Raw genomic sequence first — 72,089 nt, forward strand, 5'->3', positions numbered from 1 at the left:
TAGCTTGAGAATATTGTGTGTTCTGCTGTTGCTGGATGAAACAGTCTATAGATGTCAATTATATCCAGTTGACTCATAATGTTGGTTTCAACTAAGTCCTTACAATTTTATGCTTGCTGGATTTGTCCATTTCTGAAAGAGGAGTGTTGACATCTCCAATTTGAATCCATCTATTTCTGCTTGCAGTTTTTCCAGTTTATGCCTTGCATATTTTGATGCTGTGTTGTTAGGCATATACTCATTAAGAATAGTTATGTCTTTTTGGAGGATTGACCCTTTATCACTATGTAATGCCCTTCTTTATCCCTGATAACTTTCCTTGCTTTGAAGTCTGTTCTGTCTGAAATTAATATGATGATTCCTGCTTTTTTAAATTAGTGTTAGCAAGGTATCTCTTTCTCTATAGATACGCCAGAATCTCACAAATCACCACTGAAGAACTTATTCATATAACCAAATACCACCTGTTCCCCAAAAACCTATGGAATAAAAAAAAATTTTAATATTTACCTTTAATCTATATCTTTATACTTAAGGTGGGTTCTTTGAATGGATCATATAGTTGAGTCTTGTTTTTAAATCCACTCTGACAATCTCTGTCTTTTAATTGGCTCATTTTGACCATTGATGTTTAAAGTGATTATTGACATAGTTGAATTAATATCTACCATATTTGTTACTGTTTTCTGATTTTTGTCCTTTTCCTTTTTCTTATTTTTATCTTCCCTCTTTTTCTGCCTTTTGTGGTTTTCACTGAGCATTTTATATTTTACCTTCACTTATTCCTTCTTCAATGCTCTTTCTTTCTTTCTTTATGTAGATCTAAAGAACTTATCTTAACATTTTTTTGTAAGTCACGTCCACTGTCAACACATTTCCTCAATTTTTGTCTGAGAAAGCTTTTATGTCATCTTCATTTTTGAAGAATAATTTCACAGGACACAGCATTCTAGGTTGGTGGGGTTTTTTTTGTCTTAACATTTTAAATATTTCACTCTATTTTCTTTTTGCTTGCATGGTTTCTAAAGAGAAGTCAAATGAAATTTCTATCTTTGTATCTTTATAGGTAAAATGTTTCTTTCCCCCTCTGGCTTCTTTCAGGATTTTAATTTATCTCTGAGTTTCTGTAGTTTGAATATGATATACCTAAATGTCATTTTTTGACATTTATCTTATTTGTTATTCTTTGAACTTTCTGGATTTAAGGTTTGATATCTGATGTTAATTGGGGGAAATTATTAATGATTATTATGTTAAATAGTCCTTCTGTTCTTTTTTCTCTTTCTTCTACCTTTCCTATTCCTATTATGCATACACTACACCATTTGTAGTTGTTCCACAGTTCTTAGACATTCTGTTCTGTTTTACCAGTTGTTGTTTTTTTCTTTTTTCTTTTTTTTTTTTTTTTTTGCTTTTCAGTTTTGGAAGTTTCTGTTGATACATCCTTAAGCCATGTCCATCCTACTAATAAGCTCATTAAAGATATTCTTCATTTCCCTTACAGTGGTTTTGATCATTAGCACTTCTTTTTCTTGCTTTCTATTTAGGATTACCATCTCTCTGCTTAAATTACCCATCTGTTCTTGCACGATGTCTACTTTATCCATTAGGGCCTTTAGCATATTAATCTTAGTTAATTTAACATCTCTGTTAGAAATATCCCTTCCAGGTATGGTTCTTGTGCTTGCTCTGTCTCTTCAAATTGTAGGATTTTTTTTTTTTTTTTGCCTTTTAGTATTCTTTGTAATTTTTCTCTTGAGAGCTGACATGAGGTATTGGGTAAAAAGATCTGCTGGGAATAGTCCTTCAGTAATGTGGTGGTAAGTTGTGGGAGGAGAGGAAGCATCCTATAGTTCTAAGATTAGGTCTTTGTCTTTTAGTGAACCTGTTTCTGAACTTTGAATGTCACAGTGTTTCACAGTTGTTTTTTTCTACCCCTTAGCTGAGACAGAATGGCTAAAGTGGACTAGAGTTAGGTATTTTCCTTCTCTCTTTCCCCAAGTCAGGTAGGATGTGATAAAACCCCAGAAAGTTAGGCTGTGATTAACTAGTTTCTCCTGAGGGCAGAACTTATTAAGAACAGAGTGCTCTGATATATTTCAAAATGGTTCCTTTTCCTCTTTGACTGCTGAAAGAATGAGGGAATTTTTCTCCAGTATTTACTGTGAGAATCTGGTCAAGCTCCTAGAGGTAAAACACAAAAGCGTGGGGGAATCCATATGATTGGACCCACCTGGAGATTTTAATTCTCAGATTTGTCCACTCCCAGCCTCCAACAATTTATTACAGTTCATGTTTTCCCACCCTCGCACTGGTTCATGAAGAGGTTTCTGCTCTGGTATGTCATGATTTTCTGTATCCACCTGCCTGTCCCTCCAATTTGAGGGCAGCAATTTGCCTTGGGACCTCACTTCTTTTAAAGATCTAAGAGTTGGTTTTTCAGGTTGTTCAGCCTTTCACTTGTTAGGAGTGAGTAGTGACTTATAAGTTCCTGACATGTGGAATCGGAAACTTTACCGTCTGTTTTGTTCAGAATGTTGAAGATGTTCTGGTGCTAAGCATATTTTGTGATAACATTAAAGCTTTTAAAAGTAGATAATTAGCTGGCAAATACAAATGCAGGAAAAACTTCAAGGCTATAAATACAGCCATGGGGGAATTCACCTGTTTAGAAATCACATGTGTACTGAGAGAGGAAGATTTCTGAGAGTCTGTGAAAAGAATAGATACTTCAGATTACATCTTGGGAAATTCTTACATTTAGAAGTTGGGAAGAGGACAAAGTAGGAGAAAAAAATTGTTGAAGTAAAAGGGAGGCATAGACCATTGCAATATTATGGAAGCCGGAAAAATAAAAAGCCTTACTTGAAGAAAGTGATGCTATGTGGATTCAAGTGCTGCATCGAAGTCAAAGGGAATGAAAATGCAAAATGACCTGGAAGTTCTTCCTGTGCTAGAAAGTAAGAAAATTCTTAAAGAAAAATGCAGGTATGTCAAAGTAACACAGAATCCAGTTGAAAGTGACTGTCAGCAATCCAAACTGGGACAATTTCAGCATCAAAATAATGATAGTCATGGTTATAAACCACCAAATGAAACAAGCATCCTTGATTGCATACTGATATGAATTATTGACTGAATGAAAGAGAAGGAGTGTGATGATTAATTTTATGTTCCAACATGACTAAACCACGAAGTGCCCAGATATTTGTTTAAACATTATTCTGGGTGTGTCTGTGAGGGTATTTCTGGATAACACTACCATTTGAATCAGTAGAATGAGTCAAGAAGATTGCCTTCTCCAGTGTGGGTGGGCCTCATTCAATTTGTTGGAGGCCTGAATAAGATGGAAAAAGCAGAGTAATTCACTTTCTCTGCCTGATTGTCTTTGAGCTGGGACACAGATCTTCTGTCTTCAGACTTGAATTTAGACTGGAACTTACATTGTCAATTCTCTTGGTAGGCATTTTAACTGTGACTAAAACTTACCCCATCAGCTCTCCTGATTCTGGAAGTATACTATTCCAGTAGACTGGAAGTATACTATTAGCTCTCCTTGTTCTCCAGCTTGCTAACTGCAGACTATAGGACTTCTCAGCTTCCATAACTGAATGGGCAAATTCCTTGTAGTGAATCTCTTTCTGTGTATCTATATCTACATCATTATCTTTGTCTATCTATCTAGATCAATCTAGATAGATTCTATTGGTTCTGTTTCTCTGGAGAACTCAGACTAACTCATGGGGAAGCTTTTTCTTACTATAGAATGCAGCTAATAAATATAGATTTGGCAAGAGCCATATTGGTGGTTTACATGAATGAATGCTAAGGCTGCTCAGTGAATGCTAAGTGAATGCTCAGTGAATGCTAAGGCTGCTGGGTGGAACTTTGCTACAAAAAAGTATATTAACATGATCTTGGAATATCTTCCCCCCCCAAATACTTACCAATTACCAAGGGGAAAAATGGTGACTTTACAGTAGAGAAATCTGGTAGGCACTAATTTGCCTTGTGATCAGGGTTAGCCTCACTGGTAGTGGGACAAATAGACATTGTGCATACCCATAATCCTGAATTGAGAAGAACACCGCATCACTTCTGTAGTATGACTGCTAGGAAATCATAACTTGAGACTGGTTCCAAGTAAATATTAATATCAGATGAACCCAGTTTGTAGAACACCCTTCAAAATGAAAGGCCTTACTATTTAAATCTGTGCAGAGCATGAAAGCCAGGGAACAATTAAGGAGCTGCTCTGGGTGGAGGAACCTCAAGAGATATGAGGACTAAAAGTGACACATAATCTGTACTGGATGCTGGATCAGAGACACAAGTGGTACCGTTGGAAAAATCTGAATGAGTCTGTGAATTGGATAGTGTTATTGTATGACTATTGGTTTCATTGTTTGGATGCATTTGGTTATGCTGGAGTGTGTTCTTGTTTTTGGAAAACACACTGAAGGATTTAGGGAAGACTGAACAAATGTGGTCTAATGTTAACAGGTAGAGAACTTGAGCAAGGAAGACTTCTTTGTACTGTCATTACACTTTTTCTATCAGAAATTATTTTAAAATGAATTATATAAAGATGATTAGAAATGTCTATCTCCCACCAAAGTTTCCTGATCCATTACCAAATTAATCTATATTCCTATTATTTAAATTCCTTTCTCCTTATTCCACAACTAACCATTCATGCCTTTACCTATGATTTCCATATATCCCTTTCAAAAAATCCTGAGGTTCATTAAGTCAAAACCAAGAAAAAAAAAAAGAATCAAACCTGTTCCTTGATAAATTATCTTTATACATATCCTCCCTTTCCCCTTCTTAACTTTGAGTGGTGCCCAAATCTGAACAGAAACTGTAATATATCTGCATCAAATTTCTTATTTTTATTTAGTGCGTAGCCAGATTCATTATGCACATTTAATTCAGGGTGCTCCCAAATCTTGGAGGCTGATTACGATGACCATGCACATCTGTAATCACAATAAGCAAGAAAGCAAACAAACAAAATCAACTATTCCAGTATAAGAGCATGCCACTGAATCAAGGAACCTAGCTTTGAGCAAGAAACTAAAATATGAAAAAATATCACATTCTTCTCAGATGCCCCTAAGTCTAACACTGGTGATGTCCAGTGGCATTCACTGTGACCACAAAAAATGCTTCTTCCTTCCAGAAATGCATATTCATTTGATCCGTATTAAACTGCAGCTTTCTAATCCAAATCGCAACCCAGACCGTGGGCTTATGAGACTGTTTTGATAATAACAAAAAAATTCAGAAAGTTTTACAGACACCATATTGAGAAGGATCCAGTAAAGGAAATAACTTTACTCAACAAAAGATCCCCCAGGAGGACCCATATTATGATTTAGTTAATAGTAATTAAGAAGGTGGGCGGTAACAAGTGAGTTTATCCAGAAGTCAATTGCGCAGAGGTTTAAAAAAAGAAGTTAAAACAGATTAGAAGCTGGACAAATTCACAATTATATTTTGTCACTAGATCATATTCTACCTAAGGCTGCACCAAATATTTTTAATTCCTAATCCTTAAAAAAAGTAAGCAAGTAAAAGAAGAAAGAGACATTGGCACAGGATATAAAGCATTCTTTCTCTAAGCAAATGGTGCACATTTTCTTCATATTTCTCTAACATTTTTACAATTGGGAAAACACCCCAACAGGCTAACATTTATGTATAGTCTAACTTCTAATTTCTTTAAGTGTTTTCCTATGACCTACCTTGCCTGATGCTTCATAGCACATGATGAGTTGGTGGTAACTGTTTGATGAAAGTCACAAGCAGTGGCAAGAAAAAATGGATTTGTTCCTTCTTTTCGAAAACTAAGTACCAAACATTGTTGGTAGTTTTGAATTAAATGCTACATATATTTCTACCATTATTATAGCATGTTACCATAAGACAGAACAAAGTGGTACTAAAGAATAAAAGAGAAAAGCACTATGTCCACCTTTTAGCATATTAGTTGATAATGATGGGAGTACATGACATTTGGCGTTAGATCAACTTATAGGTCTTCCACATATATTATTTTTCATTCAGCAAGGAACTGGATTTGTGATCCAAATAGGTCACAAGGAACATATTGTTAAGAATTTCAGTCTCAGAAGCAGCATCTCCTATAAACAGTGACAATATCAGGCAGTAAGACACTTATAGTCCATCCTGGTTCATCCAAAGCATTTATAAAAACGGCAGCAAACTACTTTTTGTGCATAGAGCAATTCTGAGTCATTAAGCAAAGTGTTAGGTGCACTATAAATGGGGCGTCGAGGGGAAAAGATAAGAAATAAAAGTGAATGTTGGGTATGCTTTTAAGTTATCCTCAATGACTGCTGGAGGTTTCTAGTTTTTATTGGCCTTAGGTCAGCACATGTTGCCCTTGCCTATCACTCTTGGTGATGGTTGGAGCAACTGCTGCTCCTGCTGAAAGAAATCAGCATCACCAGGAAGAGGACTATAAAAGCAATCACAGTGTTGTCACAATTGTTGAGCTAGATATCAAATTATAATATCAGGCAGACAAACAGGAACACATTACTAGCTACCCCAAGATTTCCAGGGGTAAAGTGGTAACTTTCCACATTTGTGGAAAAGTGATCTTTACTCAGAGAACATAATTTTTCTATGTCCAGGGGAAAGATCATTAATGTTAAGTCTGAGAATCCCACTCAGCAGGCCTTACTGAGCTTCACTCCTCCCCACAAAACCAGCCACCCTTGATGAAGCACACTAGTGATAGCAAAGTTCACACATCTATACAAATTCTTCAGGGGAATCTGGGTCAACATAAATTTTTCTTAAAAATCATAGAGTAAATTTCTAGGAATAAGTAATTAACAACTCTCCCTATTGCATTCCTCTATTTATCTTCATAATATCAGTGACATTAAAAGCATTAACTTTTGAGTTCTTAATTACACAGGGCTCTTGGTTGTATGCAGAGTTATAGAGTCAGTTCTTGCCCTTTAGGAGTTTAAAATCTAAAACCATTTTTTTTTAAAATGCAAAACATAATCTAAATTGAAAACACCAACTGCATGAATAAACAGTAGGTCATCTATAATTTCTCTGCAGCTGTCCTCACGGAGGACCAGAATTTATACCGCCTCGTAAAAGGCATATAGGATTTAAATAGAGGATACTGAGTTTTTGGTATGGTCAAGAAGAAGGGATTAGGGAGGAGAAGTGGGGGAGGAGAAGATGGGGGTGAACAAAAACACACTGGTGAGAAAGTGGAAAGTTGGGCAATGGTGAGTAGGGCTGTTTGATCAGAGCAGGAGGTTTGTGTAGGTAAGTAGTAAACAGAGACTAAAAGAAGAGTCACAGACAACACTGAATACCAGTTTAAAAGTTTGAACTTTATCCTTTGCTGGCGGGTGTCCCCAAAGGAGACATTTTGTCAACAATTGAGGAAAACCACATGTCACACTGAATTTACTAAAGCTGGTGTAAGAGGGATGACCTTGAGCAATCTTTTATATGGTATAAATAGCACTAGCTTTCCCAATAGTCACAAAATCTTGCCGTTTTACACAACTGGATATTGATAGAACTGCCACTTGTGGCAAGGTCTCTCGGGCATGCCTTTTGAGCCCTCAAGTTGGTAATCTCTAAGTAGACATTCCAGACACTTAGAGAAAAACCAAAGCAGTCATAAATAGCATCAATTCAATTTGCATAGCACCTTTCCTCCAAAATACTTTAAGTGCTAAAGGAGCCTGGCTCTGTACAGCAGGACCATGCCAAAACTCACTAAACAAACTGCTTGCTTAAGAGGGATAAATTCCTTGAACAAATGCATCTGTAAACTCTCTACCTCCCTCATTATGATTTGCACAGGGCAGTGCCACAGATCCAAACACTGGCCAGAGGAAGAATATTTCCAACTGATGAATGGAAGCAGAAAGGCTGTCTGTGCAAGTGCAGCTATCTCTCTTTTTTTTTTTTTTTTTTTTTTTTAGATGGAGTCTTGCTCTGTCATCCAGGTTGTAGTGCAGTGGCACTATCTTGGCTCTCTGCAACCTCTGCCTCCCAGGTTCTAGTGATTCTCCTGGCTCAGCCTCCCGAGTCTTAGCTGGGATTACAGGCATGCACCACCATGCCCGGTTAATTTTGTATTTTTAGTAGAGACAGGGTTTCTCCATCTTGGTCAGGCTGGTCTCGAACTCCCGACCTCAGGTGATCTGCCCGCCTCGGCCACCTAAAGTGCTGGGATTACAGGCGTGAGCCACCAAGCCCGGCCGCAAGTGCAGCTCTCAAGGTCAGCATAGCACTGCTCTAACCTGGGAATGCATCCCATTAACTGTTGGCTGGCATCTCTGGCCCAAATAAAACTCCTATTTTTAGAAAAATTTTACTGTAAGTTACAATTCATAATTGTATATAGTTATAGGGTACAAAGTGATGTTAAGATTTATGAATTCGGAGGAGCCAAGATGGCCGAATAGGAACAGCTCCGCTCTACAGCTCCCAGCGCGAGCGACGCAGAAGACGGGTGATTTCTGCATTTCCATCTGAGGTACCGTGTTCATCTCACTAGGGAGTGCCAGACAGTGGGCGCAGGTCAGTGGGTGAGTGCACCGTGCGCCAGCCGAAGCAGGGGCGAGGCATTGCCTCACTCGGGAAGCGCAAGGGGTCAGGGAGTTCCCTAGGGAGTTCCCTTTCCAGGGGTGACATACGGCACCTGGAAAATCGGGCCACTCCCACCCGAATACTGTGCTTTTCTGACGGGCTTAGGAAAGGGTGCCCCAGGAGAGTATAGCCCGCACCTGCTCAGAGGGTCCTATGCCCACGGAGTCTCGCTGATTGCTAGCACAGCAGTCTGAGATCAAACAGCAAGTCGGCAGCGAGGCTGGGGGAGTGGCGCCCGCCATTGCCCAGGCTCGCTTAGGTAAACAAAGCAGCCAGGAAGCTTGAACTGGGTGGAGCCCACCACAGCTCAAGGAGGCCTGCCTGCCTCTGTAGGCTCCACCTCTGGGGGCAGGGCACAGACAAACAAAAAGACAGCAGTAACCTCTGCAGACTTAAATGTCCCTGTCTGACAGCTTTGAGGAGAGCAGTGGTTCTCCCAGCACACAACTGGAGATCTGAGAACGGGCTGACTGCCTCCTCAAGTGGGTCCCTGACCCCTGACCCCCAAGCAGCCTAACTGGGAGGCACCCCCCAGCAGGGGCAGACTGATAACTCACATGGCCGGCCAGGTACTCCAACAGACCTGCAGCTGAGGGTCCTGTCTGTTAGAAGGAAAACTAACAGAAAGGACATCCACACCAAAAACCCATCTGTACATCACCATCATCAAAGACCAAAAGTAGATAAAACCACAAAGATGGGGAAAAAACAGAGCAGAAAAACTGGAAACTCTAAAAAGCAGAGTACCTCTCCTCCTCCAAAGGAACGCAGTTCCTCACCAGCAACGGAACAAAGCTGGACGGAGAATGACTTTGACGAGCTGAGAGAAGAAGGCTTCAGACGATCAAATTACTCTGAGCTACGGGAGGATATTCAAACCAAAGGCAAAGAAGTTGAAAACTTTGAAAAAAATTTAGAAGAATGTATAACTAGAATAACCAATACAGAGAAGTGCTTAAAGGAGCTGATGGAGCAGAAAACCAAGGCTCGAGAACTACGTGAAGAATGCAGAAGCCTCAGGAGCCGATGCGATCAAATGGAAGAAAGGGTATCAGCCCTGGAAGATGAAATGAATGAAATGAAGCGAGAAGGGAAGTTTAGAGAAAAAAGAATAAAAAGAAACGAGCAAAGCCTCCAAGAAATGTGGGACTATGTGAAAAGATCAAATCTACGTCTGATTGGTGTACCTGAAAGTGACGGGGAGAATGGAAACAAGTTGGAAAACACTCTGCAGGATATTATCCAGGAGAACTTCCCCAATCTAGCAAGGCAGGCCAACATTCAGTTTCAGGAAATACAGAGAACGCCACAAAGATACTCCTCGAGAAGAGCAACTCCAAGACACATAATTGTCAGATTCACCAAAGTTGAAATGAAGGAAAAAATGTTAAGGGCAGCCAGAGAGAAAGGTCGGGTTACCATCAAAGGGAAGTCCATCAGACTAACAGCGGATCTCTCGGCAGAAACCCTACAAGCCAGAAGAGAGTGGGGGCCAATATTCAACATTCTTAAAGAAAAGAATTTTCAACCCAGAATTTCATATCCTGCCAAACTAAGCTTCATAAGTGAAGGAGAAATAAAATACTTTACAGACAAGCAAATGCTGAGAGATTTTGTCACCACCAGGCCTGCCCTAAAAGAGCTCCTGAAGGAAGCGCTAAACATGGAAAGGCACAACCGGTACCAGCCACTGCAAAATCATACCGAAATGTAAAGACCATCGAGACTAGGAAGAGACTGCATCAACTAACGAGCAAAATAACCAGCTAACATCATAATGACAGGATCAAATTCACACATAACAATATTAACTTTAAATGTAAATGGACTAAATGCTCCAATTAAAAGACACAGACTGGCAAACTGGATAAAGACTCAAGACCCATCAGTGTGCTGTATTCAGGAAACCCATCTCGTGTGCAGAGACACACATAGGCTCAAAATAAAAGGATGGAGGAAGATCTACCAAGCAAATGGAAAACAAAAAAAGGCAGGGGTTGCAATCCTAGTCTCTGATAAAACAGACTTTAAACCAACAAAGATCAAAAGAGACAAAGAAGGCCATTACATAATGGTAAAGGGATTAATTCAACAAGAAGAGCTAACTATCCTAAATATATATGCACCCAATACAGGAGCACCTAGATTCATAAAGCAAGTCCTGAGTGACCTACAAAGAGACTTAGACTCCCACACATTAATAATGGGAGACTTTAACACCCCACTGTCAACATTAGAGAGATCAACGAAACAGAAAATCAACAAGGATACCCAGGAATTGAACTCAGCTCTGCACCAAGCAGACCTAATAGACATCTACAGAACTCTCCACCCCAAATCAACAGAATATACATTTTTTCAGCACCACACCACACCTATTCCAAAACTGACCATATATTTGGAAGTAAAGCTCTCCTTAATAAATGTAAAAGAACAGAAATTATAACAAAGTATCTCTCAGATCACAGTGCAATCAAGCTAGAACTCAGGATTAAGAATCTCACTCAAAACTGCTCAACTACATGGGAACTGAACAACCTGCTCCTGAATGACTACTGGGTACATAACGAAATGAAGGCAGAAATAAAGATGTTCTTTGAAACCAACGCGAACCAAGACACAACATACCAGAATCTCTGGGATGCATTCAAAGCAGTGTGTAGAGGGAAATTTATAGCACTAAATGCCCACAAGAGAAAGCAGGAAAGATCCAAAATTGACACCCTAACATCACAATTAAAAGAACTAGAAAAGCAAGAGCAAACACATTCAAAAGCTAGCAGAAGGCAAGAAATGACTAAAATCAGAGCAGAACTGAAGGAAATAGAGACACAAAAAACCCTTCAAAAAATAAATGAATCCAGGAGCTGGTTTCTTGAAAGGATCAACAAAATTGATAGACCGCTAGCAAGATTAATAAAGAAAAAAAGAGAGAAGAATCAAATAGACACAATAAAAAATGATAAAGGGGATATCACCACCGATCCCACAGAAATACAAACTACCATCAGAGAATACTACAAACACCTCTACGCAAATAAACTAGAAAATCTAGAAGAAATGGATAAATTCCTGAACACATACACCCTCCCAAGACTAAACCAGGAAGAAGTTGAATCTCTGAATAGACCAATAACAGGAGCTGAAATTGTGGCAATAATCATTAGCTTACCAACCAAAAAAAGTCCAGGACCAGATGGGTTCACAGCCGAATTCTACCAGAGGTACAAGGAGGAGCTGGTACCATTCCTTCTGAAACTATTCCAATCAATAGAAAAAGAGGGAATCCTCCCTAACTCGTTTTATGAGGCCAGCATCATCCTGATACCAAAGCCTGGCAGAGACACAACAAAAAAAGAGAATTTTAGACCAATATCCTTGATGAACATTGATGCAAAAATCCTCAATAAAATACTGGCAAACAGAATCCAGCAGCACATCAAAAAGCTTATCCACCATGATCAAGTGGGCTTCATCCCTGGGATGCAAGGCTGGTTCAATATACGCAAATCAATAAATGTAATCCAGCATATAAACAGAACCAAAGTCAAAAACCACATGATTATCTCAACAGATGCAGAAAAGGCCTTTGACAAAATTCAACAACCCTTCATGCTAAAAACTCTCAATAAATTAGGTATTGATGGGTCGTATCTCAAAATAATAAGAGCTATTTATGACAAACCCACAGCCAATATCATACTGAATGGGCAAAAACTGGAAGCATTCCCTTTGAAAACTGGCACAAGACAGGGATGCCCTCTCTCACCACTTCTATTCAACATAGTGTTGGAAGTTCTGGCCAGGGCAATTAGGCAAGAGAAGGAAATCAAGGGTATTCAATTAGGAAAAGAGGAAGTCAAATTGTCCCTGTTTGCAGATGACATGATAGTATATCTAGAAAACCCCATTGTCTCAGCCCAAAATCTCCTTAAGCTGATAAGCAACTTCAGCAAAGTCTCAGGATACAAAATCAATGTACAAAAATCACAAGCATTCTTATACGTCAATAACAGACGAACAGAGAGCAAAATCATGAGTGAACTCCCATTCACAATTGCTTCAAAGAGAATAAAATACCTAGGAATCCAACTTACAAGGGATGTGAAGGACCTCTTCAAGGAGAACTACAAACCACAGCTCAAGGAAATAAAAGAGGATACAAACAAATGGAAGAACATTCCATGCTCATGGGTAGGAAGAATCAATATCATGAAAATGGCCATCCTTCCCAAGGTAATTTACAGATTCAATGCCATCCCCATCAAGTTACCAATGACTTTCTTCACAGAATTGGAAAAAACTACTTTAAAGTTCATATGGAACCAAAAAAGAGCCCGCATCGCCAAGTCAATCCTAAGCCAAAAGAACAAAGCTGGAGGTATCATGCTACCTGACTTCAAACTATACTGCAAGGCTACAGTAAACAAAACAGCATGGTACTGGTACCAAAACAGAGATATAGATCAATGGAACAGAACAGAGCCGTCAGAAATAATGCCACATATCTACAACTATCTGATCTTTGACAAACCTGACAAAAACAAGCAATGGGGAAAGGATTCCCTATTTAATAAATGGTGCTGGGAAAACTGGCTAGCCATATGTAGAAAGCTGAAACTGGATCCCTTCCTTACACCTTATACAAAAATCAATTCAAGATGGATTAAAGACTTAAATGTTAGACCTAAAACCATAAAAACCCTAGAAGAAAACCTAGGCAATACCATTCAGGACATAGGCATGGGCAAGAACTTCATGTCTAAAACACCAAAAGCAATGGCAACAAAAGCCAAAATTGACAAATGGGATCTCATTAAAGTAAAGAGCTTCTGCACAGCAAAGGAAACTACCATCAGAGTGAACAGGCAGCCTACAAAATGGGAGAAAATTTTCGCAACCTACTCATCTGACAAAGGGCTAATATCCAGAATCTACAATGAACTCCAACAAATTTACAAGAAAAAAACAAACAGCCCCATCAAAAAGTGGGCGAAGGACATGAACAGACACTTCTCAAAAGAAGACATTGATGCAGCCAAAAAACACATGAAAAAATGCTCACCATCACTGGCCATCAGAGAAATGCAAATCAAAACCACAATGAGATACCATCTCACACCAGTTAGAATGGCAATCATTAAAAAGTCAGGAAACAACAGGTGCTGGAGAGGATGTGGAGAAATAGGAACACTTTTACACTGTTGGTGGGACTGTAAACTAGTTCAACCCTTGTGGAAGTCAGTGTGGCAATTCCTCAGGGATCTAGAACTAGAAATTCCTTTTGACCCAGCCATCCCATTACTGGGTATATACCCAAAGGACTATAAATCATGCTGTTATAAAGACACATGCACACGTATGTTTATTGTGGCTTTATTCACAATAGCAAAGACTTGGAACCAACCCAAATGTCCAACAATGATAGACTGGATTAAGAAAATGTGGCACATATACACCATGGAATACTATGCAGCCATAAAAAAGGATGAGTTCACGTCCTTTGTAGGGACATGGATGAAATTGGAAATCATCATTCTCAGTAAACTATCGCAAGAACAAAAAACCAAACACTGCATATTCTCACTCATAGGTGGGAATTGAACAATGAGAACACATGGACACAGGAAGGGGAACATCACACTTCGGGGACTGTTGTGGGGTGGGGGGAGGGGGGAGGGATAGCATTGGGAGATATACCTAATGCTAGATGACAAGTTGGTGGGTGCAGCGCACCAGCATGGCACTTGTATACATATGTAACTTACTTGCACTTTGCGCACCTGTACCATAGAGCCTAAAGTATAATAATAATAATAATAATGATAATAATAATGATAATAATAAAAAGAAAAAAAATTAGCAAAAAAAAAAAATTTATGAATACAACGTGGAAGAATTAAATAAAGCTCATTAACACATCCATCACCTCAAATATTTATTTTCTGTTATGAGAACATTTGAAATTTACTCAGCAATTTAAAAACTTACAATACACTATTATTAACTATATTTATTGTGCTATGCAATAGATCTCAAAAAAAGCCAACAGCACTTATTCCTCCTGTCTGAGACTGAATCCTCTGATGATCGTCTCCATATTCTTTTCAACCCCAAGCTCTGTAATTGCCATTCTACTCTCTGCTTCTATGAGTTCAGTTGTTTTAGATTCCACATATAAGTGAGACTATGCAGTATTTGTCTTTTTAGCCTAGCTTATTTTGCTTAATATATAACATTTAGCATAATGTTTTCCAGTTCCACTCATGTTGTTGCAAATGGCAGAATTTCCTCCTTTTCTAAGGCTAAATATACAATATCACATATATATATATATACACAATGGAATACTATACTATTTATATGATTATATTTATACATATGTGTATGTATATATATGTATATCTGTATCTGTATCTATATCTGTATCTAATCTTTGCAGATATCTCTTTGACAAACTGATTTCAAATCTTTTGATAAATACCCTGAAGTGAGATTTCTGGGTCATATAATAATTCCATTTTCAGCTTTTTAGAGAATCTCCATACAATTTTCTATAATGGCTGTGCTATTGTACAGTCCCACCAATAGTATACAAGTGTTCTCTTTCTCAACTTTCTTACCAACACTTATCTTTCATCTTTTTAATAACAGCCATTCTGGAATGTGTGAGGTGATATCTTGCTATTTTAATTAGCATTTTCCTAATGATAAGTAATGTTGACCATTTTTTCATATATTTTTTGGCCATTTGTATGTATTTTTTAAAAGAAATATCTATTCAGTTCTCCTGCTGATTTGTTTTAATTGTGTTTTTTGTTTTCTTGCTATTGAATTGAGATCAGTATATATTTTGAGAATTAACTCATTATTGGATGCATGACTTGCAAATATTTTGTCCCAATCTGTAGGTTGTCTCTTCAGTGTGCTAATTATTTACATTGCAGACACTCTTTAGTTTGATGTAATCACATTTGTCTTTTTTGCTTTTGTTGCCTGTACTTTTATGGTCAAATTAAGAAAAAAATAACTGCCAAGACCAATGTCATGTAGTTTCCACCCCACCCCACCCCCAACCTGTTTTCAACTGACCATACATGCATGGATTCATTTATTAACTCTATTCTATTCCATTGGTCAATGTATCTATTTTTATGCCAGTACCATGCTGTTTTAATTACTATAGCTTTGTAGTATAGTTTGATATCAGGTGGTGTGATACCTCCAGTTTTGTTCGTTTTGCTCATGATTACCTTGGCTATTTGTTTTTTTTATATTTTCATATGCATTTTAGAATTTGATATGGTTTGGCTGTGTCCTCACCCAAATCTCATCTTGAATTCCCATGTTGCGGGAGGTAACTGAATCATGGGGGCAGGTCTTTCCCATGCTGTTCTTGTGATAGTGAATACATGTCATGAGATCTGATGGTTGTAAAAACAGGAGTTTCCCTCCACAAGCTCTCTCTTCTTGTATGCCACCATGTGAGACATGCCTTTCACCTTCCGCCATGATTGTGAGGCCTCCCCAGCCATATAGAATTTGTAAGTCCAATAAACCTCTTTCTTTTGTAAATTGCCCAATCTTGGGTATGTCTTTATCAGCAGCATGAAAACAGACTAATACAGTAAATTGGTACCAGTAGAATGGGATGCTGCTGAAAAGATACCTGAAAATGTGGAAGTGACTTTGGAACTAGGTAACAGGAAGAGGATGGAACAGTTTGGAGGGCTCAGATGAAGAAGGGAAAGTTTGGAACTTCCTAGAGACTTGTTGAATGGCTTTGCCAAAAATGCTAATAGCTATATGGACAATAAAGTCCAGGCTGAGGTGGTCTCAGATGGAGATGAGGAACTTGTTTGGAATTGGAGCAAACATTATTCTTGTTATGTTTTAGCAAAGAGACTGGCAGCATTTTGCCCCTGCTGTAGAGATCTGTCGAACTTTGAACTTAAGAGGGATGATTTAGGTTATCTGGTGGAAGGAATTTCTAAGCAGCAAAGCATTCAAGAGGTGTCTTGGGTGCTGTTAAAAGCATTCAGTTTTAAAAGTGAAACAGAGCATAAGAGTTAGGAAAATTTGCAGCCTGACAATGAGATAGAAAAGAAAATCCCATTTTCTGAGAAGAAATTGAAGCTAGCTACAGAAATTTGCATAAATAACAAAGAGCTGAATGTTAATCACCAAGATAATGGGGAAAATGTCTCTAGGGCATGTCAGAGACCTTTGCAGCAGCCACTCCCATCACAGGCTCAGAGACTTAGGAAGAAAAAATGGTTTTGTGGGCTGGGCCCAAGGTCCCCTTGCTGTGTGCAGACTAGGGACTTGGTGCCCCACGTCCCAGCTGCTACAGCCGTGTCTGAAGGGATCCAATGTAGAGCTTGGGCCATGGCTTCAGAGGGTGCAAGCTTCAAGCCTTGGCAGCTTCCATGTGGTATTGAGCCTGCAAGTGCACAGAAGTAAAGAACTGGGGTTTGGGAATTTCCGCCTAGATTTCAGAAGGTATATGGAAACACCTGGATGCTCAGGCAAAAGTTTGCTGAGGGGGTGGGGCCCTCATGGAGAACCTCTGGTAGGGCAGTGTGGAAGGGAAATGTGGGGTTGCACCCCTCACACAGAGTCCCTACTGGGGCACCATCTAATGGAGCTGTGAGAAGAGGGCCACCATCCTCCACACCCCAGAATGGTGGATCCACCAACAGCTTGCACTGTGTGCCTAGAAAAGCCTCAGACACTCAGTGCCAGCCTGTGAAAGCAGATGGGAGGGAGGCTGTACCCTGAAAAGCCACAAGGACAGAGCTGCCCAAGACCATGGGAACCCACCTCTTATATCAGCATGACCTGCATGTAATACATGGAGTCAAAGGAGATCATTTGGAGCTTAATTTGACTGCCCTGATGAATTCTAGACTTGCATGGGGCCTGTAGCGCCTTTGTTTTGGCCCATTTATCCCATTTGGAATGGCTGTATTTACTCAATGCCTGTACTCACATTGCATCTAGAAAGTAACTAACTTGCTTTTGATTTTACAGGCTCATAGGCAGAAGGAACTTGCTTTGTCTTGGATGAGACTTTGAACTGTGGACTCCTGCGTTAATGATGAAATGAGTTAAGACTTTGGGGGCCTGTTGGGAAGGCATGATTCGTTTTGAAATGTGAGGACATAAGATTTGGGAGGGGCCGGGGCAGAATGATATGGTTCGGCTGTGTCCCCACTGAAATCTCATCTTGAATTCCCACATATTGTGGGAGGGACCTCTTGGGAGGTAATTGAATCATGCAGGCAGGTCTTTCCTGTGCTGTTCTCATGACAGTGAATACGTCTCAGGAGATCTGATGGTCTTAAAAACAGGAGTCTCCCTGCACAAGCTCTTTTCTCTTGTATGCTGCCATGTGTGAGGTGCCTTTCACCTTCTGCCATGAATTTGAGGCTTCCCCAGCCACGTGGAACTGTAAGTCAAATAAACCTCTTTCTTTTGTAAATTGCCCAGTCTCAGATATGTCTTTATCAGCAGCGTGAAAACAGACCAGTACATAATTGTTTTCTATTTGTAGGAAAAATAACATTGGAATTTTGATAAAGATTGCATTAAATCTATAGATTGCTTTGGCTGGACATTTTAACAATAATAATTCTTCTAATCCATGAGTACAGGGATATCTTTCCATTTGTGTTTTCTCAAATTAATTAATTAATTAATTAATTAATTAATTAATTTTTTTGAGATAGAGTCTCACACTGTCACTCAGGCTGGAGTGCAATGGTGTGATCTTGGCTCACTGCAGCCTCTACCCTCTAGGTTTGAGCAATTATCCTGCCTCAGCCTCCCAAGTAGCTAGTGTTACAGGCACCTGCCACCATACCCAGCTAATTTTTGTATTTTTAGTAGAGATGGGGTTTCGCCATGTTGACCAGACTGGTCTCTAACTCCTGGCCTCAAGTGATCCACCCACCTTGGCCTCCCAAACTACTGGGATTACAGGTGTGAGCCACCATGCCTGGGCTCTTCAATTTCTTTAATCAATGTTTTAAAGGGTTCGGCATACAGGTCTTTCACTTCCTTGGTTAAACTTATTTCTAAGTAACATTTTTTATGGCTATTGTAAATGAGATTGTTCTCTTGATTTCTTTTTTAAGTAGTTCATTGTTAATGTATAGAAATATTACTAATTTTTGTGTGTTGATTTTGTATCCTGAAACTTTACTGTATTTGTGTATTAGTCCTAATAGTTTTGTGGTGGAATCTTCAGGTTTTCTATAGATAAGATCATGTTGTCAGCAAAAAGTAACAATTTCACTTCCTTTCCTTTTGAATACATTTTATTTCTTTCTTTTGCCTAATTGCTTAGGCAAAGACTTCCAACACTATGTTAAATACAAGTGCCACACGTGGGCATCCCTATCTTTTTCCAGATCTTAGAAAAAAGGCTTTTTATTTTTCACTGTTGAGTATGTTAGCTGTGGGCTTATTATATACGGCCTTTATTGTGTTGAGGTACATTCCTTCTATACTTAATTTGATGAGATTTTTTATCATCAAAGGATGTTAAATTTTGTCAGTTTCTTTTTCTGTATCAAATGAGATGATTTTTGGTGGTTTTCTTTTTGTCCTTCATTCTGTTAATGTGGTGTGTCACATTTATTGATTTGTGTATGTTGAACCATTTTTGTATACTGGGGAAAATCACACTTGATCATGGCAAATGATTCTTTTAATGTATTGTTGAATTTGATTTGCTAGTATTTTGTTGAAGATTTTTGCATCAAAATTTATAGAGAATATTAAATTTATGTAATTTCTTTTCTTGTAATGTTCTTTTCTGCTTTAGTATCAGGGTAATTCTAGCTTCATTAAAAAGTCTGGAAGTATTCCATCCTCACCAATTTTTTCTAAGTGTTTGGGAAGGATTGGTGCTAATTCTTCTTTAATCATTTGGTAGAATTCAGCAGTGAAGCCATAGGTCCTGGTCTTTTCTTTGATGGAAGACTTTGTATTACTGATTAAATCTTCTTACTTATTATTGGTATGTTCAGATTTTCTATTTCTTTATCATTCATGGTAGAGCATACATGTCTATTAATTTAACCATTTTTTCTAGGTTAGATAATTTGTGTATAATTGTTCATAATCATCATTTGTGACCCTTTGTATTTCTCTGGTATAAGTTGCAATATCTCCTCTTTCATTTATGATTGTATTTATTTGAGTCTTTTTCTTTTTTCTTGGTCTAGATGTAGGTTTTTCAATTTCACTTATCTTTCCCAAAAATCAACTCTTAGCTTCATCAATCTTTTGTATTGTTTTTCTAGTCTCCCACCTAAGTACTAACCTTTCTTAGCTTCTGAGATCAGACAAGATTTTTTCCTAATCTCTATTTCATTTATTTCTGCTCTAATCTTTATTACTTCCTTCCTTTTTTAGTGTCAGGATTAGTTTGTTCTTTTTCTAATGTTACTTCTTTGAGAAGTAACATTAAGTTGTTTATTTGATATCTTTTTTGATGTAGGCATGTATTATAAATTTACCTCTTAGAACTGCTTTTTCTGTATCTTGTAAGTTTTGGTATGTTGTATTTCCATTTTGGTTTGTCTCAAGATATTTTTAAATTTCTCTTTTAATTCAATTTGTTGCCCATTCAGGAGCATGTTGTTTAATTTTTATAAATTTGTGAATTTTCTAAAATTCTTCCTGTTATTGATTTCTAGTTTCATATCATTGTGGTTGGAAAAGATACTTGATATGATTTTAGTCTTTTTAATTTGCTAAGACTTATTTTGTGACCTTTCATTATCTATCCTAGAGAATGTCAAATGTGTACTTCAGAAGAATGTGTATTCTGTTGCTGTTGGATGGAATGTTCTGTATAAGTCTGGTAGGTCCAATTAGTCTAGGGTGCTATTCAAGTCCAATGTTTTCTTATTAATTTTCTGTCTGGATGATCTGCCCATTGTTGAAAGTGGAATATTAATATCCCCTATTATTGTTGTACTGAATAATATCTATCTCTCCTTTCATATCCTTTAATATTTATTTTATATATTTAGGTGCTCCAATATTGGGTGCAAATATATTTACAATTGTTAAATCCTCTTGAGGAATTGATCCAGTTGTCATTATATACCGTCCTTGTCTCTTTTTACAGTTTTTGACTTAAAGTCTATTTTTTCTGATATAAGTATAGCTACTGCTGCTTTCTTTTGGTTTCCATTTAGGTGGAATAATATTTTTTCCATGCCTTCACTTTCAGTGTATATGTATCCTTAAAAATGTGGTGGGTCCCTTTTAGGCAGCAGATAGTTGGGTCATGTTGTTGTTGCTGTTTTCCGTTAAGTTGCTTCATGTATTTTTATGGGAGAATTTCATGCATTACATTCAAGGAAATTATTGATAGGTAAGGACATGTTACTATCATTTTGTGAATTGTTTTCTGGTTGTTTTATAGTTATTTTACTTCCTTCTTCCTCTCTTGCTGTCTTCCTTTATGGTTTGATGGTTTTATGTAGTGGTATGCTTTGAATTCTTTTTTTTCCTTGTGATTCTACTAAAGATTTTTCCTTTATGTTTACCATGATACTTACATAGAACATATTATACTTACAACAGACTATTTCAAGCTAATGTCAACTTTGATGTCATAATCTACATTTTTACTCCACTTCCCCACATTTTACATCTTTGATGTCACAATGGACATCATTTTGTAAAGTGTATCCCTTGACAATTTATTTTGGCTATAGTTTTTATTAATAGTTTTGTATTTTAACCTTTGTGCCAGAGATAAAATTGCTTTAAACACCATTTTTACATTCCCAAAGTATTCTCAACATGGCTCTGTATTACTGACATTCAGTTTTGTGCTTTCATTTGTTTTATGTTGTCAATTAACAGCCTTTTGTTTTGGATTAAATAACTCCCTTTAGCAATTCTTGTAAGGCACATCTACTGGTAAAGAACTCCTTTAGTTTTTATTCATCTGTGAAAGTTTTTATTTCTCCCTCATGTCTGAAAGAGACCTTTACTATGTAAAGTATTCTTGGTCGTCAGTGTTTCTCCTTTAGCACTTTGAATATAATATCACACTCTCTCCGGTCTTGTAGGGTTTTTGCTGAGAAATCTGCTGATAGTCATATTGAGACTCCTTTACATGTGATATTGAGACTCCTTTATATATCTTATCTCTTGCTGATCTCAGGATTCTTTGCCTTTGATTTTTGATATTTTGATTATTACATGTTTTTGTGAACTCTTCTTTTGGTAGAATTTGTAGACCTCTGCACTTCCTATACCTGAATGTTGGCATCTATCCCCAAATTGAGGAAGTTTTCAGGCATTATTTCCAGAAATATGCTTTCTGGCCCTTTCTCTATTTTTTCTTCTCTGATACTTCTATTATGCGAAGGTTTGGTGTCTTGATAGTGTTCAATAATTCCCACAGGCTTTCTTCATTCTTTTGTTTTTCTGCTCCTTTGACTGAATAATTTCGGATGCTTTTTCTTCAAGCTTATTGATTCTTTTTCTGCTTGGTGAAGTCTGCTGATGAAGTTTTCTAGTGCATTTTTTCAGTTTAGTCATTGTATTCTTCATCTCTAGGATTTCTAGTTTTGTAAAAAAAAAATTGTTTCTATTTGTTGAACTTCCAGCTTTGTTTGTGTATTGTTTTCCAAATTTCACTTAATTTTCTATCCACACATTCTTGTAGTTCACTGAATTTCTTTAAGAGGATTATTCTGAATTCATTTTCAGTCATTTTATAGACCTGTATTTCTTAGAAGTGTAATGATTTCTTGATTCCTCATAATCCTTGTGGTGTTGTCTGTGCATTTAAAGAGAGAGCCTCCTCTTCCAACTTTTACAGGTGTTCTTTGGCAGGGATAGGTCTTCAATATTTATGTAGCCTGAAATTCTAAAATGGCAAGCTGGTGACAACCTTAGGTAGGAAGAGTTTGTGTGGGTTCTCTAGGTGGCTGAGTTATTGTCTTTGCTCTGATGTCAGATGGGGCTACTGGCTGGACTCAGCTGTCCAGTGAGATCACTTGCTGGGCTCTGCTATCAGGCAGAGCTTCTGGCTTGGTACTGTGATGGCGTCTGGTCAGGCTGGTCACAGGATGTATTTCCTGGCTGGGCAGTTCCACTATTCGGAATCTGCAACTGGGCAGGTCTACAGTGGCCCTGACCTCTGAGGTTAGGCAGAGTTGCTACTCAAGAAGGGTGGAACCTGAGGCTATGCTCCTTAGAAATGCATAATTAGGGATTGCCTCCATGTCCAGGCAGAGCCATAGAGTGAACTTTTGACTGAGTCAAACTGTTGTTTAATTTCCAAGGTTGAGCAGGTCTAGTCCCTATGCTTCTCTGAAATGTGAAGAAGTGAATATCTCCTTGCCTGAATGGGGTCACCAGGGGCTTTTTGGCTAAACTGAGCCATTCTTCACTTGCAGGTCAAGCACTTCTAGCCCCTAAGCTTCTCTGAATGGGCTGAGGCAAGCATCTCCTTGCCCAGGTGAAGTGGTTGGGGTGTCTCAAGAGGCTGATTGTGGAGACTAGTTGTCTAGAGACTCAAGCCAAAGTTAAACTTTTCACTGTTCTTCTGAAAGCAACCAGTTCAGCTTTGCAGGTGTGCTATGCACTTGCTGGACTCTCCAATTGGGTGCCACAATTGGTAGGAACACAGAGGTGCCACCAAGATCCACACACTGGTCACTGTGAGCTCCACCTTCATTCTCTGTTTCTACTTGACTTTGAACAGTTTAGCTATGTCATTATCCTCAGTGTATCCCATAAGATGAGGCCTGAATAGGCTTCCTGGGAAACATCTCAGAATGCTCGGGACACTGGATAACTGCCTCCAATTCTTTATTCCCACTATAAAAACTGTGGGTCCAGGGGAATCTTCTCTGTCTGGCACTGTGCCAACTTCAAGGGGGCTGGGGGGGTAGTGACACAGCTGAAGTGAGATTTTTCTTTTCTTTTCTTTTCTTTTTTTTTTGAGACAGAGTCTTGCTCTGTTGCCCAGGCTGGAGTGCAGTGGCGTGATCTCAGCTCACTGCAAGCTCCGCCTCCTGGGTTCACACCATTCTCCTGCCTCAGCTCCCGAGTAGCTGGGACTACAGGTGCCGGCCACCACCCCTGGCTAATTTTTTCTATTTTTTAGTAGAGACGGGGTTTCACCATGTTAGCCAGGATGGTCTCGATCTCCTGACCTCGTGATCCACCCATCTCAGCCTCCCAAAGTGCTGGGATTACAGGCGTGAGCCACCATGCCCGGCCAAAGCGAGACTTTTCTAATTCAGTTATCATTTAGTTCCACGGACCACATGGGTGTCTCAACCTTGTTTCCAAGTATTGAAATTTTCAGAGAGATGTTATGGTCTGTAGATAGTTGCTCATTGAACTTTCTGTGTGTCGAGGAGAGTGAGCACAGCCTGAGACTTCCTATTCTGATAACTTGCTTACCAAACTCTTATCTTTGACTCCTTGTTATTCACATACTCCTGACAGGCTAATTTTCAGAAAATATATATATTTTTTCAAAATCAGCATTGTACAATACCCTTCAGTACTTCTACAATGACTGAAAACTCAAGCTTAGACATCAATCAGATGTTCCAAGGCTGAGGTCTTGCCTGACTACTTATTGACCTACTATTTTCTTTCTTACATTTTACATCCCCTCTGCTCTACCTAGGATTGTCTTCTCTCTATTCCTAAATATGTTACACTCATTCTCACCCAAATATGCTCATTAATGGTAGATCTTTTGCCTAAAATATCCCTCTGTATAAACTGTTTAACCTCCATGAGGTATTTCATATCTATATCAATTATTTACTGATTTCTGACTTCCCACAGCATTTATAATTCACAAATGTTATTCTGGGACTCAAGCACTGCCTTTTTGTTAAATTAGATTATAAGATTCCAGAAGAAAGAGGCAATTTCTTTAAATTCTTTCATGTTCCCCACAACGCCTATCAATATATGAAATAAAATTAGGTGTTAATTAAAGACCTAGTAAATTAAATTACCATGAAAATATCCTTTGGTCATTGGTCAACAAAATCAACAGTCAGAAAAGAAGCATGTTGTCATGGAAATAGTACAGGCTCTGGAGTCATAAAGACATGGGTTCAAATCCCAGCTCTACAACTTACTACCTGGGGCACTGAAATTGTCTTCCCTTTGCCATAGTTTCCATGGACGTAAAGTGAGAATATTTCACAAGATTATTACGAGAATTGAATGAAACAGCATATACAACCTTTATATGCTATTTTAGTTCGGGCTTCTATCACAAAGTACCATAAACATGGTGGCTTGCAAAATAAATTTATTTCTCACACTTCTTAAGAATGGCAAGTCCAAAATAAAGATGCCAGCAGGGTCAGGTTCTGGTGAGGGCTCTCTTCTGGGCTGCACACAGCTGACAACTTGTTGATCCCTCACATGGTGGAAAGAAGGCAAGAGAGCTCTCTTTTTATAATAAGGCACTAATGCCATTCATGAGGAGTCTACCTTCATGACCTAATTACCTCCCAAAGGCCCCGCATCCTAATGTCATCACACTGGGGTTAGGATTTTGGTGGTTGCATATGAATTTTGGGCATATAAAGGCCTTTAGTCCATTGCATATATCATAGTAAATAATAAGTATTCAATAAATTTTAGTTTTTTACTCAGTACTCATACCTAATTATTATAAATATAAAGTAGAGGCAGAAGAGTCATCTTCTTAGGCTAGCTGGCTGCTATGGCAGTGACTTGAAGGGTAGAAATTTGATTAAGAAGTCAATGTTAGCCTCAGTTCTTCATAGCCAGTACAATAAGGATTTTTTTCCAGACCAGCACATAAAATGCCAATTTACAATAGAAGTAAGGATGATTTTTCAGATGAGAACATTCAAATAAGGTGGTTAGTATTATCAGCAGTGAATCTGTATGGGTCTGCAGCAACCTCAGTTCTTGCCTCCTCAAAAGAAAGAATTCCATCCAGGGGCATAAGGCAGAATGAGAGACTGAGGCAAGTTTTAGAGTGGGAGTGAAAGTTTATTAAAAAGTTTAGAACAGGAACCAAAGGAAGTAAAGTACACTTGGAAAAGGGCCAAGCGGATGACTTGATCTCTCAAGTGTGTGATTTGACTTTGATATGGGGTCTTGGCACGCTCCCAGGGTTGCATTACTTCTCCCCTGATTCTTCCCTTAGGGTGGGCTGTCCACATGTGCAGTGGCCTGCTAGCACTAGGGAGGGGCCTCATGCATAGTGTGTTTACCGAAGTTGTACACATGCTCACTTGTGGTATTTTTCCCTTACCAGTATGGTTCCTAAAGAAAGGTCATACATCAGTTAAACGCTACCATTTTGCCTTTTAGTGAGCATGGTTGAGCCCACTTGCCCAACTCCTGAGATCTTACTGGGAAGCTGCTGATTACCAGTTTCAGGTATTTCTACCTATTGGGAGACTGCCTTTCCCTGGTGCTGGCTGCAACCAATTATTATTTTAGAGAGACATCTTATAACTGCCTAACCACCATATGACGGTCACCTGACATTCCTGGTGGGTGGGGTGTGTCTCCTAACCTGCTCATGTCTGCCTGACTACCTACTGTAACAGTTAGTACATTATTTGCCTATGGAAAAACTGTGTGAAAAGCCAAATTATGATCAGTTTGCTGAACATGAAATCACAACAAGGAAATTTTATTTAGTGATTTTAATGTTATGTGACAATAGGCTATCATACAATTCCACCAGGGAGGTAATACATGCCAAAGTGAAGGGAAATTTGAAGTCAATGATCATGGCACCCTATGTACTGTACAGTTTTGAAGATACACAGCCAAATTGTTTTTGGACTCTGCTTTTCTGATTCCAGGGTTTGCCACATGTCAGCTACTTTTGAGAAAGGGTTTGAATGTGTCCCCAAAGTTCATGTGTTAAAAACTTAACCCCCAATGCAACAGTGTTGAGAGGTGTGACCCTTAAGAGATGATTAGGTCATGAGGACTTTACCCTTTTGAATGGATAAATATCATTATTGCAGAAGTGGGTTTGTTATCATGAGAATGGGTTTGTTATAAAAACAAGTTTGGCTTTCTCTTTCTCTTGCATGCTATTCAACATATGATGCCATCCACCATGTTATGAGGCAGCAAGGAGGTCCTCACCAGGTGTGACCCCTTAATCTCTGACTTCCTAGCCTCCATAATCTTCAGCCAAATAAACTTCTATTTTTTAAAAATTACTCAGTCCATGTTATTCAGCTATGGCAGCATAAAACAGACTAAGTCTCCATTAGTAATGCCCTTAATCACTGTCTACTTTTCTATTGCTGCTTTGTGCCCTGAGATGCTAATTCCTGCAGATCACATTGTCTAGGCTCCCTTGCTTTTATGGGTTTTGTGTCCCCAGAAAGGATATGTTGAAGTCCTAAACCTTGGTACTTTTGAATGTGACCTCTAGGAAAATAAGGTTTTTGCAGATGTAAAAAAGTGAAGATGAGGTCATTAGAGTGAGCCCTAATCTAATATGGCTGATGTATTTACAAGAAGACAAGCCCAGGCACAGTCTCACACCTGTAATCCCAGCACTTTGGGAGGCCGAGGCAGGCAGATCACAAGGTCAAGATATGGAGACCATCCTGGCCAACATGGTGAAACCCCATCTCTACTAAAAATACAAAATACAAAAATTGGCTGGGCGTGGTGGTGCATGCCTGTAGTACCAGCTACTCATGAGGCTGAGGCAGGAGAATCGCTTGAACCCAGAAGGTGGAGGTTGCAGTGAACCAAGATCACGCCACTGCACTCCAGCCTGGAGACAGAGCAAGACTCCATCTAAAAAAAAAAAAAGAAAAGAAGACACAAAGAATGACACAGGAAGAAGATCATATGATGAAGGAGACAGAAATTAGAATGATAAAGCTGCAAGACAAGGAACGCCTCTGATTGCCAGTAACTAAACTAAGAGAAGGACGTCAGACAGATTGTCTTTTAGAGTCTTCATAAAGAGCATGGCCTTACTGACATCTCAGTTTCAGACTTCTAATCTCCAGAACTGTGAATGAAAAAATTTCTGTTGTTTGATGCCCCTCAGTTGTGGCACTTTCTCACAGCATCCTTAGGAAACTAATATACCAGTGCAATAAAGCACCTGCAGTAGTGGCTCAGAGATTTTTCCCAGTGAAAGAGGTAGTCCATAAGAATGCAGAGCTCGGAGGCTCTCCTCAAAGGAACTGCCTTTATTAAAACAGAGTATGGGAAAGTTCAAGCCTAGAAACACTCTTGGAAACAATGAGGATTTTGATAGTAAGCAATTAAAAGGAGGCTGCTTAGTTCCATGAAAGAGACAAGCTAAACTTCAGGCCATCCAGTTTACCAGAAGGAACAAGGGAGAGAGACAGCTAAAGAACTCAAAAACTAGTCTCAAAAACTATACTCAAAAATGTAAATGGTTCTGACTGTGGAACAATCTATGCCCTAGTATATTATTGAAAACAATAGAATAATATGTCTAAAATCAGTGAAGCCTAATATCTGGGTATGATATAATATGAGGCACACAGCTTAACAGAGAGATAAGGAAAAGAGACAATCAAAGAGACTCCATTAAAACCGCTCTCATTACAAGGTTACTATGCCTATGCCCAAGGTTGTGCCCTTTGACAACCATCGTCAGAAGTTTCACCCTGCAGGGAAAATGGACTTCACTGAAATCGCCTGGCAAAATTACTAAACAAAACAATAATAACAAAAATAGACCTGTAGAAAATGAAGGAGAATCACGTTCTGGGTTGCTGCAGCATATTACTTAAAATATGCACTTTCAATGGAGACTTCAAAGAAATAGAAAAGTGTGATCTATACACAGAAAATAAAGCAGGTTACAAAATTCTGTCAGAGGGCCAGATGTTGGATTTAAGAAAGACTTCAAGGCAACCATTATAAATATAAAATTTACTAAAGGAAACCGTGCTTGAAGAAATATGAAGTTATGATGACATCTCATTAAATAGATAATATTTCAAAAAAGATATGAAGTATATGAATAACCAAATAGAAATCATGAAATTGAAGGTACAATAACTGTTTTGAGAAATTCCTTAGAGAAATTCAATAGCAGATTTGAACAGGCAAATGAAAGAATTTGTGGAGATGGAGCAATAGAGATGATGCAATCTGAAGAACAGAAAGGAAAGAAGAATGAAAAAAAATTAACAGAGCTTCTGATAAATGTGGGGCACCATTAAGCATACCAACATACATACAATGAGAGATCCAGAAGGAGAAGAGAGAGAAAAAGGAACAGAATATTCAATGAAATAATGGCTGAAAACTTCCCAGATTTCTTGAAAAATATTATTTATCCATCCAAGAACCTCAGCAAACTCCAAGAGGATAAAATAAAAAAAATCCACACCCGGACACATCATAATGAAACTGTCAAAAGGCAAAGCCAATGAATCATGAAGAAACAAGTTGAGAAAGGACTCATGACATAGGTTACCTTAATAACAGCTGACTTATCACAAACAATGGAAATCAGAGGGCAGTGAGATGATATATTCAATGTGCTGAATAAAGACAAAATAAAGACTTTTCCAGATAAGCAAAAACTGAGAGAATTCAATGTTATCAGATCCGCCTTTCAAGAAATACATTTTTACAAAGTTCTCTAGGCTAAAAGTAAGTGATCCCAGATGGTAATTTGAATTTGCATGAATAAACAAAGAATACCAATAAAAATAATAATGTAATTATGAAAGAAAGTGTGAATGGACAGTTTTACCCCTTTCTTTTAAATAATTTAAAAAGCAATTTGATAAACTAATATGTATGTTGCGGGTCTTTAACATAGAGAAATACAATTTTTGACAATAACAGTATAGAGGAGGAGGTAGGTGGGAGCAAAGTTTTATTGAAATAAGGAAATGACACCAGATAGTAACTTAAATTCACAGGAACAAATGAAAAGAATTACAAATGATAAATCAAAAGATTAACATAACACACTCTATAATTATATACTGTGTCCCCTTTTTTTCTCAGCTTCTTTGAGACACTTACTTAAAGTAATTATAAGGAAGTATTATAGAGATTATAATATATGTAGCTGTAATATGCATCACAAAATAGCACTAAAAGGAGAAAAAGGACTGGAGCTAATCAGAAGCAATGTTTTTATATGCTACTGGAATTAACTTAGTATAAATCTGAAATAGATTCAAGGTTGTATATTACAAACTTTAGAGAAATCATTTAAAAATCTCAAAAATACAGTAAAAAAGATAATTTGAAAAATTAAAATGTTACACTAGAAATATTTATTTAATGCAAGGAAAATAATACAGAAGGACTAGAAGAACAAAAAAGACATTAGACATATAAAAAACAAAAAGTAGTAAAGTGTCAGACATATAACTATATATTGATTATGTAAATATATAATAGCATTCAATATGAACAGACAAAATATTCCAATCAAAATGCAGAGATTGTCAGACTGGATAAGTAAATCACTTCCAATTATATGTCATCTATAGAAGACCCACTTTAGGTAAAAGTTACAAATAGGTTGAAAGTAAAAGGATTGAAAACATCAAGCAAACAGCAACCACAAGAAACCAGGAGTGTCTATACTAGTATCAGAAGAAACAGACTTTAAAACAAACAAAAAACAAGTTACTAAAGAGAGAGGGGAACATTTTATAGTGATAAAAGGATAATGACAAAAGGGTCAATCTATCAAGGATAAATAACAATTATAAATATATATGACCCAATATGCACCATAAATGCACCACAGAGCCCTAAAATACATGAAGCAAAACCAGAGAAAAAATGGAAAGAAGAAGTAAAAATTTCAATAATAGTAGTGGGGTATTTTAAAACCCTACTTTTAATAATGGATAGAATAACTAGACAGATGAGCAACAAAAAAATAGAAGACTAGAACAACAGTATATATCAACTAGACCTAACAGACATCTATAAAACATTCTACCCAACTATAATAAACACATGCAACATTCTCTACAATAGGCCATACACTAGTCTGTAACACAAGCCTTAATACATGCAAAAGGATGAAAAGAATTGAAATCATACAAAGTATGTTCTCCAGCCACAAAGGGTGAAATTAGAAAACAATAACAAAGAAATTTGAGAAATTCACAAATATGTGGAAATTAAACAACACACTTCTAAATAACCAATAAGTCAAAAAAGAAATCACAATAGAGTTAAAGAAGGCTGTCACTCAGTCATAAGATTCTATTTATATGAAATGTCCAGAATAGCAACATCTATAAAGATAGAAACAGATTAATGGTTGCTTCAGGGGTAATAAGGGTATTTGTGGGGAAGTGGGGGCGACGCCAATATTTAGAAAACATTGTAGTGGAATATGCATGCATGGTTGTACAACTCTGTGAATACAGTAAATACCATTGTATTGTTGACTTTAAATGGGTGAATTTTATGTTATTTAAATTATGTTTCAATAAAGTTTTATTTTAAGATATCAGGTAATCTCTTGCTGATTCTGTTAGTGGATTTTCAAGTCATAGTTTGTCAAATACTAGGGTTATATAAGGGTTAGCATGAAGAAAAAGGAAGAGGATAGATAAGTAAGATTCCTGACTCCCACTTTCCATTTCAGAGGAACTCCGCTTTTACTTATTTTATGTATTGGTATTCTAGGTAAGATTTTGTTTGTTTTTAAAGTATCTAATTGCTTTAAAAAAGTTTGACATCCACCGGCTTATAGGATAAATTTCAAACCTTGAGTATGATACATAAAATCTTTTACTATCTGTGTCAACTTAATATTACAGTCTCATTTGTTTCCACTTCTTCCATGTGACTTCAGCCATGCCAAAGTACTCACTGACATTAGCTGAGATCTAGATTCTCTTCTCTTTCCGATGTCTGAACAAAATCAGGGTTTTGTTAGTGTACAAAACCAGGACATTAGAGGGAAGTGGAGATTGCCTTTCGGGGTAAGCAACAAGCAGTACTTGACATAATATGTAAACAAACAAACAAAAAAGAATGGGATAGAAAGTTAAAAATACACATACACACAAACACAAACAATCAATTCTTGTTATTCATGGTAGTTGTGTTCTATAAAATCATCATGAACACTGAATTAGCAAATATTAAACTATTGCTCCTTGGGAAAATAAAAGGCTAGGCTCTTGCAAGCTTCTGGTCACAATTTCACCCATCAATCAATATGCAATCTTGTTTCACATGTGTTTCTGTTTAAAGATATCTTATTTAATATATATTTTCAATTCATTAACACTGAACTCACAGCTGTCAAGAAAATATAACTCATGCCTAAACAAAACTTGTCTAACATTCATATTTTCTCCATAAGGCACATTGCAGCCTTTTTCACTAAGGAACACTAGATAACACTTCAGCCCAGTGCTTGGGAGTCTTTTAAACAGTGAAATCACTAACAAAATAGCACAAAAACATAAAAAAAATGGCATTAAATAGACTTGAAAAGCACATTTGTTTACAGATGAGAGCTGAAGCAAGAATACACAATATCACCTTATTCAGCTTCAGCTGGGGACATGCACATAGGGTGACTCAAAATTTTCACTGTTCTGTGCATGTTCACAATGACTAAGAAAACACTGTAAGTATTGACTATGAGGTTACTAATAAGTTTTAGCTAATAGGTGAATTTGCAAATATGAAATCCATGAATAATGAGGATCAACTGTAAATTTTTCTTATTTCCTTTTTAAACCACATTTATTTCCTCAATAGATTATGGCATTGACTACCACACCACTTTCCTGCTCCTTGCAACAGCATGAATACGTTTCCAGTTTTTCTTGGAGTTGGGCATGGTTTTGTGATTGGCTTTTTGCCAAAGGAATGGACTTAGAGGTAACGTGCACCCTTTCCAGACCTGATGCATAAAGCCCTCCCACATAAGAGCCTCTGTGCTGTTTCCCCCTTTTCACTGCCTAGGATGAAGACAACCCACAGGGAAATCTTGGGAGAGTCCTATGTTGAATTTGCCAGAGCCACAGGATGGAAGAAACCATGGAAAAGAAACCATTATCCCTAAACCATCATCATTTGGAGGTGAGTTGCCCAACATGAGGAAGAAATACATTTTTGTGTTAAACCATTGAGACTTGGAGATTTATTTGTAAATAGCAGCTAGAGTTGCCTAAATAATACACTAAACAACTACCATTCCAGTTGGTATAAAAGGACATCTATCATACTTTGGATATATCTCTATTGCCTAATTCTCTGGAGGATGTACGTTAATTTTCTGATGGGGTATCACTTTACTCACCTATCTCTGGTCAGCTTTAGCATCAATGTCAAAATAATAACAAAGAAGGCTGGGTTACTGACTACACAGTCAACATGTTCCTCCATGCAAAGATTCATAGTGTTGTTAATTACTTTCTAAATTGCGCTAGAAAACTTAGTTTCTGGATTATTTTATTAATTCATAGGCATGTATGGAACTGTTAGGGATATATGGTTATTTCTCTATCTGTTACAGTAGATAGATAGTTTGGCCTGAAAGAGACTCCACAGGGAAACCCAAGCTGAGTTCAATAGGTCAAGCTACATCAAATGCATGTAAACCCAGGAAGTGAAGGGAAAAGTTACACATTTTAACTCTCATAACATTTCCGGAATGTCCTTAGCTTCTGGCTTGGTATTCTCCTTTTACTTAATCTCCTCTCTCTTTCAGCATTCTCTTCACAGAAAGTGTAATTTAAGAACCTGTTGGAAACTAGCAAATTAAAATAGCTCCAAAAATGTTTTTTCCCCTGCAAGGTTAGCACTTTGGGGGAAAGAATTAAAGTTACCCTGAAGGCTTCCCTCATGGGAGTGCTCTGCGTTCCAGACTAGTTACTCAACCTTTGGTCATGGACTGAGAGCCTCCCTGTCTCTTGGCCAGCTTTCAGCTCTCAGGACAGTTTTTCTTGCATCCACAAACATTTACTGAGAAATTGTGTTTCAAGCCCCATCTTAGGTACTACACTGAGAATTCAAAGGTGACAAAATCTCTCTGTTCTGAAGAACTAGATACCTGAATAACATATTGGACAATGCAATAAGTACTAAAATAGAAATGTGTACAGAATTCTATCAGAGCAGAGAAGAAAGAGCGATAAATTCTGTGCAGGTGAGAGCAGTGAAATAAGGGTAGGTAAGGCTCCACAGTGAAGGAGACATTTAAGCCAGCCCTTAGGGTTTATGGGATTTTGACATGTAGAAGCAGGAGAAGGGTTCTGAGTGGAGGCTGTAGTCTCTACAAAGGCCCTAGAGATATGAAAAAAAAAATCCACCATAATGTGTTCAAGGAATGGTGAGAGGAGTTCAGAATAATCGGAGTATAGTAGGAGGCATGAAGGGGAAAACTAGAGATAAAATTTTAAAAGGTAGAAATGAGCCTGCCAAAAAGCCCTCTGATGTAACTTGTACAGTGGCGGGTGGGGAGGGCAGGATGCAATTTATCATCCCTTACTGCTTTTTGAGGAGGATGGAATCAGTAATTTAAAGGGTCTTATGTTTTTTCCTAAATAAGGTGATAAGTGTGGGTATGCATGTTTAGTATATCTGGTCTATTACAAGATATATAAGAAAGTTGATATAGGTACAGGACATAGAAGCTGGGAAGATTTAGGGCCTTCATGCTGGAAAAGTTTTTTTTTTTAAGTCTTCAAATGGCCACACAGTTGAAAGAAGACTTTGGAAGAGAATGAAAATGTGTGATGAAGACGTATTGAGCCGTTTGCTGTATGGTGAATGTTGTCTGCCACTCCTATGAAATTGTAGATCACTTCTACATGGCTTGTTAATGTGTTGGTATGATGGGACTATTTACTGAAGAAATCAAAGAGGTGCTCAGTTCATCTATTGTTCAAATTTCATACTGGATGAAAATAGAAGCCATTCACATGGAAATTACATATTTAGGCCAAATTTTATGTTGATCCTGCAAGCAACCAGAACCATTGATTTTACGTGGCTACGTAATATTACATTGGATTTTTAGGCCTAATAACTCTGGATTAAAGCATGTTAACAAGTGGTGGTATAGCAGAGATTATAAAATGCTCATCAACATTCACAACTTTTTTTCTTATCCTCACAGCTAAAGCTACATTTTCCAGACTTCCTTACGTGTACATGTCATCATATGATTGAATTCAAACCAATGAAATGTCAGCAGAAATGAAGATACCACTATCCAGTCTAGTCTATTAAAAACATATTTCACTCTCTTCCATGCTCTTTCTCTTTTATAGCTGGCTGGGATGGAGAAGATCCACAGTGCCATGCTGGAAGCTAAATGTAAAAAACAAAAGCCTCTATCAGTGTGGGTCCCTGAATGACTGTGTGGAAGGGGGCTCCCCACCCACCTATTTATAATATTGTGGCAATGTGATCAAGAAGTAAATTTGTACCAGATGCTCCTCAACTTACAATGGGTTAGAAAACTTTCAACTTACAATATTTTCAACTAACAATGGGTTTGTCTGAACATAACCCAATGGTAGATTAAGGCGTATACTGAATACATATCACTTTTGCACCATCATAAAGTTGAACAATAGAGTGTTCATTAGATAAGGTACATTATATTATATAATGAATTCCAAGCATGGAAAGAGATTTATGCCATATCTTTGAATGAAGCAAATAATTTCAAAACAATATTACAATAGGATCTAATTTTATTTTATTTATTTATTTATTTATTTATTATTATTTTTGAGATGGAGTCTCGCTCTGTCACCAGGCTAGAGTGCGGTGGCAGGATCTCAGCTCACTGCAACCTCTGCCTCCCAGGTTAAAGCAATTCTCCTGCCTCAGCCTCCCGAGTAGCTGGGACTATAGGTGCATGCCACTATGCCTGGCTAATTTTTGTATTTTTAGTAGAGACAGGGTTTCACCACGTTGGCCAGGATGGTCTCAATCTCTTGACCTCATGAGCCACCCGCCTCGGCCTCCCAAAGTGCTAGGATTACAGAGGCGTGAGCCACTGCTCCAGTCCTGATCTAATTTTTAAAAATTATCTTTCTCTTAAAAATCAGAAGCATATAAACTAAAATACTGAGAATTATAATTTCCAGAAGATGGAAATATAGATGGTTCAAATTTTCTTATTTTGCCTATCAAATTTTCAAATATGCTACAGTGAACTTACATTTTTGCGGTCTTAGAAATAGACTGAATGTAATTTTTAAATAGAAATTTTCAGAGGAATGGGTCAGTCACAGACACTTGAAAGAGTCTGAAAGATCACTTTGCCAATCATTTTGAGTCATGGAAGAAGGTTATCATCTCTAAAAATGACAAGGAATAACACTTGCCTGGAAACATAAATACTGACGTAATAAGTAAAATCATATTATTTAAGAATCAAAATTTCTACTTAATTGACTAACTGATTAAAAGCTAGGTGTTGATGAAATTGATGAGGTGAAGTAATTCCCTTACTAAGGCAAAATTAGCATACTGACTATGATGTTAGAAAAAATACTTCAGAAAACAGGGGATTCCCAGAGTACTTTTATATTTAAAATTACATAAATACATAACCTTGCCTGATTGCATCTATTAATGTTGGTCCTCGCTGTCCATCCCCAGAAAAAAAGGCCAAAGTCTGCCAAAATCAATTCAGTATTGTCACACTGTTACTCAAATGTGTAACAAATAATATTTGTAAATATCCATTATACCATATATTCATATGTGTTTTATAAATTATATACACATTTTGTATCCCCCAAAGCAATTTGTATTTTAAGGTTAGAAGTATAAAGAAGAATAAAAAGAATAACAGATTTCAATCAGTGCTTTGCTCCAATATCATACATATCTATGAATATTTATTGACTATTCTCTGTAGATAAAATACCTTACAGAGAAACACCTAGTCTTTGATTGAGTCTTTTGTGTGAGATAAAACTTGGCCTTTACTCTTCTGGGCAAACCTCTATCACTGCATCTTACTGCAATTATTTTGTGTTTCCTCTCCTAGACTATAAGCCTTTTAAGTCATATTCATGTTTGTCTTCTAATACTTAGCAGAGTACCTTCCCCATAGTAAGTATAAAATTAATGTTTTTTGAATGCTGAATATTTTGAGAAACTGATCAATGTTTTCTTAGAAATTGTTATTAAATTAACAATTAATTATAATTTATTTTTTAATGAATTGCAATATGTTCCAAAAACTAGCTGAGATATAACAACAAAAGTCAACAGAAAAGCTGCTAACAACATAGACAAAGGAACATTAATAGAATTTCTCTTTCTGTTATTTTGCAAAATTTTGTTTCTTTCCAGACCTCAGTACATAGAAAGCTATTTCAACTTTCAGACTCTCTTGTCCATGCTAGATGGGTTGTGTTCTCTCCTACAGTGTTGAATTTCAGACCTGAAGTAAAAAGCATCACACTCTTTCTAAACTACTCATTAAAAGATTTCCTCATAGGTTCATTTTCCAAAATAGGAAAGTCAAAGCTGTTTTTTTAATCAACTCCATAAGGTCTCCTTCCTTTATAATCCATATCTTGCCTAGAGAAGGATCATTGACTAGGTAGGCTACCACTTTTCTATGAGAATCCAAACTTCTTTTGGAATCACGTGAATTTAGCATGGTAAAAAGTTCAAATATATCTAAAGTTAGAATGATGATGATCAACTATAGCTAAGGGAGATAGGAGCCACTTCTCTCCTGCCCAAATTCTACCTCAGTTTTAGTTAAAGATCTTGATTCTTTTTCAAGGGAAGTTTCTTTAGCCATTTTAAATAATTTGGGCTTCAGTTTGTTAAATGAGCTTTAGAGACTTTTTGAAGGACAAATTTTAATAAATAAAGAAATGATCAGACCTAATTATTCAATCTATGGAAAATATTAAAGGGAAGGCCAATGGTACCAAATATGCAGGTTTGTTCCTGGCAGGCTGAACTTCTTCAAAGTCAAATCATGTTTTAAATCAGTTGTAATTGAGTTCTTACCGATCTCTGCCTCACAGAACCAAGGGATAAATTTTTCAAATTCCTTTGTAGAAAACCCAAGTATATACCATAATATTCAAGTGTTTTCTCCATAAAAATAAAGTTTGCAATATGAGTGAATTCACTATCAACAGCCTGCTCTGATAAAAATCAGGTGAAAACCTGTAACATACTTTTGTGACTCCTCTTGTGGCAATTTGAGATTTCAGGGGGAAACATTCTCCAAAACTAACAGAAAACATAACTCCAGTAATCTACAAAAAATAATTTTTCTTATCTGTATTTTATCTGACACAGTCCTAGGTGACAGAGAATTCACTTCCTTATATAATCACAGGGAAAGCTGATTCTTCTCCTTTAAGAAGAGGTGGCACTTATATCTGATAAACCTGAATTAAGATTGTAACCCTAGATGCATAGATTAAATAAGATCTATTAGAATCATTTTGATTTTGAAAATGTATCCTGTTCTTACTTCATATACATTCTCTAGCAGTGTTTTTTAAAAAAAAATCAAATGGATTGCCTGCTATAATAAGTGAATTTTTAACATAGGTTATGTTATGTTGAAGGATAGCTGCTTTCTGTTTGGTACAGAATGAAGCATAAGGAAGGGGACGACAAGTATGCTCTTTCCCATGAAGTAGTCTACTGTGGAACATGGCTGTCCTCCAAATTATTTAAGGAAAAAAAAAAACCCTAATGAGCTAACACCAGGGAACAGCTGTTTCCACGGCAATTGAGCTATCAGAAAACCTGAAGAACAGAGATTCTTTCTCTAGCTAGTTTATGTAGTTTCCATCTTTAACTCCCTACTACTGGCAGTCAGAATCAGCAAGAGCTCAAGCTAAGTAAATGTTTACTTTCCAAACACCAGAATAAATCATGGTTTGATTATCATTTCATTAAAAGATGATCATTAATCCCCTGAGAAAGGTGAGAAAAAAAGGCAAGATGAGAAAGACATTTATGAAGAGCTTGGGATGGGGGGGACAATGAAGATTAAAAAAATACAACATGACTTCCCAGTTGTGCTTAATGAATGTGTACTCACTGCCAACTATTTAGTGAACACCAAGATACAAAGGATAGCTCCTCTAGATCTGAAGTAATTTAGATTCTGCCACAGAAGGCCATTAGTAAAGAAAAAATTCCTACATACCCTTGTAAAAATCTAGGATAGTGATACACTCAGGGCCTGAGGGACATTGAAGAGGGATGTTAACCCCATTTGTAAGGGGACTGGGAGTTGCCAGAGAAGTGAAGCCTATGCAGGTTTTAGAGGCTGAGTCAGAGCTACTTAAGTCAATGAGAATGGAAAGGGCACTGTAGGGGATCAGGGTAGGCAGAAGAAAAGGGGAAGCAGAAAGGTTTGTATGAGAACTCCAAGCAGTGAGTTTTGCTGAAACAGTTATCATTGTATTGAGAGTTAAAAAAAAGTAGTTAGAGATAAGATAGGACACAAAATAAAGGGGACTATGACATGGGAATATCTGTTACCTTTCTTGATAGTGGTAATTGAAATATACAGAATGACAATGATAACTAGGGCCAGCTCTTGTTAAGTACTATCAGGCACAGAAATATTACTTTATGTAGTATAATCTAATTTAATTTTTACTTAACCTATGAAATAGATTCTATGATTCTCCTTTGTGATATAGTTATTTGGCTGACCCAACAGCCTTTGAGATTCCCTTTGGGAGAGCTAAATATTTCTTTTCCTTTACTCCTTAGCTAGGAGTGGCCATGTCACACAATTCTAGCCAATGAGGCATAAGAAATCTCGGTTCCTAAGGAAGATGTTGCTTTTCTGACTAAAATAAGACAGCAATGATTATTACTGTCACTTCTATCTTCTTCTTGCCTTGAACAAAACGAAATGTCTGGAGTCGCAGCAATCAATTTGTTACCATGAGGTAAAAGAATTAGGGAATGGCCTAGAGAAAGGCAGAAAAGCTGACCCTGAAATCTTCAAGTTACTGCACCAAAATCAGCAGCTGCTTACCATTGTATTTCTTAGTGGGGGGAAAAATAAGCCCATTGACAATTGGAAGTTTTGTTATGTACAGCTATGAATGTTCCCAATAAATATTCCTGTTTTGTAGAAGATAAAAATGAGGTGTAGAGTTCTTAACAACTTGCTCAAAAGCATGCTGTTACCAAGTGATAGAGTCAGGGTTCCAAATCAAGTTTGATTCAAAGCTTGGGCTCTTCTCTGGACTGGATAGATTCACAGATGAATTCTACCAAACATATAAAGAAGAGTTGTTACTGATCCTACTGAAACTATTCAAAAAATTGAGGAGGAGGGACTCCTCCCTAACTCATCCTATGAAGCCAGTATCGCTTTGATACCAAAATATGGCAAAGACACAACAAAAAAAAGAAAACTACAGGCCAATATCCCTGATTAGCATAGATACAAAACTCCTCAACAAAATCCTGGCAAACTGAATCCAGCAGCACGCCAAAAATCTAATTCACCATGACCAAGTAGGCTTCATTCCTGGGATGCAGGGCTGGTTCAACATATACAAATCAATAAATGTGATTCACCCCATAAACAGAACTAGAAACAAAAACCACATGATCATCTCAATAGATACAGAACAATATTTTGATAAAATCCAACATTCCTTCATAATAAAAGCCCTCAACAAACTAGGCATCAAAGGAACATCCCTCAAAATGATAAGAGCCATCTGTGACAAGCCCAGGCCCAACATCATACTGAGCAGGTAAAAGCTAAAAGCAGTCCACTTAAGAACTGGAATAAGATGAGGATGCCCACTCTAATCATCCCCATTCAAAACAGGATTGGAAATCCTAGCCAGAACAGTTAGGCAAAAGAAAGAAATAACAGATATCCAAATAGGAGAAGAAGTCAAATTATCTTTCTTTGCTGATGATATCATTCTCTACCTAGAAAACCCTAAAGATTCTGCCAAAAGGCTCTTGGAACTGATAAACAACTTCAGTAAATGTTCAAGATCCAAAATCAATGTGTGAAAATCAGTAGCATTTCTACACATCAATAATGTCCAAGCTGAGAGCCAAATGAAGAATACAATCCCACTTACAACAGACACACACATGCAGACACACACACACACACACACACACACACACGGAATACATCTAACCAAGGAGGTGAAAGATCTCTAGAAGGAGAACTACAAAACATTGCTGAACATATGAGTACATGTTTCTTTTCGGTATAATAATCTATATTCCTTTGGGTATATACCCGGTAATGGGATTGCTGAGTCAAATGCTAAGTTCTTTGATAAATCTCCAAAATGCTTTCCACAGTGGCTGAACTAATTTACATTCCCACCAACGGTGCATAAATGTTCCCTTTACTCCTCAACCTCACCAGCATCTGTTGTTTTTTTGCCTTTCTAATAATAGCCATTCTAACTGATGTGAGACGGTATCTCAATTGTGGTTTTGATATGCATTTCTCTGGTGATTAGTAGTGATGAGCATTTTTTCATGTTTGTTGTCTGCATGGATGTCTTCTTGGGAGAAGTGTCTGATCATGTCATTTGCCCATTTTTTAATGGGGCTGTTTGTTTTTTGTTTCTTGAATTAAGTTTCTTATAGATTCCGGACATTAGACTTCTATGAGATGCACAGTTTGTGAATATTTTCTCCCATTCTTTAAGTTTTCTGTTTACTCTGTTGATAGTTTCTTTCGCTGTGCAGAAGCTCTTTAGTTTAGCTAGGTCCCACTTGTCAAATTTTGTTTTTGTTGTAATTGCTTTTGGGGACTTAGCAATACATTCTTCTCCATGGCCAATGTCCAGAATGGTATTTCCTAGGTTTTTCTTCTAGAATTTTTATAGTTTGAGGTCTTATATTTAAATTCTTCCTCCATCTTAAGTTAATTTTTGTGTATGGTGAAAGGGAAGGGTCCAGTTTCATTCTTCTTCATATGGCTAGTGAGCTATCCCAGTACATTTATTGAATAGGGAGTCCTTTCCTCATTACTTGCTATTATTGACTTTGTCAAAAATCAGATGGTTGGCCAGGCATGGTGGCTCATGCCTGTAATCCCAGCACTTTGGGAGGCCAAGGCGAGTGGATCACCTGAGGTCAGGAGTTCAAGACCAGCCTGACCAATATGGCAAGGCCCCATCTCTACTAACAACACAAAAAAAAATTAGCCAGGTGTGGTGGTGTGCACCTGTAATCCTAGCTACTCGGGAGGCTGAGGCAGGGAAAATCACTTGAACCCGGGAGGTAGAGTTTGCAATGAGCCAAGATCACACTACTGCACTCCAGCCTGGGCCACAGCACGAGACTCCATCACAAAAAAAAAAAAAAAAAAAAAAAAAAAAAATCAGATGGTTACAGGTGTGTGGCTTTATTTTCTGTTTCCTTGGTCTATGTGTAAGTTTTCTACCATACCATGATGTTTTAATTACTGTAGCCTTCTAGTATAATTTGAAATCAGGTAGTGTGAAGCCTCTGGCTTTGTTCTTTTTGCTTAGTATTGCTTTGGCTATTTGGGCTCTTTTTTCATTCCATATGAATTTTACAATAGTTTTTCTAACTCCATGAAGAATGACGTTGTCGTTGCGCCATTCACAATACCAAAGATATGTAATCAATCTAGGATTAGATAAAGAAAATGTTATATATATATACCATGGAATACTACATAGCCATAGGAAAGAATGAAATCCTGTCCTTTGCAGCAACATGGATGGAGCTGGAGGCCATAATTATAAATGAATTAATGCAGGAAGAGAAAACCAAATACCATATGTTCTCACTTATAAGTGGGAGCTAAACATTGAGTACACATGGATATAAAGATGGGAACAATAGACACTGGGGATGGCTATAGAAGGAAGGGTGAGAGGGAAGCAAGGATTGAAAAACTATCAGCTACAATGCTCACGCTCACTACCTGGGTGATGGGATCATTCATACATGAAACCTTAGTGACACACAATTTGCCTATATAACAAACATGCACATGTAGCCCCTGAAACAAAAATAAAAGTTGACGGGCCAGGCGCGGTGACACACGCCTGTAATCTCAGCACTTTGGTAGGCTGAGGCAGGCAGATCACGAGGTCAGGAGATCGAGACCATCCTGGCTAACACGGTGAAACCCTGTCTCTACTAAAAGTACAAAAAATTAGCCAGGCGTGGTGGTGGGCGCCTGTAGTCCCAGCTATTAGGGAGGCTGAGGCAGGAGAATGGCGTGAACCCGGGAGGCAGAGCTTGCAGTGAGCCGAGATCGCGCCACTGCGCTCCAGCCTGGGCGACAGAGAGAGACTCCGTCTCAAAAAAGAAAAAAAAAAAAAAAAGTTGACAATGAAAAAAAAGGCTTGAGCTCTTAAACATCTCAACATACTGGTAGTGTTTCCTCACTCTTCTTGCATGAAAAGGGGCAAAGTAGAAGGTAAATCCATTCTTATGTTAAAGAAAAAGAATCTTCATGGTAAAGAAAAGGAAAATTTAGTAATAGAAAAGCTGAAAACTCAAATTATTAATAACCTGACTGTTTTTGTCCCTAATGAAAGAGAAAATGAGAAAAGATAGAATAAAAGAATCTCTCCCCCTTCATGGGGTGCCCTCTCTCATCTATTCAGAGCTTTTCTACCAGGCTTCCCTCCCATCTCCTCTCTATGAGATGTATAAGACTAATAGCTTAAGGTACTGCTCGTGGGGAAATAAAAAATTTAGTGAGCATGTTGACAATGTCTACATTTATGATCCAAAACTACAAATTGATGCTTAAATTGCGGATTCATTCAAACATTTACTGAATTCTTTTTTACAGTGCTAGCAGATAAAGGAAATTGGTTTTAAAAAAACAACAGAAATTTCCTGTCATCTCACATTACACCAAACACAAACACACACACACACACACACACACACACACACACACACACACACACACACAGTTATTTACCCTACCACTTCTGCGGTAAATTGACTGTAGCTTGCTGCTCCAACTCCTCCGTGCAATGCAAGTAGCTGTAATCCACATACTATTGCACAGCATTGTGATACAATGAAGTATAGTATGATGGTTAAGAGTGCAGCATTAGTGTCAGGTTGTCTGAATCAGAATCTCTACAACTTACCAACTATATAACCTTGAGAAAGTAACTTAATCTCTCTGTGCTTCAGTTGCCACATCTCTAAAATGTGGGATAAGAACAGTACCTGTCTCATAAGTTTGTTGGGGTTAAGAGACGGCCCATTCAAAGAACTTAGATGCCTGATATACAATAGGCACTCAGTAAGTATTAGCTAATTTAATTTCATTTGTCTTTGGAATCACTACTCTTCATTTCATCTTCCAAATCCTTTTCCCCTTCATACTTCTGGTACTCAAGTGATTTAACCTTTTCAAAAATCTCTATCAACAACATTTGATTTTATAATGCATTTCAAATACAGTGTATTAAGTATATGTGCTCCCTCACCTGGGGGAATTTGTACCTTAAATTTTATCTGTAATTGTAGAATGAGTTGTCTACCAATATACCAATAAATACTTAGAAAACTATATTGCTTGTCAGGAAGCCTGTGTAGCATTCTTAAAATCACAATAGGTTGGCTATTTTCTAATTAGAGGTAAGTAAAGCTCCAGGTTGAGCCATTATTTGAGATTTGGTAATTCACACTATAATGTAAGAGACTACTTTACTGTGGCATCATCTCTGTTACTCTAACATTGCTACCTACAGTCCACTTTTGTAAGATGTGCCTTTCCCTACTCTGCTCATAGATTTCTTTCTTTACTTGTTTTTCCAGAGTAACAACAACAACAACAACAACAACAAAAAGATAAAAGGTGAGCAGCTACATAGGATGAAAACTGCCTTACCTTTATAAATTCCAGTAACAACAAAAGACAGTGTCTCATTCAACAAACTTGGCAAGTGCCTGAGCAAATACCAGGGATGTTTTAACAAATATATTCTTTAGGTTTCCCATACTCAACTCTGTCTCACCACAAGGAAAACCCCATTCTTCAGGAAAAAGGTGCCCATCGCATCTTCAAAGAATATGTAAATACTGTTTTGGAACCATCAAGTTTAAGGTAACCTATGTAACATACACAGATGACACACTTTTCACACGGAGTGCCAACTGTATTTCAATTTAAGTCTTTTCAGAAGTACGTTAGAAGGGATCCAAATGTATTTCATCAAAACTGTATATAAAAATTAAACTGAATAGTCTTCCATAAAAGAAAAAATTTTCATAAAAATAGAAAAGATCATGCCTCTTTAGTACAAAAGAATTGATATAATTATTGTTTAATAAAATCTTGTCTTTCCTCATTAGCTTTGACTTTAATAAACAAAACTCACTTTTAAGGATATAGCTCTGTTGCAGCTTGGCTATGTAACTGCAATTTGAAAACTGTCTTAAATATCAGTTTTAAGTCTATATGCAATATTACAGATAACTTATTTATTTATAAGAAGAAAATTATTCTAAACATCAATAAAAGAATGACCTTATATGAAAAGGAGGATGATCATAGTAATTCAGTAAATCATTATTCTAGAAAGAGTAAGATTTACTCCTTAAAACCCTCTTGAGAGTCTTATTACCACAAATTATTTTTGGGCTTTTTGTTTGTTTGTTTTTTGAGACAGAGTCTCGTTCTGTCGCCCAAGCTGGAGTGCAATGGCACCATCTCCACTCACTGCAACCTCTGCCTCCCGGGTTTAAACGACTCTCCTGCCTCAGACTCCCGAGTAGCTGGGATATCAGGCGCCCACCACCACGCCCGGCTAATTTTGTTGTATTTTTAGTAGAGATAGTGTTTCACCATGTTGGTCAGGCTGGTTTTGAACTCCTGACCTCAGACAATCTGCCCGCCTTGGCCTCCCAAAGTGCTAGGATTATAGGCATGAGCCACCGTGCTGGGCCTATTTTTGTTATTTTTTCAAAGTGCACTTAAATAGTTCTGTGTGGCCCACAGGATTGAAAAACAAAACCACTTTATTTTCATTGTTATTATTTTGATTGGAAAATAAAATTATACATATTTGTAATGTCCAATGTGATTTTTCGATGTATGCCTTGTGAGATGATTAAATCAAGCTCATTAACATAATCCCTCACCTCTTATATGTATCACTTTTTGTGATAAGAACTTTTAAAATCTGTCTTCACAATTTTCATGTATACATTATTATTTACTATAGTCACCACAATACATTTTCACAGTGCTGTCGCTGTTTCTCAAGCCACCCTTTTCTCCATTCATCCTCTCTGGCACTTAAAACTTCAGTCATGCTCAACAACTTGCAGTTCCCTAAACAGGCCATAACTCCGGACTTTTGTTCAAGACTTTTATTCTGCCTAGAATTCGTATTCTCTTTTTGACCATCAGGGTAACTTGTATTTATCTTACATATTTCAATTAAAACACTATCTCCTCAATGTAAAACTTCTGCCAGTGGAATGGGCTCCTCTTACTCCTTAGAGTCTTATTGCATTTTTGTCTATCATTTTATTACAATGGTTCTGCTACTGTATTATCATTGTTGTTTCCATGCATGTCTTCCAACTAGACTGTAAATAATCCTAGTATCAAGGCCATGCCTGTCCAGCTTTATTATTCTCTAATACCTGGTATAATATCTCACATATATTAGGCCTGTAACTTATTAAATGAATGAACCTTTAGAGGTCTTATCAACCATTTTGGTTATATATCAACTGTGTTTATTATACAAGAATCATGAAAGGTCTGAGATTCTATCCTACTTCCAAGGTAATAATTTAGCCCAAAGCAGTCTCGTAGATGCTGGCAAAAGAAAGCACAACACTAGGGTAGAGTAAAAGGACAGACTGTTATAGCAGTAACAATAGCCAGAGTACCAGCATAATTTACAATATTTCCCCCTGCTCCAGGTCCCACAAAGGCAACACAAATTGGCCCAGATGGATGCCTGGACATACAGTGGGTTACACTACAGGAGATAAAACCTGAGCTTAGGGAACCCAAATCTTTTATAAGGGACAGTAAGCATAGCTTACCTTTGCTTTAGAGTGGGACACTCTATCTTTCCAGGTATATTCACTATATCAATATCTTTAAAGAGATAGTCCAGAAAAAGAAAAGTTAGTTATTCTGCTTGCAAGATACACAGAAACATAAGATACTCAAGAAAAATTATCCCTCAGCAACATTCATGAAAAAGAAGGATGCACATCTACGGACAAAATTTATTTAACCCCACTTAAATTTTCAGAGGGAATCTCTTATTACATTCCAAGGACATTGTAACTTAAATACATTCCTTGACTAATATCAATTTTTTGCATCTCCCAATAATTACCTTGGAGGTGTCTAGATTCTACTATAAATGTGACTGAGGTATTTATAGCTCACTGAATGGCCATGTGCTTCCTACATTACCAGTGCCATTGCTATTAGGTGGGAACACACGATGAGTTCTTCTCAATGAACTGTGAATAGTAATGACCTTTCATACTTCTAAGACAGAATAAGAGAAGGCTTGAGTTCTCCATTCTCTTCCCTCCTCTGATGTAGAAATTATGGAGTTTTTTTAATTGGCAATGTTTTTGAATAATTCATGTACAATAAATTGTGTATAAAGTGGACAATCTGATGATTGTTGTATATACCTGTGAAAATATCATCACTATCAAAATAGTGAACATACCCGTCACTCCCTAGAGCTACCTCCTGTCCCTTTGTAATCCATTCTTCTCTTAATCTCCAAATCTAAATCCATAGGGAACAAATTATGGTCTTTCTGTCACCATAGAATGGTTTGTCTTTTTCTAGAATTTTACATTATTAGAATTATAAATTGGCTTTTTCTGAGTTATTTCACTCAGTGACATTTTTGAAATTCAGCCATATTGCTCAGTGGTTCCATTATATAACCATACCACAATTTGTTTACCCATTCACTGATTGATGGACATTTGGGTTGTTTCCAGGTTTGGGCTATTGCCAATAAAACATGATCATTCATGTACAAGTCTTTGTGAGCACAAATGCTTTCATTTCTTTCGAGTAAATGTGTAACATTACAATGACTAGATGATATGGTAGATGTATATCTAACTTGTTTTAATGTCAGGAAGAATTAAAACTACAAAGAGTTGCTACTGAATACCCACAAAGATAGCCACAATTTTAAAAAGGGAATATAAGAAGTATTGAGAATTTCTTTTGGGGTTATGAAAATGTTTTGGAACTACATAGGGGTGGTGCTTGCACAACATTGTAAATGTACTAAATGCCACTGAAATGTACACTTTAAAAACATCATGTTATGTGAATAACACCTCAAAAAAAAAAGACTTTCAAAATGAAAGGTATTTAAAATTACTACTTAGACTATTTAAAATTACATACTTTAATGACCATTTAAAATTACTAATACTGGTGTATGAGAATTTCAGTTGTTTTACATTATCACCAACCCTTGGTATATTCAGTCTTGTTAATGTTAGATATTCAGTGGAAATATAGTTGTATGTCATTGTGGTTTTGTTTTACATGTCCCTAATGATCAATAATGTTCAACATCTGTTCTTATGCTTACTTTCTATATGCATGTCTTCTTGTTAAAGTGTCTTTTCAAATCTTTTGCTCAATTTTCAGTGATTTTTTTTTTTTTTTGAGACAAGTTCTCGCCCTGTCTCCCAGGCTGGGGTGCAGTGGCTCAATCTTGGCTCACTGAAACCTCCACCTCCCAGGTTCAGGTGACCTTCCTGCCTCAGACTCTGAAATAGCTAGGACTACAGGCATGCACCACCACACCTGGCTAATTTTTTTGTATGTTTTGTAAAGATGAGGTTTTACCATGTTGCCCAGGCTGGTCTCAAAATGCAGAACTCAAGCGATCTGCCTGCCTCAGCCTCCCAAAGTGCTGGGATTATAGGTGAGAGCTACCACACCCAGCCTTGATTATTTTGAGGTCTTCTAATTGTTAAGTTGTAAGAATTTCTTACGTATTCTAGATACAATTCCTTTATTGAATACAGACAGTCTCCAACTTAAGATTTTGGCTTAAGATTTTTTTGAGTTTATGATTGGTTTATCAAGATATAAACCTATCATAAGTCAAGGAGCATCTAGCCTTATAATGGCTTGACTTATGATTTTTTGATGTTACAGTGGGTTTGCCAAGGTATTAAATGCACTTTTGACTTATAATATTCTTGACTTATGATGGGTTTATCGAGATGTAACTCAATTGTAAGTGAAGGAGCATCTGTAAATATTTTGCAAATATTTTCTCCAATATTTAGATTGGCTTTTAATTTTGTAACAATGTTTTGAAGAACCAAAATTATTAAATTTGATAAAATGTAACATCAATTTTTTTCTTTTCTAGTTTATGCTTCTTGTGTTTTACTTAATAAATCTTTGCCTAATTCATGATTTTTAAATTTTTCTGCCATATTTTCTTTTAGAGGTTTTATAGTTTCAGCTTTTACACTTAGGTCTCTGATCCATTTTGAGTTAATTTTGTAAATGGTGTGAAGATTTTCTTTATATATTTTACTTTATTGCTTATATCCAATCAATTGACCTAGCACCATTTGTTGAAAAGATCCACTGAATGCCTTGACAACTTTGTTGAAAATCAGTTGACCGTATATGTCAACCTATTTCTTGAATTTGAATTCTGTTCTATTGATCTGTATGTCTGTATAAATAATTCTAATACTTCTCTACTTCATAAGTAACAAATTACATTTTATTAATATGCTTTTATTTTCAATAATTTTAGATGTACAGATAAATTGAAGGTACAGAGAAATCCCAAAATCCCACTTTATGTTTTTGTTTGCTTTGTAGATGATTGGTTGGCTCTAAGTGGTTGGCTTTATTTCTGGGTTCTCTATTCTGTTCCCCTGGTCTGTGTGCCCATTTTTATATAAGTACCATGCTGTTTCAGTGAATATACCCTTATAGTATAGTTTGAAGTTGGGTAATGTGATACATCCAGATTTGTTCTTTTTGCTTAGTCTTGCTTTGGCTATGCAGGCTCTTTTTTGGTTCCATATGAATTTTAGATTTGTTTTTTCTAGTTCTGTGAAGAATGATGATGGTATTTTGATGGGAATGGCATTGAATTTGCAGACTGCTTTTGATAGTATGGTCATTTTCACAGTACTGATTGTATCCATCCATGAGCATTGGATGCATTTCCATTTGTTTGTGTTGTCTATGATTTCTCTCAGCAGTGTTTGTACTTATCGCTGTAGAGGTCATTCTTCTCCTTGGTTAGGTATGTTCCTAAGTATTTTATTTTTTTTTTTGCAGCTATTGTAAAAAGGGTTGAGTTCTTGACTTGGTTCTCAGCTTGGCTGCTGCTGGTGTATAGCAGTGCTACTGATTTGCATACATTGATTTTGCATCCTGAAACTTTACCAAATTCATTTATTATGTTGACTAGAAGTGCTGAAAGTGGGCATCCTTGTTTTCTTCCAGTTCTCAGTGGGAATGCTTTCAACTCTTCCTCAGTTGGTATAATGTTGGCTGTGGGTTTGTCACTGATGGCTTTTATTACTTTAAGGTATGATCTTTCTTCCTGGTTCAATCTAGGAGGGTTGTACATTTCCAGGAATTTATCCATCTCCTCTAGGTTTTCTACTGATTGAACTGTGGCCTGGGAGAGTACTTGCTATAATTCTGATTTTCTTAAGTTTATTGAGACTGGTTGTGGTCTATCATATGGTCTATCTTGGAGAATGTTCCACATACTCATGAAAAGAATGCATATTCTGCAGTTGTTGGGTAGAATGCTCTGTAAATATCTGTTAAGTCTATTTGTTCTAGGGTATAGTTTAAGTCCATTGTTTCTTTGTTGACTTTATGTCTTGATGGCCTGCCTAGGGCTGTCAGTGGAGTACTGAAGTCCCCCACTATTATCATGTTGGTAACTATCTCATTTCTTAGGTATAGTAGCAATTGTTTTATAAATTTGGGAGCTCCAGTGTTAGGTCCATATATATTTTGAATTGTAATATTTTCCTGTTGGACTAGTCCTCTTACCATTATACAACGTCCCTCTTGGTCTTTTTTAATGGTTGTTAAAAAGTCCGTTTTGTCTGATATAAGAATAGCTACTCCTGCTCACTTTTGATGTCCATTTACGTGAAATATCTTTTTCCATCCCTTTATCTTGAGTTTATGTGAGTTCTTATGTGTTAGGTGAGTCTCTTGAAGACAGTAGATACTTGGTTGGTGAATTCTTATCCATTCTGCCATTATGTATCCTTTAAGTGGAGCATTCGGGCCATTTACATTCAACATCAGTATTGAGATTGTGAGGTACTATTCTATTCATCATGCTAGTTGTTGCCTGAATATCTTGGCTTTTTTTTTTTTTCATTGTGTTACTGTTTCATGGGTCTTGTGAGATGTATGCTTTAAGGAGGTTCTATTTTGGTGTATTTAAAGGTTTTGTTTCAAGATTTAGAGCTCCTTTTGGCAGTTCTTGTAGTGCTGGCTTGATAGTGACAAATTCTCTCAGTATTTGTTTGTCTGGAAAATACTTCATCTTTCCTTCATTTATAAAGCTTAGTTTCTCTGGATACAAAATTCCTGGCCGATAGGATCCCAATCCCTTCTAGTTTGTAAGGTTTCTGCTGAGAAATCTGCTGTTAATCTGATAGGCTTTCCTTTATAGGTTACCTGATGTTTTTGTCTCACAGCTCTTAAGATTCTTTCCTTCGTCTTGACTTTAGGTAACGTGATGACTATGTGCATAGGTGATGATCTTTTCCCAATGAATTTCCCTGTTGCTCTTTGAGCTTCTTATATTTGGGTGTCTAGACCTCTAACAAAGCCAGGGAAGTTTTTCTCAATTATTGCCTCAAATACGTTTTCCAAACTTTTAGATTTCCCATCTTCCTTGGGAACACCAATTATGCTTAGGTTTGGTTGTTTAACATAGTTCCCAAACTTCCTGGAGGTTTTGTTCATTTTTTTAAATTCTTTTTTCTTTGTCTTTGTTGGATTGGATAATTCAAAAGCCTTGTTTTTGAGCTCTGAAGTTCTGTCTTCTACTTGTTCGATTCTATTGTTGAAAGTTTCCAGTGTATTTTGTATTTCTCAATGTGTGTCATTTCCAAAAGTTGTCCTTGTTTTTTATTTATTCTGTCTATTTCTCTGGAGATTTTTTTGTCCACATCCTGCATTTTTCAAAATTTCTTTAAGTTGGTTTTCACCTTTCTCTTAGGCCTCCTTGAGTAGCTTAATAACTGAGCTTCTGAGTTCTTTTTTTCTGGCAATTCAGAGATTTCTTCTTGGTTTATATCCATTGTGGGTGAGCTAGTGTGATCTTTTGGGGGTGTTAAAGAACTCTGTTTTGTCATATTACCAGAATTATTTTTCTGGTTCCTTCGCATTTGGCTATTTCAAAGAAAAGATCTGGGGCTCAAGCGCTGCTCTCCCATGGGTACTCTCTTGATGTGCTCTCCCCCTTCCCCTAGGGATGGAGCTTTCTGGGAGCTGGATTGCAGTGACTGTCATTGCCCTTCTAGGTCTAGCCACCCAGCAGAGCTACCAGGCTCTGGACTGGTACTGGAGAGTGTCTGCAAAGAGTCCTGTGATGTGATCCATCTTCAGGTCTCTCAATCATGGATACCAGCACCTGCTCCAGTGGAGGTAGCAGGGGAACGATGTGGACTCTGTGAGGGTCCTTGGCTGTAGTTTTGTTTAGTGCACCAGTTTTCTCAAATGCTGGTTGTGCTAGCAGTGAAGTTGTCATGTGGTCAGACTCAGGACCTCTGGTTAGCCAGGATGTGGCAGGCAGTGGAAATAGCTGTTGTTTTCTCCTTTCTTGGAGCACGGTTTTTCTTTCATGAGTTGCTGTAATGGTTTGAGTTGGTTGGCCACCAGCCAGGAGGTGGCACTTTCAAGACAGCATCAGCTGCAGTAGCATGGGGGGATACAAGCTTGTCCTAAGGTCACTCGGATAAGTATTTGGGTTTCTTAGGCAATTGGCAGGGTCATAGAGCTCCCAAGAGATTATGTCTTTTGTCTTTGGCTATGAGGGCAGGTACAGAAAGACCATTAGGTGGGGGCAGGCTTAGGCATATCTAAGCTCAGACTCCCCTTGGAAGGGGTTTGCTATGGCTGCTGTGGGGGATAGGGGTGTGGTTCTCAGGCCAATGGAGTTAGGTTCCCAGAGGAATTATGGCTGCCTCTGCTGCATATACAGGTCACCAGGGAACTGGGGGAAAGCAAACAGTGACAGGCCTCACCCAATTCCCACACAGTCAGCAAGGCCAGTCTCACTCCCAGTGTGCCCCACCAAAAGTACTGAGCTTACAGCCAGGCAGCTGGTGAGCAGGGCTGATATCTTGCCTCAGGCTACAAGCCTCCTCACTGAGAGAAAGCAAGCAGGGCTTTCAGGGTTTGGCCTCCCCACCTGCCAAAGCTTCTGTGCTGCACTTCCCATTCACTGCCCCTCCACTCCTGGATATTGCCCTAGAAAATTTACATTCAGTCAAAATTATTACAAAGTTCACTGGAAGTTTCCTTTTCCCTGTGGTCTTTCCCCAATTCCACTGGCAGCCCTCCCCAAGGACACCTGTGAGATAAAGTCAGAAATGGCTTCCCTAGGTACCAGGAGTGTCTACAGGGTTCTTCTTGCAGTTTCTTCTACTCTTATGTTTTGCTTGGCTCTCTAAATTCATTTCAGCTCTAGGTAAGGTTATATCCTTCTCCCGTGATCTGGATTTTCAGGTTCCCCAGTGAGGATGTGTGTATGGAGGTAGACCTTCCACCCTCACACTTTGGGAACTCATAGTTTTTTGGCTGTCTCATGAAGTTTGCAGTGACAAGCCACTTCTTTCAAACGGTCTGTGAATTCTTTTGGGTTTCCTGGTATGTTCCTGTGGTAGTATTTGGAGCAAAAGTTCCCGATGTGAGTTTCCACATGCTGTGCTGTCTGCCTTAGAGTGGGAGCACATATACGTCCTTTATTAGGTTGAGAAATGCTCTATTTCTAGATTGCTGAGAGTTCTATCAGGAATGAATTTGGACTTTGTCAAATGCATTTTCTACATCTATTCTGATGATCATACAATTTTTATTTTTAAAATGTTAATATGGTAAATTACATTGATTAATTTTCAAATACTAAACCAACTGTGCCTTCTTTCTTGGGATAAACCTTTCTTGATTATGATGCATTAACTTTTCAACATATTGTTATATTCCATTTGCTAAAATTTTTAATTTTTAAATCTGTGTTAATGAGAGATATTGGTCTGCAGTTGTCTTTTATTGTAATTAATACCTTTGTCTAGTTTTGGTATTAGGGAAGGGTTGAACTCATGGAATGAGTTGAGAAATATTCTCTCTTTGGTTTTCTTGAGACATTTGTGTAAAATTGCTATTGTTTGCTGCTTTAATGTAGAATTCACCAGTGAAATTTTCTGAGTTTGGCATTTATTTATTTGTGCATGTGTTTGTGTGTCTGTGTAAATATATCTAAACATAAATTCAGTGTCTTTAAAAAACATAGGGCTATTCAGGTTATCTTTTCTCTTGAGGGACTTTGGCAATTTTTGTCTTTCAAGGAAATTTCCCGTTTCATCTAATTATCAAGCGTATTCATAAAGTTGTTTTAATATTCCCATATTCTTTTAAAGTCTCTAAGATTTATACAGATGACCCTCTGTTTCCTGATATTGGTAATTTGTGCCTTTTCTCTTTATTTATTTGATCAATATAGCTAGAGATTTGGCAACTTCGTTGATTTTCTCTAATCAAATTTTGGTTTCAGGCTACAAATTTTCTCTATTTTCCTAAATTCTATTTCATTTATTTCTGCACTTAGGATTTTTTTCCCATTACTTCTTTGCAGGGTATAACTAACTCTTATTTTTTGGTTTCTTAAGGTAGAAGCTTAGAGCATTGAAATGAAAATTTTCTCTTTTCTAATATGTGTTTAATGTAATAAATTTTCCTCAAAGCACCGATTTAGCGGTATCACACAAATTATGATATGTCTTGCTTTAGTTTTCAGTCAAATCACAATATTTTTAAATTTTCCTTATAAACTCTTCTTTGACCGATGTGTTATTTAAAAAAGATCCTGCTTAGTTTTCAAATCGTTGAAAATTTTCCAAATACTTTTCTGTTACTGATTTCTTTTTTTTTATTATTATTATTATTATTCTTATTATTATTATACTTTAGGCTCTATGGTACATGTGCGCAATGTGCAGGTAAGTTACATATGTATACATGTGCCATGCTGGTGCGCTGCACCCACCAACTCGTCATCTAGCATTAGGTATATCTCCCAATGCTATCCCTCCCCCCTCCCCCCACCCCACAAGAGTCCCCGAAGTGTGAAGTTCTGTTACTGATTTCTAATGTGATTCCCTTGCAGTCAGATTCCACACTTTATATAATTTAAATCCTTTTGAATACTTTGAGACATTTTTAGGGAGTGAAGAATATGGTCTATTTCAGTAAATGTTCTGTGTGCACTTGAAAATAACATTTGCCCATATTGTTGAGTGGAGACTTCTATAAATGTCAGTGAAGTCAAGATGGGGGCAGTGTTGTTTCAAGTCTTCTATTTTCTTATTTTACTTCTCATTGTTCTACCAATTATTGAGACAAGGATGTTGTAATCTCTGATTAATATTGTGGCTGTGTATTTTTTTCAGTTCTATCAATATTTGCTTCATATTTTTAAAATATCTGTTATTAGTTGCATACATATTTAGCTCTGTTATGTACTCTTTATGAATTGACTTATCATTACAAAATGACCTTCTTTAGCTCTAGAAATAGCACATGGCATTTACTTTGCCTGGTATTAATATAGCCACTCTAGCTTTCTTAGATTAATATAGGCATAATATACTGCCCTCCAGTCTTTTACTTTTAACCTACACATGTCTTTATATTTAAAGTCAGTTTCTCACAGACAGCATATAATTAGGTCTCACTTTTTATCAATCTGACAATATTTGCTTTTTAAATTGGGCTGATTAGACCATTTATATTTAACGTGATTATTGTGTATTAGCTTAGAGGCTGCCATCTTGCTATTTGATTTCAATTTGTCCATACTTTTTTATTTCCCCCTTTTGCCTTATTTTGGATTAACAGAACATTTTTATGATTCTATATTATCTACAGCATTGGCTATATATATTTTTTCTTTTGTTCCTTTAGTAGTTGATTTAGGGTTTATAATATAGATCTTTACATTATTATAGTCAACATTCAGTTAATATTACAGCACATCTTCATAGTAAAGGAATTTTACAGCAATATAATATTCTGGCCTTTGTACTATCACTATACATTTTACTTCTACATGTGTTATATAGTTATATTGTTATTATCATTGTTTTAAATAATATATTATCTTTTAAATTCATTTTTAAAATAAGACAAATGTTTTTATACTTAGCCTCATATTTAACATTTCCAGTGGTCTTTTATCTTTTGTATAGCTAGATTACTATCTGCTCTCATTTTACTTCTATCTGGACTTGTTTTGATATGTTTTGCAGATCTTGTCTGTTGTATTTTTGCTTTTATGTCTGAAATAGTCATTACTTTTTCATTATTGACAGATATTTGTGTTGGCTCTAGAATTCTTGCTTTACAGTTTTTTGTTCTTTCAGTACCTTAAAAATGTCACTCCACTGTTTTCTGACATGCATTGTTTCCCATGTGAAATCTGTTGTCACTCTCATTTCTGTTCCTTATTATATAACATGTCTTTTTTCCTCTTTTTACTTTTAAGATTTTCTCTTCATCACTGGCTTTGAGCAGTTTGATTATGATGTCCTGAAATTTTTTTCCACTTGCATTTTGTTGAGCTTGCTTTTAATTTGTATCACATTTTTAAATGCCCTCCAACATTTCTTCAAATATTTTTCTATAATCCTTCCTAATCATCTTCTTATAGGACTCTAATTACACATACTCAGGAAGAGACAAATGGAATTGGAGTGCAACCAAAAGTCTCTATTACTTGAATATTCTCAATCAAACAAAAGATCCTATTCCACTTTTTTACTAGTACCTTCTTGAATTCCATAGTTCACAATAGCCACTTTAAATCACACTTCCAAACATAGGGTATAAATAAATATTTCTACAATTGTTCCCCTTTCAGAGACTACACATCTCAGAACTACAGCTATTTTAGTATAAGTGAGGTTTGGATCTCTAATTTCAGACAACCGCTTTTCTAAGCAAATAGTATTGCCCTCCACCTGCGAAGAGTGTGCAGTCACCTACTTGGATACTTACTGAAACAACTACCCTACTCTCATGTGCGGCCACAATACTGTGACTATGTGAAATTTAAAGAAAGACATAATTGATAATTAGAAAAAATACAGAGGAAGAAGTAATTAGCTCAGGCACAGATTAAGGAAGCTTGCAGAAGGCCATCAATAGAAGGGGAATCCTAAGAAGGAGTCTGAAAGATGCCCAACAGCTGGGCAAGAAGGAAAAGAATACATTGGAATAATGGAAGCAAAAGAGAGTCTGTTATAATGGGGTTACTGAAATGCTTTCAGTATTGTGAGAGAAAAATGGGAAGAATAGACAGAAGACTGAGGTTAGAGAGGGAAATGCCTTGTAACATGTCATATAATGCCACATATCTACAACTATCTGATCTTTGACAAACCTGACAAAAACAAGAAATGGGGAAAGGATTCCGTATTTAATAAATGGTGCTGGGAAAACTGGCTAGCCATATGTAGAAAGCTGAAACTGGATCCCTTCCTTACACCTTATACAAAAATTAATTCAAGATGGATTAAAGACTTACATGTTAGACCTAAAACCATAAAAACCCTAGAAGAAAACCTAGGCAATACCATTCAGGACATAGGCATGGGCAAGGACTTCATGTCTAAAACACCAAAAGCAATGGCAACAAAAGCCAAAATTGACAAATGGGATCTCATTAAACTAAAGAGCTTCTGCACAGCAAAAGAAACCACCATTAGAGTGAACAGGCAACCTACAGAATGGGAGAAAATTTTTGCAATCTACTCATCTGACAAAGGGCTAATATCCAGAATCTACAATGAACTCAAACAAATTTACAAGAAAAAAACAAACAACCCCATCAAAAAGTGGGTGAAGGATATGAACAGACACTTCTCAAAAGGAGACACTTATGCAGCCAAAAAACACATGAAAAAATGCTCATCATCACTGGTCATCAGAGAAATGCAAATCAAAACCATGATGAGATACCATCTCACACCAGTTAGAATGGCGATCATTAAAAAGTCAGGAAACAACAGGTGCTGGAGAGGATGTGGAGAAATAGGAACACTTTTACACTGTTGGTGGGACTGTAAACTAATTCAACCCTTGTGGAAGTCAGTGTGGCGATTCCTCAGGGACCTAGAACTAGAAATACCATTTGACCCAGCCATCCCATTACTGGGTATATACCCAAAGCATTATAAATAATGCTGCTATAAAGACACATGCACACGTATGTTTATTGCGGCACTCTTCACGATAGCAAAGATTTGGAACCAACCCAAATGTCCAACAATGATAGACTGGATTAAGAAAAGGTGGCACATAGACACCATGGAATACTATGCAGCCATAAAAAATGATGAGTTCATGTCCTTTGTAGGGATATGGATGAAGCTGGAAACCATCATTCTGAGCAAACTATCGCAAGGACAAAAAACCAAACACCGCATGTTCTCACTCATAGGTGGGAATTGAACAATGAGAACACATGGACACAGGAAGGGAACATCACACGCCGGGGACTATTCTGAGATGGGGGGAGGGGGGAGGGATAGCATTAAGAGATATACGTAGTGCTAAATGACAAGTTTATGGGTGCAGCACACCAACATGGCACATGTATACATATGTAACTAACCTGCACGTTGTGCACATGTACCCTAAAACTTAAAGTATAATAATAATAAAACAAAATTAAAAAAAAATAACCAAGAGAGTTGCATGGTAATACTTGCATTTCAGAAAAATTACCCTGGTAGCTATGTAGAAAAGGGATCTGAGAGGAGAAATACTAGAGGCTAGGAGGTTAGTGGAGAGAACTGCAATCCAGAAAAAAAATAATATCCTAGATTAAGTTAAGGGAACAAGGAAAACAAAGATAGGACAGGTTCAAGAGATAATTGGCTAAGTTTAAAAAAATCACTTATTGTATGCAGCCACTGATCTAAATATCTAACATGTATTAACACATTTATTTATTTACAACATTCCTATGAAGTAGGTACTAATTTACAAATGAAGACTCTGAGGTTATATAAATATGTAACCAGAATACAAACACTCATATTTTTTGACCTCAGGAAACAAAATTGATAGAAATTGGGAACTCGATACAGGACCAGTAGAGCTTCTTATCACACCTAATAGGTTCCTATGGCCTGAAGGTTTGTGTCCCCCAAAATGATGTGTTGAAACCTAATCACCAGTATTATGGTATTTGGAAGTGGGGTCTTTAGGGAAGTGATTAGGTCATGAGGGTTAAGATCTCATGAGTGGGATTTGTGCACTTATATATGAGGCTCCAAAGAGCTTCCTTGCACTTCTACCATATGAAGACATAGACAGAAGAAATCACCTATGAACTAGACAGCAGACCCTCATCAGACACTGAATCTGCTGGTACCTTGATCTCAGACTACCTTGCCTCCAAAACTGTGAGAAATAAATTTCTGTTGTTTATAAGCTACTCAGTTCATGGTATTTTTGTTATAGCAGTCCAAATGGACTAAGATATAAGTATTGAGTAAAAGGTAGTGAAAAGAAATAAATGACTAGATACTGTACAAAACAGTTTAATTCCTTGCATTGATTTCATGTGTTCCAAATGTAGAATTTTCTAGAATACATAAGTCCTGTAGAAATTTTTGTTTGCATTATTTCCTTTAAAAGTTTCTGAACAGAAGACAGAACTAGAGTGCCATATGATAAACTGTGAGCTAATTTCAGAGTTCCTGAAGTAGAACCCTCCCAATGCCTCACTCAGAACATGATTCTGACTCTCAACCCAGAACATACATATATACACGAACATTCTCTAATGAAAGAGATGAAAAAAAATTACCTTATTTGCTCCCTACTTTTTCTTGTCAGCTCTGACCAACAAGTGGCTTCTCTAATTATTAAAGAGACCTAACAGTTGGGCTGCTTATCCAGGGAAGTGTGGGCTCTTCATAGAGGGAGCTGAAGTTGGCTGAAACCATCATCTACTGCTCCTTTACTACAAGGGAAAGTATTCATTTCCAAGCCTCTAGCAACACATTCACAGATTGGCCCCATAATTAACTAAATAGGCCCCTTCATTTAGGAGGTTCCTAGTCCTGAGTATCATTCCTGTCAGAGAATCATCTTTTCTAGCCTATTTGCTGGGAGAGAGAGAAAGACTATTTATAAAGCCATACTTATCTTTGACGTGAATCAGCACATTAACATGCATTTCAAACTAGCATCAATGAACTATATTCTAGCTTCTCAGCCCCTACTTGTTCTGAAAAACTGACCAAGCCTGAACTGTTTCATTTGCATCCCATCAAGCCCTCCATTACCTGCTACAGGCTGGAGAATCCAGCTGTTGAGGGGAGAATTCCAATGGCTCCCAGATTCTCTCGCCAAGAGATATGCTGAGTCAGCCCTAACGCTATATAGGCATATATCTCAAGAGTAAATCCTAGCTTCTGCCCTTAAGATGCTCACCTTCTAGAGAAGAGGCAGATTCATAAAATACTATATAGATACTCCATAGTAGGTAAGCTACCTCCAGGTATATATTTCGTTTTTCTTTTATATTTATTTTTTTCTCAACTACCAATTTCTCACCAGGAAACAACCTTTAATAAAATCTTGAAGTCAGGTGATTTTGGACCACATTAAACTTTTTTCAATTTTTTTATTTTAAATATATAGAGACAAAATTTCACTATGTTGCCCAGACTGGTCTTGAACTCTTGAGCTCAAGTGATCCTCCCGCCTTGGCCTCCCGAAGTGCTAGGATTACAGGTGTGAGCCACCGCACCCAGCCCACATTAAACTTTTGATTCGCATCAAATAACAAAGAACTTATTGCTGAAATGAAGCTTACAGGTTATATAGTTCAGTGATGGGGAGGGCAGGGGTGCGGCTAAATAGCAGAATCAGTGGAGATTTCTTTGAGAAAATCAATATGGAGACCTTGAGAGAGATTTGACGCATCCCCCTAAGGAAGCATGACTCCCAGTCCCAAGACAGAAAATTTTACTGGTTCAGTTTATTACTATTGTCCTTACTGGGAAGGGATTTCAGTCCAGGCCATATCAAAAGCCTGTGCCTACAGCTTGATATTCTGACAAACCAGCTAGGATCACATGAACGTCTAGTAGCTACCAAAAACCTTAATATTCCAAAATTAAATCAAATTTCTTCAAAGAAGTTGAAGACATAATAGACACTCAGAGACAGAGAGTCTCCTAATATTCATAAAACTGATTTAATCCTCAAATAACCCTATTAATGGGGGTGGGGGAGGCCTACTAAGGTTGACAAGATTTAAAAATCCATTTCTCTTTGTTAAGCATAAGAGAGTATTCTTTGGAAGGAGCTTGGGAATAGGCTATGGAGGAGTAAAAGTCAATGCCACCATATTTTTGGCAATTTCTAGGTCTATATTCTACCTTGATGAAGGAGTAGAAAAGTATTTCCTACAGAGTTTCAGGTGTACACAGTATGAACATTCTCCTATTACTTAATCCGTGTATAATTATCCTAACAAAGTTATCCAACTATGGATATTTTCTATTTTCAAACAAAAACCTGATAGCAGTGTTGATAATACTCAATTCAAATAAACAATTTCAAGGTGCTGGGCATAAACGAGACAAGTGAGGAAAAGCAAATGAATCACAAATTAAAAATAAATATATAATAAGTTAGTTGAAATTAAGAACTATGTAGACAAATAAAGTAGAATATAAAGGATTTAGAAGTCAGCTTCTGAAATGGTCCTTAGTGATTCTTGCCTGTTGGTATGCATGCCTTTGTGTAGCCCTCTGCTACACTGAATAGAGATGACCTATATAACCAATAGGGTTTTGCAGAAATGGTAAGGGCTAGGTCATAAAAGACACTGAGCTTTCCCTTTATTCTGGCCTGGGATCACTCATGCTGGTGGAAGCCCTCATGTCATGAAGAGACTTGTGCAGTCCTATGGAAAGAGCAACATGGGGAAAAGCTGAGACCTCCAACCAAAACTAGCATCAACTTTCTAGGCATGTGAGTGAGATACCTTGGAAGTGGATCTTTCAGCCTCACTCATGACTTATGGTTGTTTCTTCAGCTGACCTCTTGCTTGCAACATGACTAGAGGGCCTAAACAGAATCACTCAGCTAAGCCACTACTAAATTCCTGATCCACAGAAATGGAGACAATATATATTTATTGATTTAAACCTCTGAGTCTAGGGTAATTTGTACAATAATAAATAACTAATATAGGGAATAAGAGCAATTGTGATAGGAGGGAGTATTATATAAGAGGTGGCCAGTGAAAAAACTCTGATAAGTGATACTGAGCATAGATCCAGAAGCAGGTAAGGGAAATAAACATCTGAAAGAAGTATATTTCAGGCAGAGCAATCAGTGAGTATAAAGGCTCTGGTGCAGAAGAGTCCTTCAGAGCTTTTTGAAGTAGAGAGTGAAGAAGGTGAAGTTAAAGCAGCAGTGGGACAGACGGGCAGATCACTGTGAAGACTTTGGCTTTTACTCTTGAAGAGATGGAAAGATATTAATGGCTTTTGAACAGAAGAGTCACATGATCTGACTTAAGCTCACTATGACTCCAGTGTTAAGAACAGTTTACAGGAAAGCAATAGTAAAAGCAACGGTGTCAATCAGAAAGGTGGTGCAACAATCAAGTAGCTAGGATCAGGGAAATAGGAGTGGAAGTAAGTGATTGGACTTCAGTATAAATTGTTTGATAACTGCCTCCCAGCCTCTGCATACGCCCTCTGTTCTCAAAAGGAGTAGGCTAAAGTTCTTATCTTTTGGAGAAATTGGGGAAACATGGAGAAAGGAGTGAACCAAGACAGAAAAATAGTAGTCAACTTTGAGAAGTGAAGAGGCAAAGGGTGAGTCTCTGAATCCCAAATAGTCTCTTGGCCTATTCTGTCGGTATAAGATCAATAAAACAGGCAACAAGAGATTACTGGAACTGCTGATCCTGTCCTTGAAAGTTCCTCATAAACTGAGATTCCAGAATGGTCCCCATGGATATATAAACTGAAATGGAAAACTATCAAAAGGTAGTACCAAGCCACAGTAAAGACTAAGATGGATTGGATTGCAGCAGGACCCTAGAGCCTCCAACCTGCTAACTGAAGGCTGCTCTCTGCCATTTCATTAATGTTCCAATAACATGATGCACATTTTTAAACTGAATTCTTTGCACATGACTTTATTGCATTGTGGTAAGTTTCATTAAGTTTCAAAGAGGAGCTCACAAGAAGGGCTGCTGATGATTTGGATATGGAATATGAGAGAATAACAGACGAGTCAAAAATGGCTTCAAAAGTTTTGACCAAAGCAACTAGAAGAATAGAAGTGTGATTTACTGAGATGAGGGAGATTACAAAAGGAGCTGGCTGGAGAGCAAGAACCAAGATTCAATTTTGGACATTTTAAGGTTTTTTTTTTTTGGTAGCTATTGCACATCCAATTGGAGATGTTTAGTGGATTTGAATATATGATTCAAAAGTACAGAAGTCCTGTGCTAAGATATATCTTTAGATGGATCAGCATATTGATGATTTCTAAAGCCATGGGAATTGATGGGTTATTATTATTGTTAGGTTAACTAACACTTGCTCTGTGCTAGCTGCTGTTTTGTATATACTGATAGGAATATCTAGGCTGGAAGGAATAACTAATGATGTAAGAAAGAGAGGGAGAATAATAGCTGCAGCAGCATGGAATTCAGTGCATACATAGATGGTTTCACCTTAGATAGAAGCAGGGAAAACGCATTCACTGTAACAGGAATTAAAGCGGAAAATACTAGGACAGATGTGAATAGGTTGGTACATTTGCTGTTAGAAGAATATAGAGAGTCAAATCTGATTATATTTTTTTTTCAGTGAAATAAGATATAAAGTCATCAATTAAGAGTGAAAAGGGGCTGGGCGCAGTGGTTCATATCTGCAACCCCAGCACTTTGGGAGGCCAAGACAGGCAAATAGCTTGAGCTCAGGAGTTGAAGACCAGCCTGGGCAACATGGTGAAACCCCATCGCTACCAAAAAAAGACAAAAAATTAGCCGGGTACCATGGTGTGCGCCTGTAGTCCCAGCTACTTGGGAGGCTGAGGTGGGAGGATTGCTTGAGCTTGGAAAGCAGAGGTTGCAATGAACCGAGATCAAGCCACTGCATTCCTGCCTGGGTGATAGAGCTATACCCTGTCTCAAAAAAAAAAAAAAAAAAAAAGTGAAAAGGGAAAGATGTTGTTGAAGTTTGAAGTACTGTTTGAATATTGATTTTAATAGGAGTTTGTAAAACTCTTTGGCAAGTTTCTGTTTCTTGGTGTCCTGGAACTATCCCCTTTCTGTTATTAAAAATCAAAGTATGGTCTAGCCCAGAGAGTACAGATAATGGACAATGGCAGACTGTAAAACATCATTTATTCTTTATTATCTACTTTAATTTATCTTATATATATGTATACTTCCGTAATTATATTGTAAAATCATACACAGTGAGATTTTATAAGATTATAAAATTATAAATATTATCTACTCATAGCCTTTATTACAGATACAATTGAGAGCCAGGGAATTTCAGTGATTTGCACAATATAAGACCTAGCTACATAGTGATAAAAAGAACAGACCCCATATATACTAATTTTATTTCCAATGATATTCCATGTCTCTTATGTTTCAGTAACTTATGAGGCAATTTTCTAGTTGGCATTAAGCTTCATATTATTCCTGTAGACCAAATGGTTGCTAATATGGTGTTCAACTTTACGTCTATTATAAATTTAAGACATTCCTCTATGAAGTTTTCTCCTGGTGGTTCAAGATATTGGCTTTTTCTCATTATTCAAGTATAACAAATGCTACTCTCTCAGAAAGATCTCTCCTGACCAACTCCACACATACACCTCTGTGACTGTCACTATCACACCATCTTATTTTACTTTATACCTCATAACCATATACCTCATAGTAATTATTACATTTGTTGTTTTTGTCTCCCATAACACGTCATTCCTTTACAAATGTAAGATCTATGAGTGCCAAGAGATTTTTCTAGCTTGATTATATCTTTAAGTGCAGCACCTACCATTTAGCACAGCTCACACCATTTTAATGAATTAACAAATAAGTGGACAAACTAGAGTTTTGAAACACCTGAAAATTATATATACCTAATATATTTCTTTTCTTTTCTTTTTTTCTTTTCTTTTTTTTTTTGTGAGACAGAGTCTCACTTTGTCACATGGGCTGGAGTGCAGTGGCACAATCTTGGCTCACTGCAACCTCCACCTTCTGGGTTCAAGCGATTCTCCTGCCTCAGCCTCCCTAGTAGCTGGGCTTACAGGCATGTGCCACCATGCTGGGCTAATTTTTGTATTTTTAGAGAGAGGGGGTTTCACCATGTTGGCCAGACTGGTCTCGAACTCCTGACCTCAAGTGATCCACCAGACTTGGCCTCCCAAAGTGCTGGGATTACAGGCATGAGCCACCATGCCTGGCCCATAATATATTTCAATTTACTTATACTTTAGCAAAATTCCTAAAGTGGATATTTTAACCTTGCTTTTGACAGTAAATTATAATATTTTGATTTCTATATATCTTAAATTTATATTTTTATATTTAGAAATAATTTCAGACTTAGAAGTTACAAAATAGTACAAAGAATTTCTGCATATCCTTCACCCAGATTCCCCAAATGTAAACATTTTACTACATCTGTGTTATCATTTCCTCCCCAGCTACCCTCGCTTAGCAGACATATTGCTGCTTTACCCCTAAATATGTCAGTGTATATATCACAAAGTCAAGGACATTGTCAGACATAACCACAGTGCAATTACCAAATCAGAAAATTAATACTGATACAATATTATCTCATCTATAGCCCTTATTCAAATATAACCGTCTCACTAATGTCTTTTATAGAAATATAATTTTTTCCTTGCCTAGGATCCAATTCAAGATTATATATTGGATTTAGTTGTCAGGTCTCCTTTATTCTAGAACAATGTCTCAGTCTTTAATAACCTTGATATTTTGTAGAATATCCCTCAATTTAGGTTTGTCTGATGTTTCTTCAAGTATAGATTCACATTTTCGCTTTCGGCAGGAATAACAGAAAATACGTGTCTTCTAGGTACATCATAGCTGGAAGTACATGACATTTGTCCTATCACTAACAATGCTGACTTATATTATTTGGTTATGATGGTGTCTGAAAGTTTGTCCACGATAAAGTTACTATTTTTCCTTTTGTAATTAATAAGTATCTTATGGGGTGATACTTTGAGATTATGTAAAAACTTGTTTCTCATCAGCATATTTCTACTCGCTAATTTGATTGATGATTCTTAACTGAAATATTTATTACTATGGTGGGTGTTTCAATATTTGTTTCTAATTCCATCATTCATGTACATTTACTACTTAATATTTCACTATTAGACAGAGTGTTCCTTTATTCCATTTATGTTCATTTATGTGTTTATATAAAAAACTCATGACTTTTAATCTATCACTGTTTATTTTGATGATCAATTGTCCAAAATTTGGTCAGTGAGGGCCCTTTAAAGTAGTTCCTATGCCTTTTTGTCATGTCTCTGTCACTATTTGATCACTTCCTTAGTTACTAGCACACAAAAAGATGTTCTAATTGAACTTGAACTTTCTCTACACCAGCCCTGGAACCAGTCATTTTTTTTTAAGGAACCCCTATTCCTTTTAGTAAACAATGGTATTTAGAAACTACTATCCGGATGGCAGGGATGCTCAATGGTATTAAATAGTGTTGTTTCTAGGTTATCTTGGTGGACAAAGATAGAACACACACACACACACACACACAGAGATCTGTTTCTATTTACATATATTTTATTATATGTTTTAAAGCCATGAGTTCATAATGGCATCTCAAATTCTAATGTAACATCAAAAACTTCATTCTAGTCTCCACTTTATGTATCTGTAACTTGCTTCTTTGATAATTAAAAAACTTGTCTCACATACTACTATGTATATTCACTCTATACTAGAATACACTTCAAATAGTTTCAGAATTGCTAACTTATACCCCTGTGATATGGTTTGGCTGTGTCCCCACCCAAATCTCATCTTGAATTTAATAATCCCCATGTGTCAAGGGCAGGGCCAGGTGGAGATAATTAAATCATGGGGGCATTTTCCCTCATACCGTTCTCATGGTAGTGAATAAGTCTCAGGACATATGATAGTTTTATAAATGGGAGTTCCCCCTACACAAGCTCTCTTGCCTGCCACCATGTAAGACATGCCTTTTCTATGATTTGCTTTTTGCCATGATTGTGATCCCTCCCCAGCCATCTGAAACTGTGAATCCATTAAACCTCTTTTTCTTTATAAATTACCCAGTCTCTGGTATGCCTTTATTAGCAGCATGACAACAGATTAATACTCCCTGTGAAAAATAAACCTACTAACTAGAATAAATGTTTGTTTAAAGTTCTTTTTGTCTGTAACCTGAGGATATATAATCAAAATACAATGTTCAAAGCTCTTTAAATGAGTCTGCTCCCTTCCCATTCAGTGTAGTTATGTTATTCATTTGAAATACAATTAGCCTCATTTATCCTGTTAGTATTCCATCATCCCCCCTACCCTATCGATTTCATCCATTCCTTCATTTATTTTAGGATGTGCAACATCATCTTGGTACTAAATGTCAGAACTATACAAATACGTATACTTAGAGAACTATCTCTCCCCCGAACCCATGCATTCTACCTCATTCCTTCTCTCTCTCTTCCTCTCTCTCTCATATTCCTAATCATCACTGGTGGCAACTAGCTCATTATTTTTTAATTCTAATTTATGTTTCTTGTGTTTTTCTCTGCACAAATAAGCAAATATGTATACATTTCTATTTCCCTTTTTTCTTAAATAAAAGTTATAGGTGTTACTCTTTTGCATTGTGCTTTCTAAAAATTCATAAAACAGTATACCACAAGTTATTCTATATCAGAATAGAGGTCTTCCTTATTCTTTTTAAGCTGTATAGTACTACATTGGATGAACAGTCTCTAATTTGCTCAACTTCTCTCCTACATAAAGGCATTTAGGTTATTTCCAATATGTTGCGATTACAAAAAATGCTGTAGTAAACAACTTTATGCGTGCATTTTTTTTAATTGTTGAATGAAAATCTTCAGAATAAATTCCTAGAAAAGGTGTCTGCATTGAAAGGTAAATGTCTAAATATTTTTACTAGATACTGCCAAATTCCCTCTCCAAAGGCTGTACCAACTGGCATGTTTGAGGTTGTCAGTATGAGAGTGCCAGATTACATACAACCTTGCCAACAAATGTGTTGCCATACTTTTTAGTTTTTTCCAATCTGAGAGATGAAAAATATATTTCTGTAGTTTCAATTTGCACTTCTGTATTATCAGTGAGGCTGAATAACTTTCAAATACTTTTTTATCCCTTTTTGTAAATTGTTCATATATTTTCTACCAAGCTTTTGGTGTTTCTTCTCAATTTTAATAGTTCTTTATACATTAGGGATATTAGCCCTTTATTTGGCTGTATATTGCAAATAATTTTTTTCAGTTGCCTGTTACCTTCTTATTTATCAGTTTTTAATGATCCTTTAACTCTCACATATAAAATATACTACCAAGAGCTTATTTCTCTTTCCTATTTACCTTTACCTCTTTTATCCTCTCTCTTTTGTTTGCATCATTACATTGTCAGAACACGTAATATTTCTACATTATACTTATATCCTTGTATCCATATTTCTTTTAATCTTATATCTATGATAAAATATAGTAGATGTTTACCATATACCCCATTTCTGAAGTTTTCCCAGTTGTCCCTTTATTTAGAAAAAACCATCCCTAGTAGACTTTACCTATCGTTCTAAGATCTGAATAAAGAATCCCCATTGCAAAATTTCTTCCTAGTTCCACACTCCCCACTCTGCACAGTTGCTCTATTGCTCTCTTACTTTGTATGTTGTTTTGGAGAAGTCTGACTCTAGTCTATGTTTTCCTCCTTGTAAATCATTTAATATTATTGGTAGGAGGGCTTAAGAAAATTATTTTTTAGATTTCAAAATCTAATAGTTTTACTAGGATGTGCCTCAAAGTTCACCATTCCAGGTTGATTTTTCCAGCTACCCACTGAGCTCTTACTATATGTACATTCAGGTCTTCATTTATTTCTGGAAAGTGTTCTCGAATTAAAGTTTTAAATATTAGCCCTGTTCTATTGTTTTCTTTTTCTGCTTCAGGGACTACAGTTTTTTTATTATTATTATTTCGATAGTTTTTGGGGGACTGGTGGCTTTTGGTTACATGGATAAGTTCTTTAGTGATGATTTCTGACACGTTAGTGTACCCACAAAGACTATAATTAATATGTCTTCTTCTTTGCCTGTCTTCCATTTCAGCCACTTCTTTTCTGTTCCATTTTACTTTTCTGTGTGTCACTTTTCAATATCTTTTATGTTTTCCTACTTTGATATATCATAAAATTTTCATTTCAGTCTGTCCTCCCTTAGGCACTCTATAATTTAGTCTTTATATTTATGATAATTTTCTCCTTTTCTTAATTTCTTTCATGAGTTTAGTCAATCTCTTTTGATTTCTATAGCTTTTTGTCCACTTTGACTTCAATGTTTTCATATCAACAAATGCTTAAGAATTCTAAATCAAGTTTGGAGCTTTTTATTACATTTTTCTTCTGCTTCGTGACGCTTTCTGAAGACAAATTTTTATCAGATGAAAATTTTGATTTTGATTTTGTTATAGTAGATAGCAGATTTGTATAGATTTATTCACTTTTTTCTAATCCATTTCGTAGATCTGTGGAGGCTTACAAAATTTTTAGTTCAATGGTGCCCTCTTCTGTCAGCGTAGCAGAGTCTAGTTTCTTTAATGGATATTTTGGGGGTGGGGGAAGGGCCCAGGAAGGTGGGATTTTTTTTTTTTATGTGGAAATACCATATCACTAAGTAAAGTATTTCTATGTTTATTATTTTTACATAGGTTTTCATTCTATGACTGCGTCTTAATGAATTTATTCAGTACCTAATGATGAAAATCTAAACCGAACACATTGTCAAATTAATCTCCATAGAAACTGTACTAATATATACTCCTACTAGCAATGTGTAAAAAGGTCTACTTCCTCACAGCCTCTGAAATGCTATATTGGCTAACATACCTAACATTTTACTCCACAATTTTACAGGCCTGTGAAAAGTGGCATTACAGAGTAGTTTTATTTTATATTCATATTATGAGTGAGTTGAGCATTTTTCATATGTTTAGGGACCATTTTCTTAAATGGTTCTGTATTTTCACATCCTTTACCCTAATCTGGTACATTTCTAAATAACTGTTTGAACCTTGAATAGTTTCTGTAATGAACACAATGCTGGCCCTTGTCTACAAAAGCTGCATTTTAAGAAGTAGAACAATTAGACAAGACTGAACACCTGACCTAGAGGAAGAAAAATCATAGGCTGAACTGATCCAAGCAGATTTCCCTTACCCTTACATTTGAACTAATCCAAGACTGAGTCACTTAACCTCATAAATTCATAAGCTCTTAAGATAAAATATCCTGTAGATTTGGGATTTCAGTTTCCGTTGGAGCTAGGACCACCATAAGCCAAAGTAATCAGCTGGCTGAAGCTATGAGTAAAATGGGAAACAGAATGCTGATTGGCAAGGAGGAAAAAATGGGAAGGACACTCAGTGAAAAATAGAAATGAGGATGGTATGACTCTGGAAGATGTGAGGAAGAGGCTTAGCTTGCTTCAGTGTGATGGGAATTTCTTTTTATTGTCTTTGATATTGCCTGTTGTAGCCTTTTTTTAAAAAAAAATACTTCTTTCTTTGAATTAGTTCGTGTGAATTTTTTCCTTGATTAGAATGCCTTTCTTATGGAAAACATTAGTTTAGCTCTCTGTTGCTTCAGGGGTACAAATAAAGCCAATAGATGAAATATACAAAGTATCAGAATCTAACTTGATTATTCAACTTATGGAATGAATTCTCTCAGGAAGGTGAGTGCTTCCTTTCATTGGAACCATTCCAACACAGACTAGGCAATTACTAGGCAGCAATGTCAGAGAAAGGATACCAGTATCAAATGAGAGATTGAATTAGATGCTGTTTAAGCTTTATTTCATAACTGAAATTTTAAGAGTCTCTGTATGGTCCTTTTATCTATTTAATGTTTGCTTATTGAATGAATTAAATACTCTAAATTAAAAATACTTTTATTACAATAAAATATCTTTTACTACTGGAAGGAATGATTCTTCCAAAACATCTAGAAAACAATTTTCTAGCTAGTGAAAAGGAAATCAGCCTGTAATATCTGGAACTAGTCTGACATGTGTGTCTGGGCTTCACTGTTGTTAAGAAGCTGGCCTTGTACTCACAGTTAGGCCATGTTATTCCCCTGTGGGACATAAACAATTTCACATAACACCAATATCAGAAAAGGTCACTCTGAGACCATGATAAAGTGAGACAAAACAAGGTCAGTTTTTAATTTTATCTCAGCATAGACAAAATCAAGGTCATTATGTCCCCCCACGAAATACCCAACCTGCCTATCTCCTGGCTAATATGAGATACCCAGTCATGGAATTGTCCCCACTTTTTGAGAGTACCCAATCTAGAGCAAATCTCTGCTTTCTTGGACCCTCCCAAAAGTCACCCCACCAATGCTCAAATGCTATTATAGGTTCTTTCCAGCACCCTTGTATTGGTCTGCTCAGGCTGCCATACAAAATGCCCTAGAATGGGTGACTTAAACAGTAGAATTTATTTTCTTACAGTTCTGGAGCCTGGAAGTCTAAGGTCAGGGTGCTACCATGGTCTGTTTGTGGTGAGGGGTGACTTCCTGACTTGTAGATGGCTGCTGCCTTCTCGTTGTGTCCACATATGGCAGGGGTGGGAGGAAAAGGAAACTCCCTCCATATCTCTTCTTATAACGGCACTGATCCCATCATGATGGCCACATCTTCATGACTTCATCTAAGTCTAATTTCCTCCCAAAGGCCCTATCTCCAAATACAATTACATCAAGATCAGGGCTTCATTCAACATATGAATTTTGAGGGGACACAAATAT

The sequence above is a fragment of the Pongo pygmaeus genome, chromosome 4, assembly GCF_028885625.2.
Source record: "Pongo pygmaeus isolate AG05252 chromosome 4, NHGRI_mPonPyg2-v2.0_pri, whole genome shotgun sequence".
Taxonomy (NCBI): Eukaryota; Metazoa; Chordata; class Mammalia; order Primates; family Hominidae; genus Pongo; species Pongo pygmaeus.